The sequence below is a fragment of the Vitis riparia genome, chromosome 3 (genome assembly GCF_004353265.1).
Source record: "Vitis riparia cultivar Riparia Gloire de Montpellier isolate 1030 chromosome 3, EGFV_Vit.rip_1.0, whole genome shotgun sequence".
NCBI lineage: Eukaryota > Viridiplantae > Streptophyta > Magnoliopsida > Vitales > Vitaceae > Vitis > Vitis riparia.
The window spans coordinates 13,701,758-13,773,846 of NC_048433.1; the positions used below are offsets into that span (position 1 = coordinate 13,701,758).

A 72,089-nucleotide genomic window follows, 5' to 3' on the forward strand; every position below is an offset into this window, starting at 1 on the left:
TGTGACCTTAAGGCTCAAGATGCTATGAACATCTTAGGGTTGTGGTTGACATGAATGACTACACGTCTTGAGCTTAGGGCTCTAGATGTTGTGAACAACTCAAAGCTATGGATGACATTAATGACATCGAGTCATGAGCTCAAGGCGCTAAATACTATGAACAACTAAGGGTTATGGTTGACATGAAAGGCTCTAGGTCATGAGCTCAGGGTTTTAGAAGTTATGAACAACTCAAGGCTTTGCATGACATGAATGACTCATAATCATGAGCTCAGGCCTTTAGAATGAACAACTCAAGGTTGTGGTTGACATGAAAGGCTCTGGGTCATGAGCTTAAGCCTTTAGATGCTATGCACAGCTCACAGCTATCGATGACATGAAATACCCAAGGTTGTGAGCTCAGGACTCCAGATGATATGATATGAACAACTCTAGGCTATGGTTGATATGAACAATTCTAGGTCATGAGCTTAAGGCTTTAGATGCGATGATCAGCTCTAAGTTGTGGAAGACATAAGTTACTCCAAGTCATGAGCTCTAGGCTTTGGATACTATTAACAACCAGAGTTGTGGATGATATGAACAACTCAGGATCTTGTAAGCTCAGGCCTCTAGATGTTATGAACCGCTCAGGGTTTTGGATGATATGAATGATTCTACATCATGAGCTCAATCCCTTAGATGCTTTGAATGACTCAGGGCTATGGATGATATGAACGATTATGGGTCATGAGCTTAGGGTGAAAACGTAGGATTTTTTATTGTATTGGTTAGGTTGTATGAACGATATTTAGCTTATGGGAAGCCATTGTCATATCTATACCTGGCATATTTGAATGTCTCCATGCCAATGCATCTATATTATTTTTCAAAAATTGAACCAAATGGTTGTGTTCCTCCTTTATCAATAATGTACTCATAAAAGTTCTATTTCTTTGCCTTCAACATGATCCGGGATCCAAGTTTACTAATGTATCGACTATTAGTGACTCTTGTTCATCAACCCTGTCCAGCATGCTACTCAATACCTGCTATTTATCTTTCACAGATGGTGTCTCAAGTTTCTCAACTGTTGAAGCTTCCTACCCAAATTATATGCCTATTTGATAGCATTGACGAGTGAACAATTGGCTCCCATGCAAGTCTATTTGTCCCTACTTCGTAAGGTAACTAATCGTCTGATGATAGGTGGAGGAAATAGCTTTCATCTTGTAGGGTCACACTCATCTAAGTATAATATTATATAGGGAAAGGTTTGCTACCATGGAAAACTTCACATGAAGTATAATTGGCTAGGCTTCCATTAAGAGTAGAACATCCCATTGATATTGTAGTAGTGCCATTGAACCTAGTTATGACCCGCTTAAGACTTTTTAAGGCTACAAGTGAGTGTCCCATTTGTCTATAGGCTATTCTTGTATCAAGTTCGTTGAACTACCAAGGTCCACGAGGATTCTTCGAATACTATAGCCACTAATGCTAAGAGTCAGCACCAATGCATCTTCATAAAGAACTACGAACCAATTAGAATTTATTGGTAGGAAGGTGATGGGCCCATCGATTGGTTACACACTTCCAAGCAGGATGGAATATTGCACCGCATTTATTTGTTCCATGACTATGACGACCCTGATGATCCTTCGACTACATCTTCTAGACTTATATTGATGATGGATGTAGTAAATCACTAGTCCTTATTCTGTTGAGGATGTTTGAGCTCTACTCGGTGTCTCTCCAATTAGGATTTCATGTTTCCCTCCCGTCCTATAGACGTGCTATCGAAGATGCTCATCTTTTATCAAACTTTTCCCTAAGTAGTAGAGATGTCGACACTCTTCTGTGATGCGCTCGTGTTCCTCGTAATAAACTCATCGTTGTCTTTGGTCTCTTTTAGTTAGGTATACTTTCGAAAGGTTTGACCACTTGAATTTGAGGAGGCCCTAAATTAGTGGCAAGAGTTTTTTATATGAGATTATAAGAGGAGTAAACTATGGTGGCTCTTTTTCTTCATTGTTCCTATTGAGTGGGTCTCCAGTTCGGTCTTGTTCCACTTCCCACCAACTCCAAGCTCCCCATTTTATTTTCTTTCATCAATTGAGGTGTGACCAAAATTTGTTAGGATGTCACTCAATGTCATCCTCCAACATGGCATACTTGTCAACTCACTGGAACATATCATCCATCGAGACCAATGGCTTCTTTGTGATTGACTCAAAAAATGGAGTGTCTAGACTTATGCTTCTTTTGAAGATTTGGAGGATGGCATACATGTTATATGATTCCACCTGTAACATTGTTTGCCCAAACTATTTCATGAATTCCCATAATGATTCATTTTCCAACACCTTGATATTCTATAGTTCACTTATGTTCTATTTTTTGCGGGTTGAGAATAAGTAGTATGCAATAAAGGCTTCTAAGATATCTCTGATTCTAAACCTACTGGTGGAACCATGATAATTCGGGCCCATGTAGACTGGCTAGAAACATCTTGCACAATAATATGTAACGACTAATGTCCAAAGTCATTACCTGTCTATAGCGCATTAGGTGGTTAAAGAGGTCACTAGTTTTATCATACATAGTATTTTGGAACTAAAAGCCCCCCTGGGTAACTCATAGATAATGATATGAGCTCCAAACGATGTTGACAACATGTCATCCAATATTCTACTCATAACTCCTAATAATGCTTTCTATGCCATCTCCCTTTGTTGTTGATCATATTTTCCAAACAAAAAATGGCTTGGTCAAGTCCTATTGTGATGGATATTAGACCACACACTTGGGACGTCTGCAGCATAATGCCCCCAAGAAAATTCTCGAGGGTGCCTATCTTAGGTAGTGCTAGTGGTCTCATTGGACTGATCCTTGTTGATCGATCGCTTCATATGAGATCTTTGTGATGCAGGTGAGGGAAATGAACTACTAGCTAACAACTTGTTATCTGCTTGTTGCGACAATTCTTTTTCAAATTGGGGAACTCCCATTGCTTTACTTCACAACAACCCCAAAATCGTCTTGCTAGTGGAGCGATGACTTTTGCAACTTGCACAACATTCGACAACTACCTAAGTCTACAACTCCTCATGCTCGTATCTCAACTATTCAATGTGGTGCAACAACGATTGTATATGTTGTTCATATTCTCCTTACCTTGCCCTCATCTCCACCTACAAGGCGTAAAATCTTTCATCAACAATCACTTGTTCAATGTTAACTTCAGTCCTGAATGGCAAATTCGCCATTGTCTGCCTTCGTTTTTACAGCCTTTTGTTCAATTCCCATAGATAATCTTAATTGTTGATGCATGGTGATTTGTTGTTTGTCTTTGGCAGTCTTCTCCACTCAACAATTGTGCAGCCTTCTCCACAAAAAGAAGTGGTCAGATGGTTTTTCAAGCAGCCCATCCGATGGCTAAGTTAGCTTTGAGGAAAACTCCATAACAAATCGAAAAGGATTTTTTGTGCGTACCTGGTCTTTAGGTGTTGGTGCCTTTTATAATGGAAGGTATATGCATTGATGAAAATATCGATAATCACGAATATATCGGTAACTTGATTTTATGGATATATCGGATATATCGAAAATATCGATGGATATTTTGGAAAAAAAATGGTAAGCCAAAAATTGATCAAACCTCATGGAAATGTAAGCAAAACCTCATAGCAATGTAATTAAAAGTATAATAGACACTTTAAAGTTGTTTTGCTGAAGAATTTGATATATGTATGATATGATTTGCAATATTAGATGTAATTATATCATGTTGGTCAATAAAAAATGTGAATTTTGTAATTGTGCACTCATTATGAAGCTTTATGAAAGACTTGATTTCATTAAATATCAATAATTTGTACATATTACATTGCAATGACCCTTTAGTACCAAAATGAGGATCCATGTGGTTCAATGGAATTGGTAGATGAAGGAACCCCGTCTTACTGTTGGAGACAATATTGGTACCTACTCATTGAGCCTCGATAATATTGGTTAAAAATTCTAACATGTCATGCATATATCTCTTGAGTCCTGCCCACTGCCTCTACATGGATAGGATACTCGAGATTGACCCATGTGTTCATGTCAAATCCTCCTTGGATTTGATATGGAACTTGGTATGACACTTGTGCAGCAAAAGGGTAGCTTGGCATACCATACTCTTCATCAGTTGAACTTGAAAGTTGACCATAACCCATCATATAAGGAGGGTAAACGTTAGCCTCATTCGAGGAGTCACTAAATTCAGTTCCTATACTCATAGATTCAAAACTCCCTGAAAGTAACTCCTCATTATATGGAGTCATCATTCGTTCTCTTCCTCTGTATGGCTTCCCAATAGCTCCTATACTTAGACCAGTTCTTCTAGAGCCATGGTCTTCATCTTGTCTGCAATGCGTGAAATCATTTTCACAGGTGAATTGACTCATTGGATATTGACTTTGTTGGTGTTCCCCAATATCTCCTCTTGCGTTATCACTTCTATCATCAGTTCCACCTCTTGAACCATCGTAACCAGAAGCAGAGGGTACCAGTAGCACTAGGTCTACTACTTTGGCCAATACTTGTGGAGTCAACCTCTTGGTGGGAATCCTTAGTATCTTTGCTAAAACTTTCACTATGAACTTCTTCGGACAACACACGTTCAACATCAACTCCAAATTCTCGAGCATGAGCAGCAATTCGTGGATCAGGATTACCAACTTCATCATCTAAGTGTATAAGCCCGACCCATTGGAATAACTAGTTCTCTTCTTCTTCACCCATCTCGCTTGAAATGTCAAGAAGATCAAGGTAATCTTTCTCAGCAACTCGATCATTTTCTATCTCCATATCGCATAACTTTAGCTTCATATTGTAGTAACAGAAAACTAATTGTTGCAGTCAGGAGCAAGACAAACGATTGCATTGCTTTATGTGGATTAAAGCAAATGTGCTCCAATTTCTCTCACAAGCAGAAGATGACGCAGTTTGTGAGAGAACTTTAATGGCCAAATTTCTCAATGTAGGTGTTTGGTTCCCATACATGAACCAGCATTCAGCTGCAAGGGAATTCATAATTATATAAATACTTATGTGATGAATTTATATTACTGATAATCAATTTTTTTTTCTATTAAGAAATAGTACTCACTGGGCACCATGGTTGACCTTGATGCAACCGCCACTCGATCACCGAATCCTCTCTTTGCATCTCGAAAAAGCACAAGCTATGTATTCATAATTTAATTTGTTAATATCATATTTGTTAGCAAATGTTCAAATAAAATGATGAATGAAATAAGAGATTAAGTAAAATAAGAGTTTCTTATTTACCTCATTTCCAAATTGACTAATCGATTCAGCATTTGGGTATAATTTAGCAAATACGTCATGGACTGCTTGAATTAAATCTAGATCACTACCAACTGCACGTCTATATTGAAACCTTGGATTTAAGAAGTATGCTACAATAAAATTATGTAGATTTAGTATTGTGTAAGAGAAAATGAAATAAAATCAAAGTAACAATTGATGAAAATTAAGTGTCTGCTACATGAAGTGAATGTTTTAGTGTTTTCTCCCAATGATCTTTGAGTATTTTGAAGATCCAATCACCAACTTGTTAATGAATGAAATTCTCTTTCATCACTTGCATAAGCTCGTACACAAACGGAATTGTTGGAACAACTTTTGAATCCACGATTCGAAGCACCATGTATAGTGGCTCAAAGTATTAAACAACATGTTTCACTCTATCCCAATATAGATGATCAAACATTAGTTTCTTTATATCTCGTCCAATGTTTGTCCGACTAAGCTTGTGTAATGCCCATTCATCACTCATAAACAATTTCTTCAAATCAACCCTTTTTTTAAGAAGACTTTCAAGAGCAATATAGTTTGTAGCAAACCTTGTAGCTCCTAGTCAAACAATGTCTCCCCCACAGTACTTTCTCATTTCTGCAAGTAACCAACCATGATTGTAAATAAAGTTAGTTATCCTGCGAGCGTTGTGTATCACCTCTGCAACACTAGGTCTTTTCCCAATGTCTTCAAACATTAAGTCGATGCAGTGTGTTGCACATGGGGTCCAATACAAGTTAAACTTCTTCATCAACAACTTCCCTACTTTCATGAATGCTGACCCGTTATCTGTGACAATTTGGACCACATTATCTACCCCGACTTCTTTGATAACATTCCTCAATAGCTTGTATATGTATTTGTGGTCTTTGATATTGTTGGATGCATAGACTAACTTAAGGAACACCGTGCTTCCTTCTAAATAGACCATGAAATTAATTATGCTTAATCTCATGGGCCCTGTCCATTCATCTGACATTATGGTGCAACTATATGTCTTCCATTTTTCTCTTTGCTAGTTTACATAAACTTCCATATCTTTGTACTCCATTTCCAAGTACTTATTCTTTATTTCATATTGAGATGGAGGTTCGATTCCCATTCCTACAAATCATATGTAAGAAATATTTAAAACATGACACAAAAGACTACACCTACTCGAGGTATGAAACAATATAAAATTTGAGAAATTAAAATTTAACTACTTGTTGTGCATTAATAATCATATTCTTGAAGTGGTGAGAGTTTGCTTTATTGGGCGCAACGCTATCATAAATGAAGAATTTGCTTATTAAGCGTCCCATCATTTCTTTAATTGAACCACCCTTTAATATATCTTTAATATTTTTTTATTTTTCTTTTGAAGACTTTTAGAGTGAGGGTGTAATAGGCGGTGATGGGTCTGAATGTCGCATACTTTGAGATTTCTACATTGTCGATGTACCACTAGGGTGTGACAACTCCCCTGTTTTACGCTTGCTTCCTACAAGAGTTTCATATTGTTGTCGCTCCCATTTTGTTACCTTCGATGCACGAACCGTTTCTCGATAAGCATCCCACTCATCCATGTCCATATTTACTGGATACATGTACACTTCTTCATCTTCATCATCATCACCATCCTCGTCCATAACATGTGTATGCCTAGCCCCCATAGTGCCACGTAATTGAGCTTGGATTTCTTCAATATGTATAGTTTTCTTTGCTTTTGCTTTACTTTTTTCATGTAACATCTCTCGTATCTCTTCTTTCACTTCGAGTGGCACTAAAAGACACTTTTTGGTGTTGTTATTCGAGTCTTTATGCGCTAAGATACTTTAATCGACTAATGCCTCCACTATTCATCACCAGCCCAAAAAAATTACAAATTGTCCCATTTTGGTTTCCCTCTAATGGTGAACAATACTTCCAAGCTAAATCTTGGCCGAACATTCCTCTCCCACCACCTCCATCTCCACCTCCACCTCTACCTCCACCTCCATTTCCACTTCCACTAGCCATTGCAAATCTATTGAACATATACTATTTCATTATAATTGAATACAAATTTAAATTAAGCAAGTAATTAAAAATAAACTTATTGCAAACCTAGTGATCATATCAATCAAACTTATTGCAAATGTACTAATTAATTACAATTGAAAAGAAACAAAAATTGAAGAAATTGGGAAGCTACTAATATTGTTAATTAAGTTAATAAATTAATTAAGCAAAATTAATTCTATGAAAATCTACTAATTCATTCAAGAGTTAAAAATGTACTAATTAATTATGATTGAAAAGAAAAAAAAATTTGAAGAAATTGGGAAGCTACTAATATTGTTAATTAAGTTAATAAATTAACTAAGCTAAATTAATTCTATGAAAATCTACTAATTCATTCAAGAGTTAAAAAAATGTACTAATTAATTCAAATGTACTAATTAATTACGATTGAAAATATAAAAAAAATTGAAGAAATTGGGAAGCTACTAATATTGTTAGTTAAGTTAATAAATTAACTAAGCTAAATAAATTCTATGAAAATCTACTAATTCATTCAAGATTTAAAAAATGTACTAATTAATTACAAATGAAAAGAAAAAAATTGATGTACTGATTAATGACAATTGAAAATAAAATAAATAAAATTGAAGAATTAAATAATATACTAATTAATTACACTTCAATACAAAAATAATTAAAATTTAAAACAAACATACCTTAAAAACAAAATGAGTAACCTTGGAAGCAATGAGAGATCAAATATGAAATGTGGATAAAATTGGTGAAAAAGAGCTATTGATACAAAATAGTTGGGCCAAAATATCTGTTGGAATCTCATTTTACCGTTGCAAAACAAAATTGGCCGTTGGATCAAAATATGGGCGAAATCTGACCAATGGATCATCACATAGCCGTTGGGGTTCAATTTTGGCCGTTGGATCACATCCAGCTTCAATTTGGACCATTAGATGCACATGAAATTAACCGTTGGAGCTCGGACCAAATCTGGATCGTCAGATCAACGTGGGAAAGCTAGGAGTTGTCGGATCAGCAGTAGGTGGAGGGAGACAATTTTTTGAAATAATCGATGAAAAATCAACGAAATTAACCGAAATATCGCCAAATTTTTGCAACGTTAAGCGATTTTTGAAAAAATTGCCGATATTTCCCCTGGTGCCAATTTTTCTCCAATTTTTAGCGAAATTTTTGGATACTTCTTCCATCGACATTTTGCTCCCCTCTTTCGTTTCGCCGATGCTTGAAACACGAAATTTCGGTGAAAAAAACCGACATTTTCAACCATGGGTATATGACATTCTTTGTGCCTTTATAATTTGCATTTTTATGGCTTTAGGTGTGCATTAATATGTAACGGTGAATTACTTGATTATCATAAATAGTTGGTAATTAATGTGATGAATATTGACTTAAAATGATGCATAACTATCGTATTTATATTCTAGCTGCCTAAAATGAAATTACGTTTCATGGTCGGGTTTTTCTCTATGCGAGTGGTTCTGCTTACTTGCTCCAAACAACCTTACGAGCCTACAAGTAGGTATTCGCTCAAAAGATATATTTATTACAAGATTTTGAATGGTTGCAAGTCATAAAACTAGCCTAGTTATGACATCATCCTTTATTCACTCCAAAAAAAATTTGATATATTTGTTTGGAAAATGCTAACACTTTGATCTAAACTTTTATCTAAATAGGCAATTGCATGCTACTTACTACTTACAACCATATATGCTTGATGCATCGTCTCCAATCTGGGTTATGTTTCGGTACTCCACAAATGGTTATGTTGTGAGACAAGTGCAAGTGATCCAACAATAAAGTTTCTTTGATGGCCTATCTTCTCTAATGACTAGGTTATTTCTTTTATTTGACAGTTCTAATCACCATTCACCATGACTATTTGTCGTTGATATATGAAAAGTCCAACTTTAAGAATACAGGTATCAATAACAATTCTTTTATTAAGAACATGTTTGACTTGTACTGTTTTGAGTTTTAAGAGATGAACATTAAGTTGATTTGCCTAGTGATTTCTCCCAAAAGGAGGAAATTCTATTGTTATAAAAAAAATTTCAAATTCTCACCATTTAATATATATATATATGTGATTATTTTTTGAAAAAAAATAAATTTATGTTTTACTTTTTATAAAAAAATAAATAAATATATGTTTTTTTATAAATTTTAAAAAAGTTTAGTGGTTTCAATTTTAAATGTTTCTATTCCTTACTATTCATTACTGTGGAAATAGTGATGAATATTTTTTTTCACTATTCACAACTTCACACTTTTTTTTTTCTTTTTTACATTGGATATATACAAATGTTGCATAGATTACTAAAGAAAATTATCTAGATTGGCCCATAGGTCTACCATATAGGATGAATACTAGGTCCACATATGAATCATAAAAAGGTTATTTCTTCATTATCTTTATTATCTTAATTATCATTAATATACTTGAGAGATTAGATAAGCCCTTATCGATGTTCTTCTATGATTGAAGCAACGGCTAATGATGCTTAACATTTACTTTTCATGGTTAGGAATTCTGCTTGAGCTGGAACTTGAGTTGGAATGCTTACTAAGGCTTTTGAAGTTGAAGTACCAGATCTTGAAATTATTTCTTTATTTATCAACAAAAGATTTTTATAAAAGAATATATGCTTCATGTTTCATCTTCAATCTAGGTCATGTTTCGATACACCATAGATGGTTATGTTATGAGACAAGTGCAGATGATCTAATCACGAAGTTTCTTTAATGGCCTATCTTCTCCATTAACTAGGCTATTTCTTTTATTTGACAACTCTAATCACCATTCACCATGACTGTTTGTCATTTATATATGAAGAGTCTAATTTTAAGAATACAGATATGAGTGACAATTCTTTTATTAAGAACATGTTTGACTTGTACTGTTTTGAGTTCTAAGAGATGAACATTAAGTTGATTTGCATTGTGATTTCTCCTAAAAGGAGGAAGTCCTAAGGTTATAAAAAAATTTCAAATTCTCATTATTTAATATATATATATCTGTGTGTGTGTGTGTGTGTGATTATTTTTTGAAATAAACTAAATTTATGTTTTACTTTTTATTAAAAAATAAATTTATATTTTTTATAAATTTTAAAAATGTTTAATGGTTTGAATTTTGAATGTTACTATTCCTCACTATTCATTACTGTTGAAATAATGGTGAATAGTGTTTTGTTGTTTCACTATTCACAACTTTGCACTTACTTTTTTTTTTTTTTTTTACATTGGATATATATAAATGTTACACAAATTACTAAAGAAAATTATATAGATTAGCCCGTTGGTCCATCATACAGGATGAATACTAGGTCCACATATGAATTGTAAAAAAAAATGCTACTTTTTCATTATCTTGATTATCATTAATATACTTGGGAGATTGGATAAGCCCTTCTCGATATTCTTCTACGTCTAAAGCAGTAGCTAATGATGCTTAACATATGCTTTTCATGGTTAGGAAATCTGCTTAAGCTGGAACTTGAGTTGGAATACTTATTAAGGCTTTTGAAGTTGAAGTACTAGGTCTTGAAATTATTTCTTTATCTGTCAACAAAAAATTTTTGCAAATAATTTCAAAACTTGGTTCTTCAACTTCAAAAACTTCAACAAGTATTCCAGCTCAAGCAAAATTCCTAACCATGAAAAGCAAATGTCAAGCTTCATTAACTGCTACTTTAGACATAAAAGAATATTGATAAAGGCATATCCAATCTCTCAAGTAGATTAATGATAATGAAGATAATGAAGTAGTCTTTTTTATGATTCATATGTGGACCTCGAATTCATACTGTATGGTGGACCTATGGGCCAATCTAGATAATTTTCTTTAGTAATCTATGTAACATTTGCATATATATGTGTGTGTGAGTAAAGTTATGAATAATAAAGACAAAAAAAATTATTCATCATTATTTCAACAATAATGAATAGTGAGGAATAGTGAAGATTCTAGACAAAAATTACTATTCAAGTACTTTGGTGCACTATTCAAGATTTCTGAAAAGCTTCCAATGCATTTCAAATTTGAAAAGAAGGTTGTCAATGGATTACAAATACTTTCAAGCTCGTGGATTTCAAAATTGCTCAAGTTTGTGGATTTCAAAACAATATCACTCAATTCTTAAGCAAAACTTGCCTTTGATACCATTTCAACCTAAGACATAAAAAATTCATAAATCAAAATGAAGTTTTGCACACAAATAATTTAAAGCATAAATAAAAGATAGAAATTGAATCCAAAATAGACTTTCATATTAAAAATGATACCTTGATAAAGAGAGTTTGAATATGGAATATGAACATGATACAAGATTTTGATTATGAAGGAAATTTACAAAGGAAAGTTTTTGAAAGGAAAGGGAGACTAAACTAAGAAGGCTTTAAATCACTCTTCTTGCTCTAATTCACTCTCATCGTATTTTTCGCTCTTGGTAATCTTCGTTCTTTGTATTTCTCGCTTTGCCTTATAATGAACTAAATGAATCTATTTATAAGAAATTTTAATAGATTTGAAACTGATTAAAATCTATGAACATGAGCAATGTTGAAATCCATGGGCTTGAAAGTATTTGGAATCCACCAACAACCGTATCTTCAAATTCAAAATCCAACAAAAGCTTTTCAAGAATCTTGAATAGTATAGCATAGTACTTAAATAGTGATCGTCTCTAGAATATTCACTATTCCTCACTGTTTATTATTATTGAAATAATGATGAACAATGTTTTTTTTTTTTGTTCCAACTCTCATTTGTTTTGGTATAATAATATTTGTTTAAAAGAGTTAAATAAATTAATAATGAACTAATTTAATAATGAATTCACATTTATGTAACTTTGACAATAAATATGAGATTAACAATTCATAATAATGCATCTTTAATAATAAATAAATTCATAATAAATTCATATTCATGCATATTTTATAATAAATAAATTAATAATAAAATCATATTGTGGACCCGCGTTTTTCACGTGTGTCTCCACTCAAATGGCGAGACTCGTTTTTCATTTATTTGGTGAAATTTGATTTTTAGAAAAAGACTTAAAGTAGTCACTTATTTTTGTTTTATTTTTAAAGGGAAAAACAAAATAATAAAGAAAACCATGTGTGACTCCTTATTTGAAAAAGACATGTATGCAAATACCGAATCTGGATCCAAGGGTTAAGTTACCTATTGGGAAGGTACGGCGGTGAGCCGTAGCACCCCTCTAAGCTCGTATACATACGGTCTCTACTAACGAATTAAGGGAATTGTGGCAATTAATTAATTAATTAATTATGGATACCAAAATTAAAGGAACGAAACAATATATACAAAGATGATGACAAAATAAAATTACAAGAATGTACAAAATAAATGATAATAGAATTATGCAAATTGATTTATTGAACTAATTAAAAAAATATTTGAAAAAATTTGTTTTCCAAAAATTTCAAAGGATTTTATTAAAAATAATTTTGAATGAGTTATTTCAATTTATTTATTTACAAAATATTTTATTTGATTCAATTTCATTTGTATTTAATTTTCAAAAAAAAAAAAAGTTATTTACACTTATTGTATCAAAAGAATTTATTACAAAATTTCAATTTGGCAACAAAAATTATTTTTACTTACTTTTACAAAAAATGAATGAATTTTTACAATTTTATTTACAAAAGTATTTCAATTTGTTTTCATTTAAAAAAAGTGATTTATATAAATTATTTAAAAAGACATAACTTTATTTGCAAAAGAATTTTTAATTAAAAAAAATTAAATCCTCTATTTCTAAAAAATACTTTTAATCCCATTTTAATTCAAGAAAAAGAATTCATTTTTTTATTATAAAAAAAAAACATTTTTTTGGGCAATTTTATTAAAAATTAATTTTGGGACAACTTTATCTACAAAACATATTTTTGACAATTTTTATTAAACAAAGAAATTTTTGAACAATTATTATTAAAAATAATTTTTCAAATTCTATTAAAAAAATATTTTTTTGGATTTTTCTAAAAGCATTTTTCTGAATTTTTATTAATAAAAAAGCTTTCTTTTATTAAGAAGAATATTTTAAAATTATTAATTTATTAAAACATATTTACTGAATTATTCATCTTATTTAAACAAAATTTCTGATTTGTTAGATATCCAATTCTATACACAACAAATAAACATATACAAATAAATATTTACAGAAACAAATAAAATTAAAATCAAATAGTAGTGGGAAATGAAACGTGTACCCTAATAAGCTTACAACAAGTTCAATGTCTTCCTACACCTTTTTTATTCTCACTTTCTTCCATGAAATTCCATGCACCACATGTCATAAATTTGTACTCAATCAACCTTTTTTTTTTTTTAAAGAACTATGGATGGCCGGATTGCTAGCCAATAGTGGACGGCGATGGCTGGTGGTAGTCGGCAATGGCAGTGAGGGTAGCGGGTGGAGAGAGAATGGGTATGGTGAGAGGAGAGTAGAAAATAATAATAAAATAAAAAAAATGAAAGGAAAAAAAAAAGAATCAAAAGAAGGGCATTTGGATGGAGAGAAAGGAAGGGAAAATGAGGGAAAGAAAGAAGTCGAAATGGATATACTCTCAAAAATGAATATGTAAGGGGATAGATGTGTGTCCCATATAGACAAGCAATACATGCATCACATAGAAGAAGAGTAGTCATGCACCAAGCAGTCATGCAAATAACAGGTATATCATTCATATCTACACACAAGCTAAGCAAGAAATAGGAAAAACAAGATAGGTATATAATAAGAATAAACAATATGTTAAGATAAACAAGATAATATACAATAAAGAGAATGAATCGCACCAATATGAATGAGATATACAAAAATGAGAATATACATGTGAAGGAGGGCCAAATAATCATACAATAAGAAGAGTCTTATGTTAAAGCAAGCGAAAGAAACGATCAATGTAGTCAACATGTCAATATCACAAATGAACATAACAACCAAACATGCATCACAGATAAACATATCAAAGTTCTCAATGTGTAATTAACAACCAATCATACCAAGACATATAGAGAGGAGTATCTATTGATCGACCAATCAAACGCCACATTTCTCTTAACTCGAGTTCAAGTTTGACCCTCTAAACATCCCTAGTGGAGTCGTCATTTTGTGGACTCGCGTTTTTCATGTGTGTCCCCACTCAACGGTGAAACTCGTTTTTCATTCATTTGGTGAAAAATGGATTCTTAGAAAAAGACCTAGAGTCGCCACTTATTTTATTTTATTTTTTAAAGGGAAAACAAAATAAGAGAGAAAACCCTGTGTGACTCCTTATTTGGAAAAGACATGTTTGCAAAAAATAAAATCTAGATTTGGGGGTCAAGTTACCTATTGGGAAGGTACGGTGGTGAGTCGTAGCACCCCTCTAAGCTCGTATACATACGACCTCTATTAAACGAATTAAGGGAATTATAGCAATTAATTAATTAATTATGGATACCAAGAAAAATAATCAATTTACAAGTCATGATGAAAATCAATATACACAAAAAATAATAATGAAATCTAATTACAAACACAAAATAAATAACAAGATAATTATGCAAAATGATTTATTGAACTAAATAAAAAAATATTTAAAAAATGATTTTTAAGAAATTTCGAAGGATTTTATTAAAAATGATTTTGAATTAATGATTTCAATTTATTTATTTACAAAAAAGAAGTTTCAATTTATTTTCAATTAATGACTTGATTAAATTTCATTTGCATTTAATTTTTTTTTTTTAAAAAAAAGTTATTTGCACTTATTGTATCAAAAGAATTTATTACAAAATTTCAATTTGACAATAAAAATTATTTTTACTTGCTTTTGCTAGAAAAGAATGAATTTTTACAATTTTATTTACAAAAGTGTTACAATTTCTTTTCATTTAAGAAAAGTGACTTATACAAATTATTAAAAAAAATATAACTTTATTTGCAAAAGAATATTTAATTAAAAATTAATTTTTAGGACAACTTTATTTACAAAACAATTTTTGGACAATTTTTATTAAACAAGGAAATTTTTGGACAATTATTATTAAAAACAAATTTTCAAATTCTATTAAAGACAATTTTTTTGGATTTTCTAAAAACATTTTTTTGAATTTTTATTAATAAAAAAAAGTTTCTTTTATTAAGAAGAATATTTTAAAATTATTGTTTTATTAAGAATTAAATGGTGAGTGGGTTAAAAATAACATATGTAATCGGGATTTAAAATCTAAGGACAAAATTGGGTTCAAAATTAACGTAAAAATAAAATTATGACAGATTTTGGGGTCTACACATATTCATTGCCTAATATTGATAATTGTTTGATATAACCAAGAGTAAGATTTGTTATAAGGGTTTTTTCAGTTATAAAATGTTTTATAGAATCTCATACTTTTAGATATAGTACATAGCATAGATGATAATGAATAGACACTTTTCTATAAGACATAAAAACCCTAAAAGGAAATAAGTAAAGAAAGACAAATGAAAAATATGAAATTATTAATATAGCTTAGAATAAGAAATAATTATAATATAGGTATTGAATACTTTATATGTTTCATATTTTTTCTTCATTAGTTATTTATCTTGGAAAATAATTATGATAGGATTTATATATATAATTTATATGTAAAGTTATTTATTAATTTAAAAAATAAAAAATTGAAAGAAAATTATTTATGGTAAAAAATAATTATCTACTTACCTTTACCGCAAAGTTGGTTTCAAATAAAAGATAAAATATATATAGAAAAATTCAATAATTTTATTAATAAATTTTTTGAAATAACTATTTATGGACCCGCATTTTGCTCGATGCGTTCCCACTCGATGGCGCAACTCGCTTATTTATTTATTTATTTATTTATTTTGTGAAAATTTGATTTTTTTTTTAAAAAAAAGAAGATTTGGAGTCGCCACTTATTTTTGTTTTTTTTTTAAGGGAAAAACAAAATAAGAAAGAAAAATCCTAAATGTGACTCTTGAAGGAAAAAACAGGTTCGTGAAAAACCGAGTCTGGGTCCGGGGGTCAAGTTACCTATTGGGAAGGTATGGTAATGACCATAACACCCCTCTAAGCCCTTAAAACAGGTCCCTACTAATTAAGTTAAAGCAAGTGCGACAATTAATTGATCAAACATGGATACTGAGAGAATATCAATGTAGAAATAATCAAGTGATCAAGGAAGACAAGGCATGTACCTGAGTAATAAGCTATTTGCTTCATGAAAAACAAAGGTTAGTAAACGAATACCGAATAATCACATGTGTCACAAAGCAAATCAAAATCAATCAATTTTCAATCACAAATGTTGGGCTCCACCAATGCCCGATTCATTTTTGTACAAATTAATTGCATGAATTCTATTATTTGAAATTATGAAATTTATTCGCGCTTATTAAAAATAGTGAAAAACATGAAAATTATTAAAAATCAAAGAAGATCACAAGATGCATGCCTGAATAAAATATGGTAGCAAGTTTATTAAAAACGGGATTCTTCATGACCCTAAACCTTAAGGAAAGACAAAAAATTGATGATTTAAAATTATTTGAAAACTGGAGTGGACTTAAAATATTTGAAGAAAACTAAAGTTTTGAAAATGATTTAAAAATTGAAATCTTGAAAAAATTATTTGAAAATTGGAGTCTTGAAAATTAAATTTAAGGATTGAAAGTTTGGAAATTAAATTTGAAAGAAATTGGAATTTTGAAAATTATTTGAGAATTGGAGTTTTGAAAATTAAATTTAAGAAATGAAATTTTGGAAATTAAATTTAAGAATTGAAATTTTGGAAATTAAATTTGAGAATTGGAGTTTTGAAAATTAAATTTAGGAATTGGAGTTTTTGGAAATTAAATTTGAAAGAAATTGGAGTTTTGAAAATTAAATTTAGGAATTGGAGTTTTTGGAAATTAAATTTGAAAGAAATTGGAGTTTTGAAAATTATTTGAGAATTGGAGTTTTGAAAATTAAATTTAGGAATTAAAGTTTTGGAAATTAAATTTAAAAGAAATTGGAGTTTAAAAAATTATTTGAAAAAAATTGGAATTTAAAAACCTAAGCTTTGAAAATTAATATTTGAAAACGTGAATTGAGAATTAAGAAAGAGATGAGGGCATTTAAAGAAAAAAAAAAAATAGGCCCATCAAATGCTAATGGTGTATGCAAAGGCTTTATATATTTTATAAAAGGTTGTGTACAATCAAATTGTACTTTGTTGACTTTTTTTTCTTTTGCTTCATTTGATCCAACCTTGTCTCTTATTATATTAATGTTGTGGATACCACAAATTCAAGTAAGCTGAATGATGCACTAGCCCACAATGCTCATAGCCCCACTTTGTACAATAGCATCACTTGGACTTAGATTGGCAAAGTCTTCAAGCATTCTTAGTGCGGTCAAAGGATTAATAATAACAATGGCTGCAAATTCCACTCCTCCAAGAGAACCGCCCTCACCTGCTCACACAACACTTTCAACTCTGCCTTCGGTAAAGGCTTACAATCCATCAGTTTGTTTTTCATGGGCAAGTGAGAAAAAGCAAAAAGCAAAGAAAAATGGGTCTCCCTGAATCCGAATCTGCTTACCGTTTTGAATTAAAATAGGAAAAGCATAAAAAAGAATCAATTGCCACCCGTGAAACTGAAGTTGAATAACAGAGGTGAAAACCAAAAGCCGAGAGGCAGCCATTTAGGCCATGAAAATGATTTATATATCGGAGTGGTTTGAGGGTTGGCCATTTAAACCATGCACTGTGAACTTTTACACCTTTCTCTTTGGTAGCTTGAGCCAACCAACTTATAAACAACAAAAATTGAAGCAATGACTCTGTGAGTTGGGTCTGTGCAAGTGGGTAAGAGTTGAAGGCAGAGCATGTTCTCTTGTAGGCCACCACTTGCCTATTGTCGTGAGATCTCACTTAGAGACCCACCGGACACATGGTGTTGATGAGGTTGAGGTTGGAAAGATGAGAGGTGGGGATAAATTTGCTTGGTGATACACACAACACTATGCACCCAGAACACCCACAGAAAACAGAGAAGAATAACAAGAAAATAGAGCATCCAAAAAAAGAAAAACAAAACTACACCAGTGCTTACCTAAGAGCTCCTCCAAAAAAAAAAACCTAGATATCGTCCCTAGCTACTGCCCGTTTTCTTGTCCTATGCTTAGCTTGTTCCCCCCTTGCTTTGTTTTTGCTCCCAAAATCCCATTCTCTATTTTTCAACTGCTCCCCGCCTATTTTCTTTCCCTATTCTTTGTTTTTTCACCCAGCTCACTCTCCTTCAATCTCTCCAAAACAGAGCACCCATGAGTCGTCCCTCAATCTGCTCATCCCCTGTTTTTCGCTCTCATATTTTTCTCTCAAGCTGCCCCTCTGTTTTTCTTTTTCCTCTTTTTAGTTCCCGTCCCCCCTTAAAACCAATCCTCCAACTCATTTTATTTATTTATTTTGAATCACCTCTCAAGCTTTCAACCAACGACCCCCCCCCCCCCCGCTCTCTGTCCTTCTCTCCAGCTGGTTTTCTTCTCCACCAGCTCTACTGCTTCAACCACCACCATGGCAAGGTGGTCATGTCCAATGCTACGCATCCCATGCAGCTTGGCTCCTTCGGAAATCGGCCCCCCACTCCAAAAACAAGCTGCCAGCTCTTCCCGGGTTTGAGAAAAAACCCATGGTCCAAGAGGGGTCTACACTATTATAAATCACTTGATAGTGATGATATTATATGGTGATATAAATATAATGTCATCATTAAAACTTAGATGGTGAGTTCACTAGGAAGTGCAGTATCAATAAGTGACATATGGTCATGGGTTTGAATATTGTCACTAATGATATGATGATATCCTGAATTTACTTGGTATTGGTTATTGTGAGATGGTCAGCACCTCGAGATTTAAATCCCCATGAAGAGTCATGGAAGGTTCCTTAGTTATTAAAAAAAAAAAAAAATTAAAACGTAGATGGTGAGTTTTAAATTAATAAATGTTTTATTAAATATAAAACATTAAACATTTAATAAACCAAATAATCCAAAAACTAATTTTTTTTTTATAAAACATAAAATATTTAAATAAAATTTAGTCTTATCAATAATTAAATAATATATAATTTAAATAATTATATAGTCTAAATTAAAGTATGTGATTAAAAATAAAAATTTATTCAAATCATCTCAAAATCAAATGTAAGATAATCCATCACTATATCTTTTTTAATAAAATAGCAAATACAAAATTACAAAAAATATTTTATTATAATTCATTTTTTATATATTAGGATTTAAATAAATTTAATTTTATAAACGTTAAATAAAATTAAAATCCAGTAAATATTTTATAAAATTTATTTAGTATCCATAATTATCTAATTTTTTATTCAATTGTTTTTTACACACAACATTAATTCCTTAGAAGGTAAACTTGCATTTTTTATTTTATTTTATTGTTTTAAGTTCAACTTTTTAAAATTATTAAATAAATATAAGTAAATTATTATTGTTAAAACTTGATATCAAGCTCTATCATAACAAAGGGTACCTAATGTATCTGTATAATTACTTTGATAATGTTATCATTTAGATTCGAACTTTCTCTTGCCTATAAGATTTAAAAAAAAAAAGCCTAAGAAGATTTGTATACATCTAACCTAATTTGGGTATAAGAAATAGAGGGATTCAAGTTTTCCTACATTAACTAGTACAAAAGGCCTCATATAATAATAAATGAATAATTTATTAAATAGCCGATGGATATAGATGGATCTAAGTAATGACTTTTTAAGAGAGGAAAAATTATATTGTTCTAAAATATTATTATTATTTAATTAAATTATGATTAGTTTTTTAAAGGGAATTATTACCTAAATCAATTTTTTAGATTGTTTTATAGGTTTGCATTTTTTTAAGAAATAAAAAAATTAATCGTCTCTTTTTTCATCCAAAATTTTGGATAATAGTATTTAACTTCTATAGTTAAAAGTATTTTAATTAAATTATGAGAATTTTTTTTTCTAAAGAGAAACATTTTCTAACTCAATATATTAATTATTTTGACAATATGTTTAAGTTTAGTATACTAATGATTAATTAATATATAATTATTTTTGAAATTTTATGTTTCCATCTCTTCTCCTCTTCCTTCGCAGTAGGTTTCTGTGAGAGCGGTCCTTTGCCTTCACGCCTCTCCTCAAAGCAGCAGTCTTCTCGAAACGAAGTCGTTTGACAACAGAGTCGCCTGCTCCAACTCCAGCCAGTACTCCTGCGGAGACTATTACCAAATCACTGTGCCCAAAGGTGAGTTTCTTCAGTGGTCCATCTGAAATGTTATTTGTTGACGAAAAACTGCTCATTTTTGACGAATTTCCTAAACGAATTGCTGTGTTGGATATTGCCATCTTCGTGTTTGAAGAAATGCTTCATAGAGATGTTCTGGGTTCATTCTCCAATGCTGCTTTGGAATGCTGGAATAAAGAATGGTCGAATGGGAAATCAATTCCATTTCATGTTCATTAGCTTGTTTGGATTGTTTTTAAGAATGGCAATAGGAATAAAAAATTCATTGTTATGAAAGCAAATCCTAGGATTTTGATTCCCCTTCATTCCCATCCTATTGCCATTCTTATTCCCACATGCCAAAAGTATCCTGATAATTTATCTATTTATGGGAATTGCTGTGAGAACAAAACCCACAAACCCCATTGTATATTAAACAGGAAATGAGAACAATCATGTTGTTTTCTACTTTCTGCTACAACCTTGCATTGGTGAGCGTTAGGCTTGATGAGAGGCTCTAAAACATTCCAGGACTGCAATAATCACTCAATCACAGCCAATTGGGCAAAATGGATTGGATAAATTCTGGTTAGTAGATGCAAAAAGGGCCACTCAGACAGCAGCAACATGTATTACAAATACATAATAGATCAACCCTGCTTGAATTTATAGCGCATGCAGCAAGCCTCGTTTAGAAAAGTGGGATGTAAGACATGCACAATGGAAGGCCACAGATACTGCCAACAGCTCGTCCATTGCAAGAACTTCTTCCTCTACATGTAGGAGGGGCTGTCATAAGCAATATCGTGTTCTTTATCTTTCATAATAATTTAAATGGGAAAGAAAGGTAACAACCAGAAGGGAAATTCAGGATGTCCAGTTCCTTTAGTTATAAAAGAACAAGTTTTTGTCTTGTTCAGTAGTAATGAAGGGAAAATAATAATTTATAGCTTGTCTTTTTGGGGCAGATTTTCCTTTTCCCATGAAATGATTGAATTTATGCTTGTTAGTTGGAAGAAACCATGATCATTGAAAGTGTACATCTATCATTTCAAGTTTCTTTTTTTGTAAAAAGATGAAATATTTCATTTTGTAATGGTCTTTTGTTCTCTAGAATTTTTTATGCTTGGAAGAAAGACAAGCAAAATGACGCCTATATATTTGAACTCTCAAATTATAACCTGAATCCTTACTTTGCATTATATTCACTTGGTTGGTTATAGCTAAGGGTTGAATCCAAACTTGCATCTTAGTTAGCTTGCTTGATTTCCTTGGTTTTAAGGATGTGGGAAAAAGGCTGGGTGAACATAAAGGCTCTTGGATTTCCTAGTACTTGGTTTTCTTCTTGCTTCTTTTTCCCTAATAGCATTTGATTTAACCATCATAGTTTGATTTCTTCTTTTGTTTATAAACATTTATGTGAATTAACTTAAAAGTATCATATCCAGTTTTTTAAAGGATAATTGAAATTGTGTTATGTGCAGTAAATCTATGACTAAACTTTGCCTGGCATGTTTATAGTTGTGTTTTGAAGATGGCAGATCCAATTAAAACAAGATGTTTTGTTGATTATGCTAGTGGTAGTGGTGGGTGGTGGTGGCCTGGCACAGGTGGTGACTATGAGGGAAATAGTAGAAGGAATTTGTTGAAATACATTTTTAATCAGCTTTCATGAATGGTTCTGCATTAAATTATTTATCATATATTGTTATATATAGATATATATATATTGTTAGCAGATAATGATAATTTTTTAAATTAGCATTGGAAAAAATGAGCAGCATGTGGACAATTAGGAAAAAAAATGCTTCAAATAGGAATGAACTATAGTGTTGTGAAGAGGAAATGATTCACAAAAAGGGTTTTTTGCATTAATTAGTAGGGCCATTTAATAGAAGTGAAGGACACCTTTAAACAATGGCATTTTGGGAATAAGCAGAGGGAAGTGAGAGGACATATGGTGAAGTTACATTTGGCATTATAATTGTACAGATGTCAAGTTGCTGTTTTAACTAGCATGTTTTAAATGTTTAAGTGATTTTAAATATTTTGGAACTCACTTCAACCAATGAATTTTGCTGTTTGATACTAAAAACGGAATTGGAAGCATGAATGCACCAATGTAAATCTATAATTAGTATCTCAAATAATTTGCTCAGTTATTTTTTGACACTGCTCAAGATTACTACTGATTTTACGTCTTGTTTTTTATAGTGATAACATAGGGGTATTTTTTGTTTTTAACTTTGCTTCTACTTTTCTTAGGATATGTGTGTTTGTGTGTGCACATATGTGTGCTTGTGTAATTTTTAGTTGCTAGTAGATCTCCCTTTTGAGTGCATCAATGTATGATCTCAAGTCTCAATAAATTGTTCATTTCACCATGTGAGGATTAGACAGTTGATCTGATGTACTTATTTTTGGTTATTTTAGTTTAAACCCCTAATCTAAGTTAATGCTTTCTGTTTATATAACCACAAAGAGGCCTAGGCAATGGCAGAACAACAACCATCAAGGTTACAGATATACTCTACATCTAGTACTGGAGTTTCCCCTTTCTGGAGAGGTCTCTTTTTGACTCCCATCTCATTGTATATATACCATGCATATCTGTATGTTTTTTCATTTTAGATGTGTTTTTCTTTGGCAGAGAAGTATGAAAGGGAGGCTAAGAAGTATTGGGATGTCTTCTACAAGCGACATCAAGACAGAGTCAGCTTCCGTTATCACTCTGAATTTTCTAATTATAGCTATTTCTAAAGGAAGTAGCAGTAGCAGTAGCAGTCTTTGGTGCCATTTCCTGCACATTAGGTGGCAGTTTGGAAAGCCCCTAATATTAGGATCCACTTCTTATGTTGTTCTTAGTTAATATATAATGATTTGGGGTCAGAATTTCTCTAAGTGACACTCAATGCAATGAATTTTAAACCAACTTTGAGTTGATAATTATCTTGTATCAGAGGGGTGTGTGAACCAAAGTTGGCTTACATCCTGAAATTCCCAAACAGTGTCTAGTTCTTGTTTTGATCTATGTTCCAATAATTTTAGTGGTGATGATAATGATTGTGGCTATTTTATATTTTTTGTGCAGTTTTTTAAGGACCGACACTACTTGGACAAGGAGTGGGGCCACTATTTCTCTGTGAGTCCAAATTGACAATGAGAGTATTTTAGTTTTGATTTGTAGACTTTATCAATCCCTTAAAATGATTTTAGTGGACTACTTTTTTCATATGTTTGAATGTTTATTGTTTTGGAATTTTCAGGGAGCAGGAAGAAAAGTGATTCTGGAGGTAAATTACTTCATTTCCTCTTTCATGCCTGCCTTTTATTATGTTCTTTGAATGCATGAAAGCCTGCCTTTTGTTTGTTTGAATTGTAAAGTGGCTACTTATAATTGCATGTATCAATCACATCAAATAATGACTTGATTAAGATCTTGATCAGCAGGCAGTGTTGATGGTATTATATATTTGCATGATTATGTATTGCTATGATTTGGGTCAATTGAGCTGAATTACAATGTGAGAAGTCCATTACTCACCTCCCAATTTCTTTAATTCTGGTTTGGATTTGATGGGTTATTGCTATAATCATATTATATAATCTCCTTTTTATTTTTTTTCCGAGGGAGATGTCCTCTTTATTGTTGATGACAATCATGTGATGAAGGACTTCATATCCGTTTGGATTTGGTTGAAGGCAGTATAATTTAATGCCCCTCTGAAAGAAAAAAAAAAAAAGAAAAGAAGAAAAAAAAAAAAGGAAAAGAAGGGGCCCAAAAAAAAAAAAAAGAATTAGTATTCATGCTTTGCCTTCAATTAATAGTTCATTTTAGTTAAATGGCTTAAAATCATAGCTTCTAGAGTCCATATCTGTTTCTTTGGGACCATCACCCAGAGAATGATCCAGTTGTATTTTTCTTCCATTATTTTTTTTTCACATGATATAGATGAGTATTTTTCATCGTAACTTTTATGATGCGATTCACCATTTTTAGTTTTTATATCCTTCACTGGAGTTCCTTAAAATGCTTCTTTTATTAAGTTGGTACAATACTGGATTACTGATAACTGTTGCTGATAAGCAGGTTGGCTGTGGAGCTGGAAATACCATCTTTCCTTTAGTTGCTACCTATCCAGATATTTTTGTTCATGCTTGTGATTTCTCACCACGTGCCGTTGACTTGGTTAAGGTTTCATTTTATTTCCTTCTTTTCTTTTTAATATGGACTTTTTATTGCTGATTCATTGTGGGACAGTTATGATCTCATGCATTTGAAAATTTTACACTTAACATAACATGAGTCTAGTATAGCAGAGTTATTGAATTGCATGTTCTGAAATTCTAGATTAAGAAATACTGAAAATAAAGTTGATCAGCCATATGACTTAAATTTTCTAATGTTAAGTGTTGTCCCAATGCACCATAGTTGCATGTTAACTGCTTCAAATTCTACGATAGAAGACATTAAAATCTTGCTGATCAAAGTAGAAACAGAATCATTTTAATCCATTTTGACATTTCACGTGCAGAGCATGAACTTTTTTTTTTTTTTTAATTAGAAACAAGAGAAGTAGATGTTTATATTAATGAAAGCATGAGAAGGATGAGGAATCCTCCCCACGATTACAAAAAAACCTGATCCTAATAAGGATGGCCTCCTCTACTATACAAGGAATCTTTACACAAGGATCTCCACATCCTTTTGCAGAGTATAAACTTTTCAACCTATCCTTTTTTAAGTTGTGAGTGTATTCAGTAACACAGTAGTGCTACAATTTATATTTCTACATGCATACTTCTATTGGTGTTACTGTAATGAAAGGAGCTAAATGCAAATTATTGGAGCTAAAGTCATCCTCATAGCTCTTAAACCGGCAAGGGATTTGGGAAGGAGGTTGGAGGAGGATGAGGGGAGTGCTTTGGAGTCATGGATGAGTAGTAGTTCGTCACTTTTTGCTGTTGCCTGGGAATGCCTACTGAGGGATTTGAGGGGGAGATCTTGTTGCTTTTGAAAAGGATCAAAGAAAGGAAAGAGCTCAAGGGTAATTTGGCTGGAAAAAGAAGGAAAGTCCAGAAGATCTCAAGATTTGAGAGGGAATTGAAAAAACTAGAGTGTTCATGAAGCTAAGGTCCTTTAGAGTAGAGAGGGGTGCGGGGAAAATATAGGTTGCTTTATGAAGCTAAGAATTTTATCGTGAAACGTAAGAGGGGCCAATGATAGTGATAAGACAAAAGTGATTAAGGCGTTGATTAAGTCTCACAAGGTGGATTTAGTATGCTTGCAGGAGACTAAGATGCAGGAGATGTCGAAAAGGATAGTCCGGAGCCTTGGAGTGGGTAGATGCTTAAAATGGGGGGCTATTAATTCGAGGGGAGCCTTCGGTGGTGTGTTGGTGTTTTGGGACAATAGGGTGTTACAATTGTTGGAAGTGGAAGGGGATTTTCTCAGTCTCATGCCGGTTTAATAACTATGAAGATGACTTTTGTTGGAATTTTATAGGGGTTTATGGTCCTACTCTGAAAAAGGAGAGGGCAGTTTTTTGGGGTGAGCTAAGTGCTATAAGAGGGCTGTGGGCAGGCCCCTGGTGTGTGGCAGGCGATTTTAATGTAGTTTGGTTTCCTATGAGTGTAGCAAGGGAGGCAGATTAACCTCTTCAAAGAGGAGATTCTTTGAGATTATCGAGGATTTAGAGCTAAGGGACCTACCTCTTCAAGGAGGTCCTTGCACTTGGCGGGGGTGGGGTTGAATAATCAGTCTAATTCTAGGCTCAATTGGTTTTTGGTCTCGGAGGATTGGGAAGGTCACTTTATAGGGGTTGTTCAGTGTGTCCCCCCCTAAAACCGATTTCAGATAATTCTCCAATTTTTCTAGATGGGGGAGGCGTGAGGAGAGTCCAATGCCTTTTAGATTTGAGAATATGTGGTTGAAGGAGGAAAGCTTCAAGGATAAGTTACAGGCTTGGTGGAAGAGTCTCAATTTTAGTGGGTTTGCTAGTTTTGTTTTGGCTGTGAAGTTGAAAGCCTTGAAGCCATTACTGAGAAACTGAAATAGGAATGTCTTTGGTAAAGTTGAATTTAATAAGGTTTTGGCTTTGAATCAGGTGGACTTTTGAGACAAAGTAGAGGTAGCTCGACCACTTGCTGTTCATGAGTTGGAAGCTAGGAGAGGTGCAAAGGAGGATTTTAAAAAAAGGGTTCTCCTAGAAGAAATTTCTTGGAGGCAGAAATCAAGGGAAGTGTGGCTAAAAGAGGGGGGATAGAAACATTAGATTTTTCCACACAATGACTAATGCACACAGGAGTAGGAATTCAATGGCTCGAAAATCAATGGCACTTGGTTAACAAAGGAGAATGAGATCAAAGAAGGAGCAGTGAATGAGTTTAAGTTTCTGCTGTCTACTATAGGAGGGTGCAGGCTTGATATTAGTGGCCTGTCTTTTGCTTGGTTGGAGGAGCCTTTTTTTGGGTAGGAGGTTTTTGAGGCTCTTAAGGGCTTTAGTGGGGACAAAGCGCCTGGGTCTGATGGTTTTTCTATGGCTTTCTGGCAATCCTCTTGGGGATTTGTGAAGGAGGAGGTCATGGGGTTTTTCAAGGAGTTTCATGACCACAACTGCTTTGTTAAAAGTTTGAATGTAACTTTCCTAGTTTTGATCCCAAAAAAAGGGGGAGTGGAAGATTTAAGGGACTTCAGGCCAATTAGTTTGGTGGGAGGACTATACAAGTGGCTGACTAAAGTGCTAGCCAATAGGTTAAAGCTAATGGTGGGTAAGGTGGTTTCCAAGGCCCAAAATGCCTTTGTGGAGGGTAGACAAATCCTAGATGCTGTCCTTGTTGCTAATGAAGTCTTAGATTTGATTTTGAAGAGCAATGAGGGGGCGGTGATGTGCAAGTTTGATATAGAAAGGCGTATGATCATGTGGGTTGGTCCTTCTTGCTTTCAGTTATGGGTATGATGGGTTTCAGGGAGAAATGGCTTCGGTGGGTGTAGTGGCGCATCTCTACAGCTAGTTTTTCTGTTTTGGTTAATAGGACTTCCTCAAGTTTCTTCCAAAGTTCTAAGGGTTTAAGGTAGGGGGACCCACTCTCATCTTACTTATTTGTGATTGCTATGGAGGCACTTAGCTTCCAAGGAGAGTTGTAAATGGGGGTTTTTTGTCGACCTGTAAGGTGAGGGGTAGAGGTGGTGAAGGGGCTTAGGTGTCCCACTTATTGTTCGCCGTTGGCACTTTGGTTTTCTATGGGGGCTTCTCAGGATCGGATGACATATTTAAGTTGGACGCTAATGTGGTTTGAGGCCATTTCAAGGTTGAGAATTAATTTGGATAAAAGTTAGTTAATCCTAGTGGGATGTGTGGAAAATGCGGAGGCTTTGGTTGCAAAACTTGGTTGTAAGGTTAGGAGTCTCCCCTCCTCTTATTTGGGATTGCTATTGGTGCTTCTTTTAAGTCCGTGGCTGCCTGGGATGGAGTTGAGGAGAGGTTTCAAAAGAGATTGGCATTGTGGAAGAGACAAAACATCTCCAAAGGAGGGAGGATTACCTTGATTTGGAGTACTTTGGCTAGCTTGCCCCATTTATTTCATGTCTGTACTTACTTTACCTAGGACGGTCAAATTACGGTTAGAGCAGATTCAGAGGGATTTTTTGTGGGGAGGTGGGGCTCTTGAGCGGAAAACCTCATCTTGTAAGATCGGTGTCTCTTTGCTTAGACAAAAGAAAAGGGGGTTTGGGGGTGAAGTGTCGTTCTTCTCTTAATTAGACACTTTTGTGCAAATGGAGTTGGAGGTTTGCAAATGAGAGAGGGGCCTTTTGGAATCAAGTGATAAGGGAAAGTATGGGGAGGAGCAAGGGGGGTTGGTGTTCCAAGGAAGTGAGGGATGGGTATGGTGTGGGGTTGTGGAAAACAATTAGGAGGGAGTGACATGTTGTAAGTAGTAGACTCCTCTTTGTGATGGGCAGTGGATAGAGGGTGAAATTTTGGAGGATAGATGGTGTGGGGCTTCACCTTTTTCTGTTGCTTTTCCTTCTTTATTTGCTCTAGTTGCTTCCAAGGACGCCTGGATGAAAGATGTTTGGAGTTTCACTAAGGGAAGGGGGAGTTGGAGTCCGCTTTTCTCTAGATCCTTAAATGATTGGGAGATGGATGAGGTGCATAGGTTTTTATTGGGCCTTAATGGAAGAGTGTTCAGTGGGATGTGGAAGATAGGGTGCTTTGGATGGAGACTAAATGTGGGAAGTTCTCTGTTAAGTCTCTCTACAAAGCCCTAGAATCAGGCCCTTTAGTCTCTTTCCCATTGAATGTCATTTGGAAATCCTGTGTGCAACCCAAAGTGAGTTTTTTTTGGGTGGGAAGCAACTTGGGGTAAAGCTCTTACTTTGGACCAACTTCAGAAAAGAGGATGACCTTTAGCAAATAGATGCTACCTTTGCCAAATGCATGCGGAATGGATAGATCACATCCTCCTCCATTGTGCCAAGACAAGGACTCTTTGGGTGTTGTTTTTTGGGGTGCAGTGGGTGCTGCTAGCCTCAGTTAAGACGACGCTCTTGGGTTGGAACGGGTCCTTTGTGGAAAAAAGAGAAGGGAAGTTTGGAGATCAGACCCATTATGTATTTTTTGGACGGTTTGGAAGGCAAGGAACAGAATTGCATTTGAAGATGATGTGCTGTCCATCCAAAGTCTTAAGAGTTCTTTTGTTTATTTTCTTTGGTCAGAGACGAAATTGTTCATACAAAATGGTCCTTCGACTTTAGTTGGTTTCATTGAATGGGTAGGATCTCGGTGAGGGTGGTTTTTTTGCTCCTCCGCTTTTGACAGCTGTTTTTTGTCCCAACTGGGAAGGGGGTGCATCCTTTTTTGTATATTTTGAGTCATTGCTTTAGTGTTTCTTTTCAATACAGTTTCTTCTCTTTTACTTATCAAAAAAAAAAAAAAAAAATGCATTTTCTGTTTAAAGGAAGGATTGCATGCATCAACATACTGTAATTGGATAAAGCACAGAAAAGTAAGAAAGAAAGGTAGGGAAAAGGACTACCTTGCTTATGCATTCGTCCATATATAATAATTATTGCAAAAACAACGGGCTACAAAAAAGAAAAAATCAACTATTGAAATCAATCGTTCGTTCACCCGCAAGTCCTCTACCTGAATTAGCTTATTACAATCTCTTATAGTTAGTAAGTATTTGCTTTAATGAAGAGATCGGCAATTTGATCATTAGATGTAGAGTTTTGGTAAGAACATATTAAAAAAATGAATTAACAATCTACTTCAATGTGCTTGATGCATTCATGATAGACTAGATTATTGGCAATCTATATGAGAATTTTATTATCAATATATAGTGGAGTGGAGCCATTGATGAGTACATGAAGTTCACAAAGGAGCCTGTGAAGGTATATCAACCTCACTAACAGAACACACAGATCCATACTTAGTTTTAACCGAGGATTTGAAAACCTTAACTTGCTAACACTTTCAAGAGACAAGTGATGAACCTGAGAACATGCACCAGCCTGTGGTAGATCTCCTAGTGTTTAGACAGCCAACCAAATCTGCATATGCAAAACCCTGAAGATGGGTGGAGGAAGTGGATGAGTAAAAAATGTCATGCTCAAGAGTACCTCATAGATAATGAAGGATTCAATACACGACTGCAAATTGATGCTTGTGAGATTGCTTACTAATTTACTAACACATTGCATTGCATGAGAAATATCAAGACAAATCATGGTGAGATGATCAAGCTGCAAACAAGTTGCTGGTATCAAGTTGGATTTGGTAAAGGACTACTTTCATCTCTTCAAATTAGCATTCAACTCTAGTTGTGTATTAGGAGAGCGATTCCTCAACATACTTTCTTTGATTAATGTCAATGTTGGGCATTTGTGTGAGAAAATTCCAATTCAAGACGATAGGTTAATGACCCCTTATCTTCCATTTTGAAATGACTCATAAAATATGTTTTGAGTGCAGAAGTACTAGACTTGTCATTTGCATGAATAATCATATCATCAACACAAGAAGAATAGTGCAACCTTGTCTTGTTCATTGAATAAAATGAGACTATCATTTGAGCTCTGCTGAAATCGTGCACAAAAAGGAGTATCACAAAAATTTTCAAATCATGCACTGGGAACATTTCAGGTTATAAAAAGATTTTCATGGACAAAAAACATGATTTGTGAGACAAACATATCCAGGTGGTGGCCACATGTAAGCTGTCTCTTATAGGTCTTCACACAAAAAGTCATTTTAGACATCCATTTGCTGGAGGGGCAAATTATGACTAGCTGCAGCTACAAACAAGGTGAGAATTGTGGCCATTAACAGGTGCAGATGCTTCTTAATAATTGGTCATATTCCCGTTGAAGGCTCTAGCTACATGATGAGCTTTTTATTTTCACCTTAATGTAATAACCTACCAATTGTTGATTCTCCAACAGGTTAGGAAATAAAATCTCAGGCGTGATTAGATTCCAGAACAACAAATTCTTCTATCATTGGATCCTTTCAACATTGTAAGTCTTTGGCTTGTGAATAGGAAGAAGGAATAGAAATAGGATTGAGGCTACATTTGGTTGGCAGGATAGGATAGGATTGGAGATGTATATCCTAAGATATCATATCCCATTGGATAGGATATGATTTCCAATGGGATATGATATCCTTGGATATGCATATTCTATGTATATAATATTTTATGGTAGAGTATCCATACTATATTATATTATATTTATATTTTGTAAAATGAATAAAAAATAATATGAAATATATATTATTTTCAATGTTTAAAATAAAAATTATATCACATTCAGATATTTTATATTTAAAAAAAATGAAAATTTTGTTATGTTTTACAATATTCATGATTAAAATATTTAAATTTTACAAATAAAAAATCTGTATATTATGTTATTTAATATATAAAAATGATTTATATATTATATATTAATATTATATTATAAATATTTTTTTAGTTTTTCTTTTTTAATCATAGATTTAATTTATAATATAAATTTTTATTTTGTAAAATGAATATATTAAAAAGTAAAAAATTGATAAAAAATAAATTTTTGATACATGGGATATGTATATCCCATATCTTACCATAGGATTAACATATCCCATGTGAAATAGATAAAAAAGAAAAAAGGGTGGATAATACATCCCACCACTTATCCTATCCAATGTTTGGTTGGACATAGGATAGGATAAGTGATGGGATAACTTATCCTATCCTATGTTCAACCGAACATGGGATAGGATATGATTTCTCTTCTCCTTCTCCTTCTTCTTTCGGTCGGATGCCGTTGAATGAGGGGTCTTTCGGGGTATCGGGTTCTGAGGTCAACGAAGAGGAGCAGAATCCGCTGAGTATCATCTTGGCTGACGGTAGCAATGGGGTGCTTGCCTCTAGGGGAGAGAAGCTAGTGGCTGGAGAAGGTCCGGGGGAGGAGTTTGAGGGGATGCTTCAGGATCTGGATGGGTGCCGGTGGGACGACAGTTACTTGGCGAGGTTTAGTAAATTCTTGGGCTTCCCCACGGACGGTTTTGAAGGTGAAATACTAAATCTGCTCCTAAGGACTAAGAGAAGAAGGGAGCAAAATTTGAAGAAGGGCTCGTCAGGGACCACTAAGTTTGACAGGGAATTGAAAAAACTTGAGTGGTCTATCAATTACTCTGGGGCTAGAAAGGAGAATTCTGCGGCCAGAGTTGGTGGGGATAGAATCTCGATAGTTAGATGAGGTTGAAAATTCTATCCTGGAATGTCAGAGGGGCTAATGACAAGAATAAAAGGAAGGTTATCAAGGCCCTAATCAGATCGCAAAAGGTGGATTTGGTGTGCTTACAGGAGACCAAAATCCAAGAAATGTCCCAAGAGGTCATTCACAGTCTTGGCGTGGGAAGATTCTTAGGGTGGGGAGCTGTAAATGCAAGAGGGGCAGCTGGAGGGGTGGTGGTGTTCTGGGATAAGAGAGTGTTGGAGTTAGTAGGCCTGGAAATGGGAATTTTCTCAATCTCGTGTCGTTTTAAGAACTGCGAGGATGGGTTTATGTGGTTTTTCACTAGGGTTTATGGTCCTACTACGAAAAGGCTTAGAGAACCTTTTTGGGAAGAGTTAGGTGCAATTCGAGGTTTGTGGTCTGATCCCTGGTGCATCGGTGGGGACTTCAATGTTATTAGATTTCCCAGTGAGCGGAGTAGAGCAGGAAGAATGTCTGGCTCCATGAGGAGGTTTTCGGAGGTTCTAGATGAGTTGGCCTTAAGAGATTTGCCTCTTCAGGGGGGTCCTTACACGTGGGGTGGGGGGTTAAACGGCCAGTCCAGGTCAAGACTGGATCGTTTCCTGATTTCGGAGGAGTGGGAAAATCAATTTGGTGGAGTTTCTCAGTGCACTCTCCCAAGGCCCGTGTCTGACCACTCCCCAATCCTGTTAGATGGGGGTGGAGTTAGGAGAGGTCCTATTCCTTTCCGTTTTGAGAATATGTGGCTGAAGGAGGAAGGATTTAAGGAGCTTCTGAAGGGTTGGTGGCAAGGTTTTAATTTCAGTGGCTCATATAGCTTTGTCCTCTCAGAAAAACTAAAGGCTTTAAAAGTTAAGCTGAAGAATTGGAATAAGGAAGTCTTTGGTAAAGTGGGGGTGAATTTGAGGATGGCTTTGGGCAAAGTTTCTTTCTGGGATGAGCAGGAGAGGCAGAGAACTTTAAACGAGCAGGAGTTAGAGGCTAGAAAGGAGGCCAAGGTGGAATTTAAAAAATGGGCGATTATGGAGGAAATCTCGTGGAGGCAGAAATCAAGACAAATTTGGTTGAAGGAAGGTGATAAGAATACGGGATTCTTCCATAAGATGGCGAACTCAAACAGTAGAAGGAATTGTTTGAAAAAGATTAAAGTCGGAGGTACCTGGCTTTTAGACGATCAAGATATTCAAAGGGGAGTGGTGAGGGCCTATCAGGACCTGTTATCGGACCCTGGTGGCTGGCACCCAAGTATGAGCAGCCTGGAGTTTGATAGAATTGGTAGAGAGGAGGCTGCCAGGCTGGAGGAGATGTTTTCCCTGGAAGAAGTGTATCTGGCCCTTTTGGAGCTGAACGGAGATAAGGCTCCTGGTCCGAATGGTTTTCCCATTGCCTTTTGGCAGTTTTGTTGGGATTTTGTCAAAGACGAAATAATGGGATTCTTTAAGGATTTTTTTGAGAGGGGGAAATTCGTTAAAAGTCTTAACTCCACGTTTCTGGTCTTAGTCCCCAAGAAAGGCGGGGCTGAGGATCTTCGTGACTACAGGCCCATTAGCCTGGTGGGTGGGCTGTACAAGATTCTCGCCAAAGTTCTAGCCAATAGGTTGAAGAAAGTAGTGAGTAAGGTGGTGTCTCCTTCCCAAAATGCCTTTGTTGAAGGAAGGCAAATCCTTGACGCAGCGTTAATTGCAAACGAGGCCATAGACTCGTTGCTGAAAGGGGATGAAGCTGGGGTGTTATGCAAACTTGACCTGGAGAAGGCTTACGACCATATTAACTGGGACTTTCTGATGTCAGTGATGCAAAAGATGGGTTTTGGGGTGAAGTGGGCCGGCTGGATCAGGTGGTGCATCTCCACTGCATCCTTCTCTGTTCTGATCAACGGCTCGCCAGCGGGTTTCTTCCAGAGTACTCGAGGGTTAAGGCAAGGGGACCCTATTTCCCCTTATTTATTTGTCTTAGGAATGGAGGCCTTAAGCTGCCTCATCAACAAAGCGGTTAGGGGGGGCTTTCTTTCCGGTTGCAGTTTAAGGGGCAGGGGTGGAAATGGGATTCAAGTATCTCATCTGTTATTCGCGGATGATACGCTGGTCTTTTGCAAGGATTCCCAAGACCAAATGGCTGTCCTAAGTTGGCTTTTAATGTGGTTTGAAGCCATTTCTGGTCTGAACATCAACTTGGAGAAAAGCGAAATTCTGCCGGTGGGAAGAGTTGAGAGTGCTGAGGCCTTGGCTTCTGAATTGGGCTGCAAAGTGGGTTCTCTTCCTTCCACCTACTTGGGGCTGCCTCTTGGTGCTCCTCACAAATCGGTGGTTGTGTGGGATGGTGTGGAAGAAAGGATGAGGAAGAGACTTGCTTTGTGGAAGAGGCAGTTCATTTCTAAGGGGGGAGAATCACGCTCATTCGGAGCACTTTGGCTAGCATGCCGATTTATCTTATGTCCTTGATGCGTATCCCAAGGGTTGTAAGATTGAGGCTTGAGAAAATCCAAAGGGACTTCCTATGGGGTGGGGGTGCGTTGGAAAAGAGGCCTCACCTTGTAAAATGGGATGTGGTTCGCTCTCATAAAATGAAGGGTGGCTTGGGGATCAGAAATTTTTCTACCCTCAATAGGGCCCTGTTGTGTAAATGGAGCTGGCGCTTTGCGGCTGAAAGGGAGTCTTTTTGGAAACTTATTATCAGCACGAAGTATGGGGAAGAAGAAGGAGGATGGATCTCTTGTGAGGTTAGGGAAGGCTTTGGGGTGGGGTTGTGGAAGGAAATCAGAAAGGAAGGCGGGCTGTTGTTTAAAAACGTTTCCTTCACCGTAGGGGATGGTAGAAGGGTGAAATTTTGGAAGGACATTTGGTGTGGTAACATTCCCCTTTGTGAGGCATTTCCTTCTTTGTTTGCATTTGCGGTTTCCCAAGATGTGTGGGTAGAGGATTGTTGGGATTCTATGGGGGATGTGGGGGGATGGTCTCCTCGTTTTTCTAGATCTTTTAATGACTGGGAGCTGGAGGCGGTGGCGAGCCTCCTTTCGGTCCTTCAAGGTAAGAGACTCAACATTGGGATGGAGGATAGTGTGGTGTGGAATGCTTCTAAGAATGGGATATTCTCTGTAAAATCCCTGTACAATACTCTTGATTCTGGTGGTGCAGTCCTGTTTCCGTGGCGAATCGTTTGGAGCCCTTGCGTGCCTACTAAGGTGGGTTTTTTTTGCTTGGGAAGCTTCTTGGGGGAAGGTTCTAACCCAAGATCTTCTCAAAAGGCGGGGCTGGTCTCTAGCAAACAGATGCTTCTTATGTTGTAATGACGAGGAGACAATTAACCACATCCTTATCCATTGTCCCAAGGCGAGGGTGCTGTGGAATCTTGTGTTTACGTTGTTTAGAGTTAATTGGGTCCTTCAGCTCACGGTTAAAGACACTCTCCTTGGCTGGTCCGCCTCCTTTGTAGACAAGAAGCATGGGAAAATCTGGCGGGCAGCTCCCCTTTGTTTATTTTGGACGATGTGGAAAGTAAGAAATAGGATAGTGTTTGATAATGAGGCTTTGTCGATCCAAAGATTGAAAGCCTCTTTCGTTTGTAATCTTTTCTCTTGGACGAAGTCTTGGTTAGATGGAGAGCCCCGTTCCTTATTTAGCTTTGTAGATTGGTTGGGCTCTAATTGAGGGTTGGTGGGTGTAAGCTTCTTTGTGCTTTTTGTTTTTAGGGCTTCTCGTGTATACTCCCTGTATGCTTCGGGTTGCCTTCTTGCTTCCCTCTTTTTATGAAATTTTTTCTATGTTTATCTATCAAAAAAAAAAAAAAATATCTCCTCTCTTATCCTATCCTATGCTATATCTGGCCAACTAAACATAGCCTGAGGGTGCTAGAAAGGGATAAGGAGGTAATCTAAAATACAAGAGGAACACCATGGAGGTGGTAGTGCAGTAGTGGAAATATTATGGAGAAGAGGATCTGACAATGGTGGGTGGTCAAGAGGAGAAACCACAGGTGGAAGCTTTCATCTTAGAGCACAGACCTATAGGGAAGAGGAGACACTGAACTAGGAAATCAGGGAAGATAAGAAATATCTAAAGGAGAAGCATCTTGACTGAGAGAATAAAATAGGAGTGGTTCAAGAAAAATAGCATTATGAGATGTACAAGTTTGACAGGCCTCTAAAATGAGGAAAAAAAAAAAAAAAACCTTTGTGGTCACTACTTATCAAAAAAGGACAAATTTAGTGGCTTGTGGAGATAATTGGGTTCTTTGGAACATAGAAAGATGAACAAAACAAAGACAACCAAAGATGCAAAGATGAGGATGAGATGGTGAAGTAAGAAATAGAATTTTATAGGGTGAAATATTATCCAAACAGGTTTTGTTGGAAGTACATTAATTATATGAATAGCAGTATGAACAGTTTCATACCAAAAAAATTGATGGTTTCTCTTATTCAATGAGTAAAGTTCTAAGAGTGTTACAAATACACGCAAGAAGACTTTGAATCCTTGGTAAGAATGTGCTGAGATTGTAGATGAATTTCATCTCTTAAAACTGCTCTATGCACAAGTATTAAGATCAGGTAGCGCCTCCTTATTCATTAGAGCTGCTCAAACAAACTAAAATTCAAGCCTTAGGTTCATCGAAACCAACCAAAATGAGCATCTTTTTGTATCTGATGACTAAAGAAAGTTATGTTGGTGCTACCTCATTCCTCCATAAGGTAGATTGCCATTATAATAATCTGGGACATATTCTATCATTGTTCATATTTCACTAATTAAATCCCAAAATAAAATTTTTTAACCTTGTTTGTTTGATGGTAAAGTTCTTTAAATCATTCCACATGTTCAAGTCTATGGTAAAGGGTCATAGAGACAGATTAATGTTGGATTCAACCAACTTAGAATTATTTCAGGACCAAGTGGTTATCAATTTGTTACCATCAACAGGTTTTAAAGTTGTCCTGTCAAGAATGCCCTCGAGACCTGGTTTCCCATAGTTTTAAAAGGTGCAAGGTACACTTAAGGCGCAAAAGTCTTCTAAGGATTAGGTGCAACACACAACACAATATATGTGATTGAGTGGAGTGAAACACAACCTAGGATCATATCAATTTTATAAAATATGATCCAAGAACCAATCTATGCAATGGAAAATTTAAGATTCCAAACATTTAAAAGAAGCATTCAACAAAAAAATAAATAAATGAAAATATGTAAATTTAAATATACCATCAGAAATGTTAAGAATAAGGTGTTAAAAAGGAAATAATAAAATAGACGAGGCTTGCCTCTCCAACAAGGTGCATGCCTTGGCAAGCAAGGCATTATATAATTAGAGAGTAGTTGAGCATTGGGCTTAAGTGCAGCTTGTACAACTATGGGCCTTCCACGTCATATTTAAGGGGGAAGGACCATCTTAAATAATATTTTCCACTAAATTTAATTGAAACAACATCAATTTTCTCCATAACATGTCAAACATTAAAAAACTAATCAAATTAGAGAAGTAAAGAAAATTCTAAATGGTGTCCAAAGATAATTGAGATGTAATTAGAAGATGTAATTACAACCTCTATAAGAAAATTCTATGTTCAGAATAATGTGATTTACTTCTACACTATCTTCTTGCTATTGTCAAACAACAAAAGATGCTAACATTCCTTGTAAATTGTATGATGAGAGTGAAATTGTTTGCTTCTAGATGGTTTGTTTGGTTTAGGTAAAAAACTTGGTCTTGTAAATTTGTTGGATCTTAATGGTATCTCATCATATGCTTGGGAGTTTGGGCTAAACTCATCCACAATTTTGAATTTTGTGTTATTTGACTGCTTGAGTAGCCACCCACAAACTCTAGCTTGTACTATTTGATATGGTTTGGAGAAGGTATGACTGATATAAAGACAGGAGGTAAACATCTGTCTATTGTCTACATTTCAACCCTGGAGAATTGGACTGTACAATATACTTAAATATTTATCAGTTGCCTCTTTTTAATGTTTTGCAGTTAATTGTATTACCAGGTTTTACCATTTTTACAAGTAGGCTGAGGAGGAGTTGATTCACCTATAAGATCTAGAAGATTATTTGAGTTGCATTCAAGAAAATCTTTCTAAAACCTTTAATTTTACTTGTAGCCTATTGTTATTACTCATATTTCTATTAGAAATTCTAATCAAACTCATTATACTAGGATTGGATTAGAACTTATCTCTACTTTGGAAGTTTTATTCTTGAAATTTGATGTCAGAGTAGATTTGTTTGCTTTCTTCGAGTTGTAGAGCATTTTAGAAGTTAAAGCAAAAATTTTATTCTTCAAATGCAGTAAGTTTTCCAACCTGGGCACATGTTATAACTATTTAGTTATCTTTGCTCAGTTGAAGTTATACTAGATAAACAATTTTTTTCTAACACATCAGTTTCTAATTAGTGGGTTCAAATTGGATTACTTGTGAATTTAATACTGGCATTTGATCTTGATACACTTAGGACAGTTTCAAAGCAGATGCTGGTTACTATACATTGTCCATGTCTCAATGTGAAATATTGATTTGGCTTACATGTCCTGAATTGCATGAATGGAACCATTTTTGTTATTGCAGACACATAAAGACTTCACAGAGAATCGGGTTAGTGCATTTGTTTGTGATCTGACAGTTGATGACCTAAGCGAGCATATTTCGCCTTCTTCAGTCGACATTATAACCATGGTACTGGAATAAAAAGCTATGATTTATGCAGTTTGCAAAATTAGGTTGAGAACTGTTTGTTTAATTTTTCTAATGGATAATTGCTTTCCTCTTTGGAGATTTTAATTGAGCATTTTGACTTTTGTGTTTCATTTCACTCATTTTACTTGTGAAATAAGCGAATCTGTTATTTAGTCAAGCTAACTTGTTATAAGCAGATATTTGTGTTATCTGCAGTGTCCCCCGAGAAGATGCCTCTAGTGTTGCAGAATATCAGAAAAGTTATCAAGGTAAGGGAGGCCTCTTGGTGAGATGTTTCTCAATTTATACATCTAATTTTTACTCTTCAAACATTACGAAAGCAACTTTTCTTTTTCTTTTCCAGCCAAATGGTTATGTGTTGTTCCGAGATTATGCCACTGGTGACCTTGCTCAGGTTAGTTTGTGTTGTATCTTCTTCTTCATTTTTATTTATTTATTTATCGGTGGTTTAATAAAGAGAATGAGAGCCAACAACATCAAAGTAGGGCATGGTATGAGTCTTTTATGATCTTTTATTTTCTGAATTATAATATGACCCTTTTACTTTTAGCAATTATATAAGTTCCAAACTTTGTAATACTCTCCTTCAAGCTGGAGCACAAATGTGCATCATGCCCAGCTTCTTGCAAAATACTGGAGAACATTCATTTCCTTAAAGCTTTGTTGAAAACATCTCCCAACTAATTTTCAGAGTTTACGTAAACTGTTGTAACCCATCTCTTCATCACAAAATCTCTCAAAAGTGGCTATCAACTTTTATCTGCTTGGTCCTTTCATGGAACACTGGGTAGCTGGCAATATATACTGTCACTGGTTGTCATAGGATAATATCATTGGAATATCAGTAGAAAGGCTGTCTCTAATAAAAGGGATTTCACCCATGCATCTCACATGCTGTGTGAGCTGTAATCCTATACTTTGTCTCTGCACTGGATGTGGCTACCACACCTTGTTTCTTACTTTTCCATGTCATTAAAATTTAAATTACATCCTAGAAAAGTATAATAACAAGAAATTGATCTTCTATCTAAATGATCACTAGCCTAATCAGGATCAGAAAATCCAACAAGATCCAGATCATTAAAGGTTGAAACACAAGACTTCTCTAAGAGGACCTATTAGATATCACAGGACATAAAAACTACTTTTAGATGCAGTTGGTGTCCATTTTGCATGAACTGACTGCCAACCCATAAAACAAAAGTGATACCAGGCTGAGTTAATATAAGATATTGTCACAAGTCTTCTATATTTTCCCAGGTCTCTCAAGTGTATACGATTATCTCTGTGAAATTTAACATTAGGATATAGGAGCTGGTATGGCTATTAACATTCCTATCTCATCCACAAAATCAGTAACTTATTTTATTTGTGAGAGAAAAACCCTTTTTTGTGACAGAAATTTCTGTTGCAAAGAAATATCTCAACTAGGCCAAAACTTTTATAGAGAAATGCGTATTTTAAGCTCTTTAGGCACTTTTAATACAATTGCTCTTACCCATCGAAAAAAAAGGAGAAATGTGTATTTTAAGCATTTCGTGTTTTCCAATACCATTAATCATTTATAGACAACCGAAATGATATTACTTTCATGATTGGCATCACACAAACACAGAATAATTGGAAAGGTTGTTTTTGGTCCTTAACTACCACAACAGTAAACTTATCAAACCAAGCTCTTAGTGATTTTTTCAATTCATAAATGGCTTTTTTGATTTGACACAGTTCCCCTAGAAGAACATACCCCAGAGGTTGCTCCATATACTTGTCTTCAGTCTGTCATGTAAAAGGGTATTGTTAATGTCAAATTGAAATAGCCAGCTGGCATTATAACACTCAATATAAGGATCCAAAAAGACTGAGATGAGCCAAATAAGAGAAGGTTAAAAAGAAATAAATCCACTCCATATGTATGCATATATCCTTTTGCCACAAAATGAGCTTTTAATCTTTGAATTGTTCTATTATGTTGATACTTAATCGAAACACCTAACAGCATCCACCAACATGTTTCCCTAGAGGTAGCAGAGCTAATCCGTAAGTTGCATTTTTATGCAATGCAGTCATTTCCTTATCCATAGCACGTTTACAGCTACTAGAAGACAATGCTTATTGATAAAACTGAGGAATGGAAATACTAGAGAGAGCACTAGAGAAGATGTATATGTTGGAAATAAAGTAGAGAAAGAAACTATAAGAAAGAGGGTGTAACCTTTGTGAAGAGCAATCAGAAGATCATTGGAATCTAGAACCTAGTACAAGTAGACAAGGTGCTAATTGGACTTGTAAGCTAGAGAAATCTTGAGATCTCCTTTGATACCTTGAAGTGATTTAACTGTTGCTGTTTTCAGATTTGTAAAGGAGAATCTGATGACTTAATAGCTACAAGAATTGGAATAAACAAATGAAGCATAGTAGACTTATCTTTCTTGCCCATGATGTCAGTCTCTAGTGAGTTTGAGAAGAAAAGAATGTTGTACTTCGAAAGGAAATGACATTAACACTCATGAAATACTGATGCGATTAAAGACCAAAATATAAAAAATTTGCAAAGTATCAGCGGTTGGACTTTTGGAAATATCAAAAATATTAGCCCTGATTTGGACAACCCTAGAATGTGTGTGTGTGTGTTTTGATCAGATCCAAGGATGTGTGTGTGTGTGTGTGTGTGTGTTTTGATCATATCCAAGGATGTGTGTGTGTGTGTGTGTTTTGATCAAATCCAAGAATGTGTGTGTCTTTAGATCAGATCTAAGAATGTGTGTTATGATCCAACAAAATAAGACCATGGTAATTAAAAAATAAGTTTTCTGTTCTTACCTCATAGATCTTTGAAGTTGATGAAGATTTGATGAAGCACGACCCTTAGAAACCACCTATCCATATAAACTGCTGTCACGTTTTTGTTTTGAGCACCATGAATCCTTTGGCGGTGTTCTTCATGGATCGACGCATCGGAAAATGTGGGTTCCACCCCAACCATTCAATATTCAGTATTTGGCTTTGTTGGAAAACTAAGGCAATTTCAAAAGGGCTAAAAGCAACCTATGGAGGTTAGAGTTTTTTATTAATGAGAGTGAGAAATAAGGGTTTTAAAAAAACACTTAATTCTCTTCCTCAGTACCCTTTTATATTGAGTAGAATAAAGAATCCCTTAAGCCATAGTCTCGTACCTGTTTTTTTATTTTTATTTTTTAACATATCATTAATCTAAAATATCCTCACATGTAAATAGAAATTTCAAAATATTAGCATAATATAATTTGGAAATCCTAAGTAGCCCGTTAGGATGCCTAGTTGGTTAAGGCAAATAGCAAGATGTGTGATAGAGGTGTATGGTCCAGGTTCTATTCTTTCCGCTGATTGAATACCCTAGATTACCCAATGTTGGTTGTGTTGAGCATGGTCAATGCCTCAAGGTTCCCTATGGAGAGTTTGAAGGGTTTAGCCATGAAAGGTTACTCAATTATAAATAATAATAATAAAAAAAAAATTGGAAATCCTAAGTAGACTTTTTTTATAAATAACTTTGAATATTTTAACTTATTCTCTAAGTTAGAATAGTATGTTGATAGTAAAAAAATTCAAAAAATTAGAAACCTTCTTTACATAATAAGTCAACAATTGACTTAATCTTTGCATGATTGAAAGTAGCTAATTTTAAATAATTTGTCTCATGTCTAAATTATATGAAAAACCCATGAAGCCACCATAGGATAGAATCAGAGTGAGACAATAATCCAAACAGGCCTATATACATATTTGGAATCTTTAAACACATAAAATACCAAAAATGCTGCTAGACCATGCTTTTACTTGTCCATTGAACAACTTCCCATATTTTATTCTAATGAATCTAATCCATTCTCAAGCTTCTTTGAGCATTTCATATTCTTTTCATCTCCTAATAACTTTCTAAAAATCATAATAATGTGCATCAAACTAAAATGGAGCCACAATCGAGGATTTGATGGTCACCCTAAGTCTTCCTATCACACACCAAAGTTCAAACCAAACCCTATGGTCTAGTTTGTGCTAATAAACTAAAACCATATCCTACCGCAATGTCGTGGTTATACTCTATGACTAAAGAAATATTAAGTTGACCTAAACGACTGTGAGATATCCACAAGAATGTCCATCTATGATAATGGTCACTTCAAGGATCTAAGAAGATTGTCTACTTAGATCAACCATCTAAACTTTTCTCGGACTGTATTGTTTATCCACATTTAATCACATTATAAAAAAAAAAACCCAAATGACCTTTTGCAAAGAACTAAATATAATCATTTTCCAAATATTATTTTGAATGAAAACACTAAGCTTGGATTTTTTGTGATTAAAATACAACCAACTAAGAGCATATTTATCGTATAAATTCTTTACTCAAATTGATAAGCCTACAATACACCATATACTCAACACACTCTAATTGCAAATCTTAGGATCATACGTACAAGTAAAACGAAGTATATGATGCAATAGCCTTAAACATGTCAATCCTTTTAGAATTAAGGAGCTACTTGCTATCCAAGCTTGCTTAGGATCATACATACAAGTAAAACAAAGCATATGATATAAGAGCCTTAAACATGTCAATCCTTTTAGAATTAAAGAGCTACTCGCTATCTACCAAGCTTGTCATGCTTTCAATCTAATACACCCATTTAATGAAGTATCTAGCAAATGACCCGTTCAATATGTGAAGTTCCAACACTATTTGTGGGCTCACTCCACCACTATTATTAGGTTAGATCACACTACTAATATAGCCATTGTATGTTGTTGTAATTGTGATCAAATGATTTTAGTTTGGAAGGAACCAATAACCATCAATTTCTGTACACACCAAATGCTATGCACCATAGAATCTAGAATCTGAACTGTGGACACATCAATACATTGCTCCTAGACTAAAAAAGGGATAATTTAATCCATCATGTGAGTGTTATAATGTACTGGTTACATTATTAACATAAATTCTCTTGAGTGGCTTCTTGGGCTTATAATCCCAACAGTTGCAACTTTAATTGTTGAAGGCTTTTGAGACTTTTATAGGAGAGCATTATAACACATTACCTGGTTAGCCTAAGTCGTTTTCCATGCAAAGCCCAACAAGTATCAAATGTATGGTTAGTGTCATGACAATATGTGCACTCTTTTTCTCCATGGCCATGATAAAAATGACATCTGCGTCCCTGGCCTAGACTTCTGCAAGCCCATGCATACTACCAGAACCTCTAGTTGTGGTAGATGAAGAGGCTAATGTAGGGTGGTCTTTATTAACAATACTTGATTAAGACTAAGAGGTGATGTAGGATGGGCAATCGAACTAGGTTAGAGAACATAGGGAGGAAAGATATGAAGAAAAGTAGGAGAAAAAGTAGGCAATAACCAATGATTTAAATGAATCTTCAAATCTGATTTTTCACTCATCGAGGTTTGTTACAGACAGTCTAGAGCATACTCTCAAATTAACTAGAATTTTAAGATAAATCCTTACAGCTTGGTAACCTTAATACTAAAACAACATAAATTCCAATAATTTAATACATGAAAACATAACTAAGAGATTAATAACTAGAATTTTAAGATAAATCCTTACAGCTTGGTAACCTTAATACTAAAACAACATAAATTCCAATAATTTAATACATGAAAACATAACTAAGAGATTAATCGCCTATACCTAAGCCTATGCTAACTCTGAAAGGGTATGTTTGGTATGTATGCTTTCCATCAATATCCCTTCCCTTGAGGGAACTTGGCTTTAGTGTGTGAAAACTGTGGCAATGCTATGAAAAATTAGGGTCAAGATGTCATGCATTGGCATATGGGCAATCATGCCATTTGGTAAGGTATCAATGATAACCACCAAGACAATGCAATAACTTCATCATCAAGTATCTCCTTAGTCTGCTCTGTGTATCTCAGTGGAAGTTATGGGGAGCTATGAAGGGATGGAGCTATAGCTACACCTGCAAAAATACTAGCCACAGAATCAAAGTTGAAGCTGCCTCGGAAGGGAAGACGGATAAAGGAAGAGTGAAAATTGTGTTAAAGAAAACAGGGAGGAAAAGTAGGAAGAAAAGTTGGAGGAAAAGTAGACAACCATGATTGAGTTTAATGAACTTCAAATCTGATATCATTTAATATTCATCAAAAGTGGCCTTTATATGGGCAATCCAGAGCACATCTGGATAAAACAAATCAGCTGAAATTTTTTAAAACAAATCCTAACAATTTGGTGAACTTAAAACATGATAATACTGAAAACAAGTTTTGATAATTTTTGATAAATGAAATCATAACTGAAAATCCTAGCTAAAAGATAAATCCCCTATACCTACACCTGTGATAAGTCTGAAAAGAGCATGTTTGACATCTATGCTCTGCATCAAGAGGTGGACCCAATGGGTCTAAGCAAGTGAAACACCAGTAGGTATCAATATGGCCATGACTAGCTGAAATCTGACTTCTAATTGGCTGCAAACCAGGGTGTAATCATGGGAAAAACTTGGAAACTTCAAACTCTCCCTTTTTTGTTTTAAGATTTCCAAGTTATTTTTTGAAGGATGGTACTGATTAAGTTCATCACACCTTACTGTAAATGTACTGTAGGACTCACTCAAGGATTTATCTTCTTGATGTAACTGAAACATATCCTCATACAATTCATGCAGACATGAAACTCCTTTTCGATAGAGTACGTTTCCTTAACATCGTTCCACATCTCTTTTGTGGTATCAAGAAACATCATCTTTGCACTAACAGATAGCTCTATACTATTCCAAAACCATGTTACTACTATATAATTGTAACAATCTCATTCATCATTACCTTTGTCTGAGTTTGAAGGGGGAGAATTAATGAATTTCAACTTCTAAAAACACTTTCATGTCTTGAGCCCACAACAGATAGCCATTCAATTTCACAATAGTAATCTGCACAGCTGGATTATTTATGGATGAAGTTGGGCCATTTTAATGTCATTGGAATCAGCCATTCTCCCACACAAGAACAGAAAAGGGAATGCCTTTGATCAAACACAGCACCTAACACACAAAGCACACTATTTGGCCATCCAACAATGGTCTTAGCCTTTAATTCCACCCACAGGAATTCATAGGAGGGCATCACCCTGAAAAAATCAAATTTTGAACTGTTTTCAGGGATTAATCCCAACACCAAGCTGCTCTTAAAGGTCAGATCTTGGTAGCTAAACAACTCCAGCACAGGAGTTTAGAAAAGGAAAAAAAAAAAAAAATGGAAAACAACTTTATACCAGAACATACATAGATCAGAAATTGGGGATATGGCCGTCGAATGGCCCACCCCTAATACATATACCATACCCTCCTTGTCCTTGCACTAACGGTGTTGGGCAAAGGAGATGAAAAAAAATAAAAATAAAAATCCTGGCCACAGTTTTGGGTCAAAAGAAAAATCTGGCAACCATTCTGGGTTTGTGTAACGGCCATGGTCATGTGTAAAGAGATTGGAGAAGAGGAAAAGAGAATATAGAAGAAAAAAGGGAAAACAGGGAAAAAGGAAGAAAGAGAGGATTGAAATTTGATTAAACCTATTCCAATATCATGTTAATGTCCTGAGAGTTAAGAAGAAAAAGAAAAGTTAGACTGAATGAGAGAAAAACCTAGTAGATAAAAATGTAGAGCCTGCTATGATATTTTATAATTTCTTATTCTCTGAAATTACATTATGATACTTTTAGCAATCACATAATTCCCAAACTTTGAAACAATCTTGTAGTGTGCTCTATTACCTCATTGTACCTTCAACTTGAACTAAGTCATTATTTTTTGGGGTTTTAGTTACCGTTTGTCTCAGTATTTTATACTTTCCTCATCTTCTCAATTGGTGTTGCCTTGTATTTTTCTTCCTACTCACCCGATGAACACAATATCTACTGATTTCTAAGTGTTCTTTAACTTAAAGCATGGATTTTCTTGTAATATCATATGTTTTTCTTTATAAGTTGTAGGTATTTGTTGATCAGACAACTTTCTAGAAGCACTTTGTTATTTTATCCTTTCTTCTCTAGTACCACAGAACTCACCCCTAGCCTTTTGAAGGATATATATATATATATATATATATATATATTTTTTTTTTTTTTTTCTTCTTTTTTTAGGTGATTTAACAACCTCCCCCCATCTCCAGACACCGGTATGTAGATATGTATTATTTCCAGTTCCTTGTGATCCTTATACAATTGTCTTATTGGTGCTGCATTAACAGGAACGGTTTAGTTGCAAGGACCAAAAAATCAGCGAAAATTTTTATGTCAGGGGTGATGGCACTGTAAGTTTTAGTGTAGCAATTATATGCCAATTGTGACCATTCCAGATTTTCAATTGGTCTTCTTTTTAATGTACCTCTTATACATTTTCAGCGTGCCTTCTATTTTTCTGATGAGTTCTTGACGAGTTTGTTCAAAGAAAATGGATTTGATGTTGAAGAACTTGGTTTCTGCTGCAAGCAAGTAGAGAATCGGTCACGGGAGATAGTGATGAATAGGTAAACAATCATATTTTCTGTTTCAGGTGTGGATTGGTGTTAGTTTTTGTTGTTTATAAGCACAAGAGCTGCCTTGAAAAAACAGAGAAAAAAAGGGAGGAGAAAAAAAAAATGGAAAAACAGGTGTAAGAGTATATTAGTAGGTTGGGGAAAACCTGTTCCAGCTTATAATTTTTATGAAGTACCTACACCAGTGAGAAAATACTCGTTGACCTGCAAATGCTCCATTTGGCTTCCATGAAGGTAGGAAATCGCCCTTAAAGCATCTAAACTTCAGTTGATGGCTCTGAAGTTGGGAAAAGGAAAATTTTCTTCTGCTGTTTGAGCAACCAAGGAAAGAATAAAAGGAATGCAGTTATCTTGTACATTGATTGAGTTTCCCATGGTTTTTTGGCTTCAATGTTGATTCTGTGACAATGGGTTCTTTTACACATCATAAGAGAAAAGGAGACCTCATTCTGCAGAGGACTAGAAAGCAGCAAGAGGAAAATAAAAAATGAGCACATAAAAATTTGAAATGATATTGTCAGTGTACTTCGTGTATAGTACTAGGGAAATAGTTATATTACATAAGAGGTGTAGTTGTGATTATATATTACCAATTTTGGCATTAGTTATGAACCTAACCCAAATCTTGTTATGTACGTACTCATAGGCCAGTAGGCAATAGGCATTGTCAAATAGCTGACAATCTGTCCTACTATCACTTTCATTGAAGTTCATGACAACAGTGGCTTCTTTTTGTTCTTGTGTGATACATGTCCTGTCAAAGGATATGTTGCATTCAGCTAATCCAAATTCCTGAACTGTATTGGAGCTTAGCTTGGATACCTCAAGAAGGTATTCCATCGATGCTGTTGGATTTGATAACTTGGGCTAGTGAAGGGATTCCACTGAATTTCTTGAATTACCATTAGCGTTCCTGACTGTTATAAATTGCCTGTCTTCATAGCTTTTGTTTTTCTTATTTTTGAAAATGTATTCCCAATTCTCCCACATGCAGATATGAATATTGTCTGTGATTTCAGGCGTTGGCTTCAAGCTGTATTCCACTCTTCCGATGGTCTAAAGTCTTCCTATACAGAATCTGCCATCGAGTTTGACCTTTGTCAAGGAAATGTTGAGCCTATCTCCTCATCAAGAAATTCAGACCAACTTTGCCGAAGTGAGGAGAACAGTGCAAAGGAGCTTGCAAATGATTTTGAGGTTGACATGTCTGAGGGTATGGCTTTTGAAATGTTTGGTATTTCACACTCCAGTGATGAGGTAAAATTTCCTTCCTATCTATAGATCTGTTGAAGTTCTTATTTATCATTATGACAATTTTCTCCTCTGCTTTGAGTGGTAGAATTAAGAAATTATCATGCCATGTTGCATTTTTGTTGTATTTTAGGTTTTTTAAGTGTTTAAATTCAGTACAGTTTTGCATGTTCCATTGCCCATTTCTTGATGTAAAACCATTTATAATTAGGTAGTTAAATATTAGCACAGCCCAGATGTGCTTTTGTTCTCCAGTCTTTTTCTTCCTAGTGATTAATTCATCACAATTGTCCATATTGCTTTCTCCTAGATCATTGAGGTAGATGCAGGGAATTGGAATTTCAAGATAAAAGTCCTTTCAAAAGAATACCAACACACATGCAAATCAACTGGATTGATGCTATGGGAATCGGCTCGTCTTATGGCATCAGTCCTAGCCCAAAATCCAACTGTTGTTGCTGGGAAAAGGGTGTTGGAGTTGGGGTGTGGCTGTGGGGGCATTTGCTCAATGGTTTCTGCTAGATCTGCTGACTTTGTGGTTGCCACTGATGGAGATGCAAAAGCGCTCGACATGCTGGCTGAAAATGTTGCTTCAAATCTCCAAAAACCATTCCTGGACAAGCTAATAACAAAGAGGCTAGAATGGGGAAATAGAGACCATATAGAAGCCATCAAGGAACTGAATGATGAAGGCTTCGAAGTCATTATAGGCACAGATGTAACTTACATTCCTGAAGCTATCTTGCCACTGTTTGCTACTGCAAAAGAGTTGATTTCATCCAACAGGGATGCTCGAGAGATCTGGAAACCGGCTTTAATTCTTTGCCATGTCCTGCGTAGAGTTGATGAGCCATCTATACTTTCAGCTGCATCAAAATTTGGTTTTAGGCTAGTCGATAAGTGGCCCACCAGCATTCCAACAAGTTCATCTCAAAGCATCATCAGCTCCTGGTTCTTGGAGAAAAGCTCTGAGGAATGCATCCCAACCACAGCATTGAACATCATGTACTTCCACAGTGAGTAAAGTCGTTTCTTTTGGGCTTTCTAGAACTCTCATGGTTTCTTTTCCTTCTTTCAATTGAAATTCATCTGTAGGAAACATGGCGAAAACTTGTTATAGCTTAAACTTCTATTTCTAAATGATAAGCTTGAATAAAAGGGTAGTTTCTATGGAAAAATTCTTTGAAATTATACATCCCTGAATGAGAAGCGATTTTTTTTAATAACAATAATGTTTGTGGTTGATTTCAACTTGTTCGATTTATTTTGGACTTATATCTTCTAGATATTCTTAACACCTATAATTCATTTGACTCTCATATATATGGATAATTGGGGAGATAACTAGATTTATAAGACGAAGCATCGACTCAAAAAGCTCTGTGATTATGACAATCCAAAGGTAAGACACTTCTACTGAATCAAAATTTGATTCCTTTAAGTGATAAAACAGTTATAACAAGGTGTACACATAAATTGTAAGCAATGATCAGGGTTATGAAAAATGAACAAAGTAATGCTATGGGGGAAATGATGATGTAGCAAAGAAAAACAATGAAAAAGTGAAGGTGGTGGAAGAAAACGAAACAACGATTGATTAGGAGGATGTTGATTTAAAGCATGATGATATTTTGGTCGAGGAGAAATATTGAAGTAAAAAAATAAGATGTCAAAGCTGTGAGCAGCAACAAGGGCATTATGGTGCTTAACCTTACCCTCATATATCCTTTTTTTTTTAATATCATGATATTTGGCACTATCATTAGTCTTTAGGTTGACAAAGAAAGGTTGATTGCTAGGGATGAAGTTTTAGGGAAATTGATAAGATGTTGTGTTGTGTTGTGTTGTGTTGGTAGAAAAATTGAATGAGAACTTATGTGGTGGACTTGACTTTTAGATGTTTGCCTTACCATAAACAAGGTGTCGAAATTTATGTGCTGATTGTAAGAGGTAGTTCAAAGGAATACAACCTATTGAAAGGCCTAGTTGAGTGTTAAGTGTAAGAAAATGGACACATAAGCATGATTACTTTACCAACTACTATATATCTTAAAGACAACATTCCAAAATATTAATGGCTTACCAACTTGATCCAAAATACCTGCAAATGATACATAAGATGACTATACGAAGATTTTCAGGTCTTTAAGAAAAGTGTAGCATAGAAATTTAGAATTATGCTAAATAAGAAAATTGCAATATAGAAAAATGGCATGAAATCTCTCACTTGGCTTGTGAAGTAATTCGGGAAAATTCCAAGTCATAAATCACCAAAATCCCATTCTTGGATGAATGTTAAATGTGCTACTTCTTGCTTAGGTACGGTTTAAATTGTCAACTACTTTTAGATGGATTATTTTATGTGCCATAATAAGACCTATTAATAAATTCTGAACTTATATTTCGAGAAAACATTATACAGTTAATTTTTTTTATTGCTCTAAGGAAATAAATAGTAAAATAGATTTGAGAAAAGTAGAAAGAATGTATGAGAAATGTGAAATGGGTATTAAAAATATGAGGCATGTATGAAAAATGTGAGACAAGAAAAAAAAAAAGTATGAGAAAGGTACAAAAAATTTGAGGCATAAAACAATGTGAGATAAGAAGAATGTGAGACAAAATACGAAGGCTATAAAAATGAACATGAAAGATGTTAAAAAAGATGAGAAGAATATGAAAGGGGTACATAAATATGAAAAGTGGTACAAGAATATGAGAAGTAGTATGAAGAATGTGAAAAACGTTATATAAATATATATAATTCCCTAAGCTACAAAAAGTAAAACAAGAAAAAAGGAAAAAGGTATAATAACGATTAGTTATGTTATGTATCAATTTTGTCATTAGGGAAACACAATTTGAGATTCAAATCCAAGAATTGTTCATAAATTCATGGTCAATGGTAATAGTTAACGGTTCCAATTTGTCATGAATTTTAGCTTTTGTGATTGAAAATCCAGGTCATGTCTAGTTCTCATTACAAAAGAATAAGCCCTAAATGACCTTCTATCTCCCACTTGACACAGTTTGACATACGATGATATCTAATTGGCTCAAAATCTATAATTGTAGAAAGAATATCACAAGAACAAACACACGGGAAAAAACAAGTGTATGATCAAATCAATCACGACATAGGGGTTTAGCCAAACATCTTTTCCTAAGATAGGACGTAGTTGTCAAGTGATGATTGCTCTGTTTCTTAAACCATCACAACATATAACTAGGTACAAATAGGCTAGTAAAAACAAGTAGAAGCTAGTTAAAGATGAGTTGATAGGGCTAAAGAGAGCTGATGGCGTATGTAAACGGGATAGATCACATGGTTTTATATTAGTTAGCTTTAAAGCTATCGATTGGCGATTGGTCAAAAGGCCCTTGGGCCTAAGAGAATAAATTTTAACTAGGTACAAATAAACCAATTAAAGACAAATAGGTAGGGTACGATGAAGCCCATGGGTGACTCATGGTTATACTGGTTAGCTTTAGGTTGGAGATTGATGATTGACTGAGTGTGCTTTGGCAGCTAGGGGTGGAGTCAAGTTTGAAATGATCTCGTTATAGAACCAAAACAACCTATCTTATTAATATATTTAAAAAAAAAAAAAAAGGTTAAGGGCTTTTGGTGCCTGTAAATAGAAGCTTATTTAAGTCTCTATTAGGTAAAGAACACTTAGAAGTTTGGCAAAAAAAATAAAAATAAAAATAAAAAATAAAAAAAATAAAATTTTGAGTTTAGCCATGGATCTTTTTATGAGACTTAAAAGTTCTTTCACAAGTAATCTCTAAAGTGGAATCGAATAAGCTCAAATGGGAGCAAAGGCTAGGTCTGATATGAGACCATCCACATGCTCTCAATTTGGAGGATATAAGAAGGGCAATGCAATTGATGTGATATGACACTAAACTTGTGATCTCCAATCTAAGTTGTTAAATGATGGTACAAACATACGGGGGAGTAATAAATCTAATCTAGACATGGGGTGTTTTGCAATTGATGGCTACTCTTCAATGTGATATGGAAAAGTTGTCCTTCAATATCATAGCAAAAACCCTAAGAAATGTGACCAAACCATCTCAATTTGATTAATAGTAACACATTATTCATTATTAATTAAAACAAACTCTATTATAAAATAATTTTAAAGAGAAAAATATATTAAATATAATAAAATATCTTAACACTAATAATTACTTGTAATCTTTCTTAAGAGGCACAAAATTTGGTTTTCAAATATAAAATTGATTAATTGGCATTAGTTTATTGGATCAGATAGATATGGAAAAGGTTTTAAATTATGAAAAATTCAGATGTATCGGTCGATATTTCGCTTGGCCGCCATATCCATTTGAAACAATGGTTAAGGATTAAATCATCAGAATTTTGGGATATTTCAAAAAGCAAAACTCCGCCATTCATTTCCGCAAAATATGGGCAATAATTGAGGATTAATGCCATTTGATAAATTTTCTTATTTCTATTTTTAAAATTAAAAATAATCTATATATATAACATCTTTTATTTTAAAAATATAGATTTAAGTGGTGTTTGTTTTTAACTTAATAAAAAAAATCAAAATATTTAACTTTTTTTTTTATTAATTTAAAACTAATATGTCGATATCACACCAATATAATTAAAGCGAATTTATTATCAATAAATTTTTTTAATTATGTTGGTTTTATGGATGTTATTTTTAGTCATTTATTTATTTTTTAAAAAATTTTATGATGGTAAAATCTTTTCATGTTTCAATTTTTTTTAAATAATTACTGAAGGAATTATTATTTCTCTTTTTTTAAAAATAATCCTCTTGTTTAAAGTTTAATCCAACGGTAAAAAAAAAAAAAAAAATCATAATTTAATACTACTACTACAAATGATTTTATTGTGAAAATTCACGGTACCATATTTATTCCTTGTGCCAATCTGAAAATTTGCACATATGTACAATTTTACGGTTAAAAAAATTTTAAAATAATTTTTAAAAACACTAAAGTAAGTCATACTTTAAAAATAAAATAAAATAAAGGTCCTATTTAATAATTATTTTTTAAAATAATTAAAAATAATAATTTTTAAGAATACTTTTTAAAAATTATTTTATAATATTTTGTAAAATAAAAGTTGGATTGGAAAATTGAAATGTTTTTAACTTATTTTTAACATTTTTAAATATATTTTAAAAATAACTTTTATGTTTAAAACTTTATTTTAATAATTATATATGTTTGTATAATTATTTTTTAAAAAAATTTTAAAAAATACAAGTGAAATTAACTAAAAATAATTAAAAGATATTTTTTAAAAACACCTTATTTTTTATTTTTGGGAATATAAATTTAAAAACAATTTTTTATTCTAAAATATAATATGTATTTCCCTAATTTTTATTTTAAAAAATAAAAAATTATTATAAAAAATAAGTGACAAACAAACTTTAAGTGTTTGTTTGAATACATATATATTTTTTTAAATAATAAAAATAATTTCTTTTTAAAATATAATAACTAGAGAATGATTGTTGAAGTCTATTTATAAAAAAATAACGTATTACTATCTCAAACTTTAAAAATTTTGAAAATATTTTTTAAAGACATTAGTCTATACTTTTTTATTTAAGGGTTGTTATATTTTTGTACGGAAGAGGCTATTATTTTCTATTTTTAAAAATATAAAATAGGGAATGTATCAAATTGATTATTTTATTTATAAGAAATGATTTTTCTTTTGTAATTTTCTAAACTCCAAATATTAATTTGGACTTACTTGTAATTTCATAATATATTAACATTAAAATTATTTTTTATTATATACCAAGCAATTTAAAATTAATAAAATGTTTTTAGCACACCACTTAACACATTAATTTATACCAAACAACTAATTGTTTCCTATGGGCGTTTTTTATTTTAAGCTTGGTTAATTAAAATTTAGGAGAAAATTGGAAAATAAAAAAATTGTAGAATTTTTTTAAAAACAATTTTAATTATATTTATTTATTTTTATAATAAATTAAATATAAGAAAACTTTTTTATTTTTTATTTTTAATTACACGGCTGCTGAAAATAGGAACGGGGGGTGGCAAAACGCAGCGTTTGTGTCCTGAACCGCAAGTAACCAAAGGGATAGGGGACTGACAACTCCAATGCTTTTATCCACACAGCGTACAAAGAAGCTGTGGCTGTGGCCTTGTGCCGTTCGACCGTGACCTTAGCTGCAGACCACAATGGCTTCTGCAACCCTGATGCTTTCCTTCTCTCTCAGACTTCCTTCTTCTTTTTCTTCTCCTTCTTCAGTTCGAGTCCCAAATGAGGTCGTTCAATTCTCACCCTTTTCCAGGGCTTGCTCTCTGAAGCTGAGCTCTTCTCGTAACATTTCTGGGTTCGCTCCAATTCTTCCCCTCAGGCACTCCACACTCAATTCTCCCTCGCCGAGCCAGCCTTCATCTCTCACTGTTGTATCTGCAAAAGGCTACAAAATGAAAACCCACAAGGTATGTACGTCTATTTCACCCCCTTTAATGCAATTTGGGGGTTTTGGGTGTACTGCTATTTGTTTGGTTGCTGGGAAAAGAAGCCAAATTCGTATGTCTTTTTATTCCTTTCCTTTCCTTTCCCCTGCATTTTCTCAGCAGTCAAATGGGGCCATTCTTTTCCTATTGGTTCTTTGTTCATTTGTGTTGAGAAGATTATAGATTACCTCTGAAGCCGTATTTTGTTCAAAAATCAGTTTCAATTGTTTATTTTCAAAAATCAGCATTGGTTTTCTAAATTAAGGAAGTTGTGGCTGGGATGTTTTGAAATAATTTCTCTAAAATAATTGTGTTTCTAGGCTTCAGCAAAGCGATTTCGGGTAACGGGTCGTGGAAAGATAGTGCGGAGGAGAGCCGGGAAGCAGCATTTGCTGGCAAAGAAGAATGCAAAGAGGAGATTGCGCCTCTCAAAAATGGTGGGCTTTCTTTGAATCCCTGGTTCTAAGCTAATGTGTTCTAGCGTTCGATAGTTTTGATTGATTTGTAATTGGTTGTACAAATTGAAAATTGGTCCACAATAGGATTGTATAGGCTTGGAATGTAACCCAATTGTTTGTTTGCATTAAAAGTAGAAGTTAGGTTCTTGCATCAATTGTTGAGGCTGTTTCTTTCTTAGAGGATTGAATCCAAGTCAATGAACAGATGAAAATGGGGCATGATCTAAACAAATAGTAGAGGGTCTAAATTGATTAATTCATAATGAGGTTGTCAGATGAGAATGAAACAGAGCAATGTGTTGGCATCATTGAGGACATGTCTCGGAAAAAACTATTTTAGCAATGAGTGTTTAGAAGCAATTGGTTCTTGTAAAATGGTGGACTTGTGCCTTCTATGAATTCTCTACACTGGTTTTGATTTGTATTAATTGCTTGTATAAAAAGATGAGATCTTGTGGCATGTTTCTTTTGGATCCCATGGGATGATATGGTGCTTATAAGTTCAAAATCCTGTTTTGGTTGTTTCTTGTCTCTTTTTTTGTTGGTTTTTGGTTATGGTTGTATACTTCCTGTCTACTTTGATATGCTAATTTTAGGGACTTGTTTATAAAATTTCATTATTGCCTATCAAAATAAATAAATAAGTTTGAAATAGGAAAGTGTGAATTGCAATGTTCTGCAGATGATTAGGAATCTAAAGATTTCACAATTAGTTAAAATAAGACAATGAATAAGTATGAACTGAAGTGATAGTAACGATTAGTGACTAGAAAACATCCCGAGGTGAATATGCGTTTGCAGGCTTGAGGTTTGTTTGTAGAATTATATTTTGGTGATGGGCATGCATGTGTTCCTTTTGAGCTATTTGGCCACATTTTGGCTATCAACTGAAGAAATTTGTGAAGTCTTGGGTAACCGAAAACTAAATTTTTAAAAACTATGTACCTGGTTGTTAACTTCAGGGCACCGTGGGATTAGTTGAGGTGCTCGTAAGCTGTCCCGAACATCCACGGTTATAAAAAAAAAAAAAAAAATGGATGACAAAAATATACAGGAGTAGCCCTAGTGACAATGTAATATAAAGTGTTTAAGATTGTTTATCCATATATGGCAAACAGTTATTAGAACACCAACGTCGCATTTTCCAGTTCATGCGTAGACAAAGAGACTACCTAAAGGGTGAGGATAAAGCTCAGAACTTAATGGTAGATAACTACATTGAATTGGTGAACAGGATTTCAGTTGTGCATCAATTGATAAAGGGCCTAGATAATGACAATATCCTGTTGAAATTTTGATAATGGTTGCTAATTTTTTCAACAGTGGGAAGTGCAAAGGTGTTTCTTAAACTAATAAGTTGCTTAGAATGTTCCACTGCAATTTTCTTTCTGGATTCCTTTCTCCTATGAGCATGGGTTTCAAGGTTGAATCCTAGACTTTTTCCCTGGAGTCTTCCTATTAAGGTAGATTTTAAACTTAAGATCTTATTTTTCCATTTCCACATTATTATTATTTTTTTAAAAAAAAAAATCTTTTAGCATTTCTTTTTTGGTGTGTAATTTTTCTGATTAAGTTTATTATTCTCATCAGTTTATGGGTTTTGTTGGAAGAATAAGTAGGTCCTTGAAATGGATTTCTAAATTAAAAGTAAGAATTGATGGGTTAAACTTAGTATGAACCAAATTTCACCCAAAAAGAAAAAGTAATAATTGTTTTCTAGGTCCCGCATTTTTTGTATGCTTCAGTGAAGAAAAAGAATGTTCAATTTTTGGCCTTGGTTTGTTTTGAATTCTTAGGTGACTTTCTTTCCTCCCTTTGTATGCACCTGGTTTTGAGATGAACTCTTAGTAGCCTCCTCTGAATACTTTTCTAGTGTTATTGATACATGTAAAGAATGGGAACAGTATACAAACTTCAGTATTTAGAAACTTTGGGGGGTAAAAATGGCTATATATTATCTTTTTTACAGCTATAGATAATGAAGATGTGACAAATATAACTGAAATAAAATTAAAATGAAGTTATTCTGTTGAAATCTTGAAAAGCCCTTGTATGACTCATGGAATGTTATGAGAAACACGATTCTTATAGGTATATAATCTAAAACACAATGGATGCATTTCATATCTGTTGAAAAACATGAGAGCTGTTTCAATTTGACTGATGAACTAATGCCAATTTCAGATGCTGCATATATCACACTGGGACTCAACTCTATTTCAATGTGATGAGCAACTGCCCCCCAGTTTTTAGTTGACTTGAAAAAAGGAAAATGCCTACAATTTTTCAGTGCCTTATGAAACTGTTTGCTTGCCAATAATTATGCATCTTCATATACAAAAATTAATACTATATCAACAGTTGATAGCCTGAGTTGTTATTTTTCGAGTTTCTTACCTGTTTATTTGACATTGTTTGTTCTTGTGTTATCGCCATGGACAGCACCCAGTTAGCCGGAGTGACTACGACAATGTGATTGGTGCCTTGCCATATCTGAAGGTAAACAGAGAAGCAAAGTAGATGTGAAGTTCTCATTTTATGAGTTTGTTTCCCCCTTATTTCCTACTCTATTGTAAAAGACAAGTGCTTGTAATTGTTCCATTTTAATCAAGTTGAGAGTTTGTTCATATGCTTTAATAACATTGATTTTGAAGTTCCTTAAAGGATTGATCACTTCTAAGAATGGAAAATTCTAATGTATTGAAAGGGTACCATGTTGGAGATTTAAGAACAGTCAATGAATTTTGATTTACACTAGAGTCATGATGAGGTGTTGTTTTGAAGAGGTTTCTTACCCTAATCATATTTTTCATATCTATGTCATATTCTTCGTGTTCTTAGTACAAGAATTGTTTACATAGAAGTAGAGGGAATGATGTTGAAGATTCATATATAGCAAAGTTTTTAAAAACAAGTTTTAAAAACATGGCCAGACGGGCCTGAAATATTTGACATTTTCCCGGATTTTGAAAAAGTAACCTTGGTGTGTTTGAAATTATAAATATAACTATAAATTAATCAAAATGTAATTACGTTATTTTATAAAAAGTGTAATACATGGCGTTTTGAGGTGAATTGAGTATAAAAAGTTTAGTGGAAGATATTTTATTTTCCTTGCATTTAAACATAGAAACATAAATATCAATTGAAAAATAAAAAATAAAACAACAAATGAGTTAACATTAGCTTCTTTGACCATGGTTATCCTTCCAAGTAAGATGACAATGGGATGAGTTGCTCTTATCTCAGTCCTGTCCTGTTTATTCAAAATAATTTTCATCTTCATCCCATTAAAAAAAATTAAAAAGGGCGGGAAAAATTCTTATACTCATCCCTCTTTCGTCATGCCTCATTTAACTTTTATTTGAATTTTTTTTTTAATTATATTAAAATAAATATAGTTTATAAATAATTAAATTGTTATATTTTTATGACTTATTTTGTTGAAAAGTAATTATTATTATTATTATTATTATCTATATATTAAAAATAGAAAAATAAAAATTAAATTTAATTAATTTTATATATAATCCGAGTAGGCTAGAACAAAATAAGGCAATATATATTCAAACCTGTCCTGCCATAGTAGGTTTTTTAAAAAAATCTTAAACCCATTTATTTAAATTTTAAACTTGTTTTGTAGAGACGGGGTGGGACAAGTACCCAAAAAAACCCGTCTTATTACCATCCTTACTTCCAAGTTCCACTCATCTCTACCAAAGCATTAAAACTTGCATATATGTATATATATATATATATATATATATATACATACAAGGTACGAAATCCTAAAATTACAAAAATACCTATCAAATTTGGCATCTAGATTTTTCGAAAAATGAGAAAGGAACCATCGAATTAGGGTATATTGAGATGTGTGGTTGTGAAAAGAGGATTATTGTAAATTCATTTCTGGTTTGAAGTATTCGTTTGGAGGTTGTTGGGTCCAATGAGAGTGGGTCTTTAAATGCATTGGAAGGTGCTGGCAAATGGAAAAGGTGGCTAGCGACTATAACCCTTAGCTTATGTTTGGTTGTAACAGAAAAAATAGAAGAAAAATTATATATATATAAACATAAATTATGCTAAAACTCAAAATCAAATAAGAGAAATCGGAAATAAAACACAAAGATATTTAACAAAGAAATTTAAAGAAAAGGAACATAAAACTTTATATTACATAACTTGAAAAACATACTTATAAGGAGTAACGATATCTTACAATGGAAAGGGTAGGAAAGCTTTGGCTTGGGGTGCTTACATACTGAGAGAAAGAAGAGCGAAGGGAGAGCTTAAGGTGGAAATGGAAAATGAATGGTGCTTACAAATGAGGAGCTAGCCTCCTTAGATAGATGAAACAAGAATTTTAAATAGTACAAAGCATATGATAGGCCATCGTGGACTTTTGACTTAAGTTGTAAATAGTAACCACCTGTGAAGTGAATAATGAATAGTAAAACTGACTTTTACTGTAGCACTTTTGACTTTTTAGCAACTGAATCTTGCTTTCGGTGGATTACTATGAGCTTTTTGACTATTTTTGACCAGTGACATAACTGTAGCTTCGCATGTGGCGAACAAGTTTACTTTCGATGTTGAAATATCTTAAAGCTGTCAGTGGAGAATCCCAAGGCAAACAACAAGCTTAAACGGTAATGTCTTAATGAAATTTAAGAGAAAATATAATCCTTATGATGTTCATCAAGTAACTAAATATCCTTAGTAATGGATTTGGTCAGTAGAGGATCAATTTTCTTAGAAAAATTGATGAAAGGAGTCTGTAGTAATCAGGTAACCCATATTATTTGGATATGCCTTAAAATCACGGCTGATAATTCTAGCTCTCCAAACTTGATTTGGTTTTTAATTGGTTCAACACAAAGATCAATATGATCAGGAAGGCAAGATGGTAAAGTTGGCCTTCTGTTATGATAATGGAGAGAGATATTATGTTGTGTGGGTAACAAGCATCCATAAGAAATCCACTCAGGAGCTTTGTTGCTGATGATGATTGCTTTTGCAAACTTCTTGTTCATCTTAAAGCCTTATATCAAACTTAAAGCCAACTTTCTTCCAAAAATAGTTGTTTGATTAGGATCTGAAGGAACGAGTTGATTAACCAATCCATAATCTAAGATAAACTTTGGAATGAGGATCAATTCATTATGTTTGAAAGAAAGACAGATTGACTTGTAATATTGCAAGTCCGAGCAGACCTAATTGATAGTAAAATTCCTATTGCACTTGCAAAATAGTTGTTTAGTGCCTCATTGATAAAGGAAATGATCTTCAACAATTATACTAAATTTAGAATCATCAAATTCCATATCCTTAACCAATTTTACACCTGGGATGCGAAGACTAGGGATGACTGAGCGGTAAATATGAAGATCTTGAAGATAAGAGGAAATAAAAACTTGTTTTACTTCCGCCATGGCTTTGGCATTTTCTTGGATCAAAAGGCAGACATCCTATTTAAGAGAATACAACATCTCATTCTTATGAAAATACATTTTTATCTTAAAGTTGTTCCACTCATCCTCACTCAATTTTACTTCATCCACCAATGGGGTGAATTGCTTATTCTCACCATTTTCTAGTGGGGAAAAAGGGGATGATTCTTAAGAACATCTTATTCGGCTTTGAGAAAGTCAACTATTTCTAGTTTTCTTTCCAAAGTTTTACATCTTTCCTGCAAATCACAAGGACTTTTAAGATAAATAGATAAAGGGTTAGTATCATTAAAAGATGGATTTGTGGGGAAGGAATCCTTCACAAAAGGTAGAGAACTTGAACTTGCTCCTTTATTATTGCTAGGGGATGAGAAAATCTTAAGGGTTTCTGAAGGTAGTAAATCTCTAAACAAGCTGCAAGAATTGACAACCTCAAAATGTTCATAGTATAACAACATGAATTTTTCGGAAAGGATTGAATGAGTTTTCTTAGAATCTGGGGATTTCTTAATGGGCTTAAGAGGTTGTTTTTCTTTTTTGGGGGCCATGATCTTGTGAATCCTGCAAAAATTCATGACCTAAGAAATTAGGGATTGAGTTATTTTCTCTTTTAATAGACTCAATTTGAAAATCAAAATTACTTAAAATAGCTTGCCATTTTGCAAAAATTTGCTTAGAAGCTATATTCTTAATATCCTTTTGCAAAATTGATTTTGTTGATTTGCAATCAACTTTTAATAAAAAACTTTTGGTTTAAAAGATCATCTTAAAATTTTGAAATACATAAAACAATGCTTAAAATATCTTTTTTGATGGTGTTGTAATTGAGTTGGGCATTATTCGAGGTTCCTGAAGTATACCTAACCAATCTCTCATGGTTACCATATTTTTGTTTAAGGATCCCACCATAGTCTATATTTGAAGCATCGGTTTCAACAATCTTAAAGGCTTTAAGATAGGCTAAGGCTAAACATGGTAGAGTCATGACTCTAGACTTGACGGCCTTGACAATTTAGTATGTTCTTCATTCCAAGGAACTAGATTCTTCTTTTAAGTCTTTGTCTTAATGGGGCACATAATTGGCTTATGTCCTTAAGGAAATCTAACACATAATTAAGGATTCCTAAGAAACGTTGCAATTGTTTCTTATCCTTAATCTCATTAGGAAACTTATCAGCAAACTGGATTGACCTTTGAATGGGAGTGATGGTTCCTTGGTAAATATGATGACCTAGGAATCTTATCTTAGTCTGAAACAGATTAATCTTAGTGGCAGACAAGCTTAAACCATTACTCTTAATAGTCTAGACGAACTTATTGAGATGTTTCCAATGTTTCTCTACAAAAATAGAGTAAACTAAAACATTGTCAATGTAGACAATGATGAAATCAGAAAAAGGGTTAAAGATTTCAATCATTACGTTATGGAATTTTGAAGGAGCATTCTTAAGTCCAAAGGGTATTATGTTCCATTCATAATGTCTAAAGGGTACCACAAAGGCTGTCTTATACTTGTCTTTTTTTTTGCAATCTGGATTTGCCAAAATCCTAATTTCATATCAAACTTAGAAAAAACCTTAGACTTAAGTAACTTTTGAAGGAGGTCTTTCTTATTTGGAATAGGATACCTAATCCCTCTTAATGCATCATTAAGAGGCTTGTAGTTGATTACTAGTCTAAGTGTTCTTCTTTCTAATTCAACTTGTTTTTGAACATAGAAAGCTGAACAACTCCAAGGGGACTTAGACTTTCTTATCAACTTCTTATTAAGAAGATCCTAAATCTCTTTTTCACAATAGCTTAATAATTCCTTATTCATCTAGATAGGTCTTGCTTTAGTGGGAATATTTTTCTCACCAAAATCTGGTTCATAAGGTAATTCTACCTCATGCTGCTTTTTGTGCCAAAACGTATTAGGAATGTTAGAGCAAACTTCTCCAACAATCTTATTCTTAAACTTTTCTATTGCATCTTGAGTTTTCTTAACTTTTAATTGTTCTTCGATTCTTACAAGATTAATTTTTTGTCTTAAAAAATTAACTTGATTTTCCTTAGCCTTAATCACATGATCCTTTAAAGTATTTATATTCCTTTTATCAAGTGGGTCGGTGAATTCAAACAAAATTTCCTTATCTAAGACTATTGTTCTTAGACCTTGATCATCTACTTTAATAGGGTAGATAGAGTTTAAAAAAGAGACTCCAAGAAGAGCCTTTTCCTTTAGGTCTCTAACTAGGATGAAAGTTCGCATAATACAAATGTCTTGGTTACAAATGTGAGCATTTGACAACTTATAATTAATGGTAAGTCTGTTACCATGGGCTCCTGAAAGCGTTTGCTTAGTTTTCTTATAAAATTGGGTTAGTACAAGACCTTCTTATGGGCAATTCAAAGCTACTCTTGAATCAATCAAAGCAACAATATTAAGGACAAACTTATCCTTGATTACTATAGTTAGGGAGACTTCCTATCTTTGAAAAATAACTTTGCTAATAGTATTCAAGTATGAATCCGTCGCTTCATCATTGACTTGTGAAGATTCTGGAACCTCTTCAAGGTTTCCTTGGTTAACAACAATCTTGTTGATTTGGTCTTGAAGGTCCATAAAACCTAAGCTTGTGAATTGTCTTAAATCCTTAATTTCCTTTTTATACTGTCTTATTTCTTCCTAAAGATCCTTAATGCTTAAGTCTTTAGGAGACTTCTAATTAAATCTTGTTAAGATTTCATTTAGGTTATAAGGACTTACTGTCTTCTTAATTTCTAGCTTATGGAAAAATTTCTTAGAGGCTTCAAAAAGTTCTTACTTAACCTTTTCATTTTCTACTTTTCTTAAAACATCTAAAACTAGCTCTTGTTCCTAGCTTATGACATTTATAGTCTTCGGATGGAAATCACAATTTCCCTTAATGCAATCTTCCTGGTCACTAGATGTTTGACTTGAAATCTCTTCACCACTATCTAGTTGATTAATATCATCTTCATTATCTGAACCAGTCCTTGATTTAGATTATGAGGAGTTTAACATTACTTCATAAAACATATCTTTTAAATCTTATGAAACATTCAAGTTATTAATTTTCTTTCTAACCTTACAATCTTTCTTATAGTGGCCTACCTTACCACACTTAAAACAAACCGAGTTAGATTGTGAGGGGGCTTTTAACTTTTTCTGGGCTTCCTTGTTCATCCTTCTTTGGATGTGTCTTAATCTCTTGGTTTCATTCATTTTGTACTTCCCATGAGTACCTCTCTTGTCATGATAGAACCTTTCCTTACTAGGCTTTCTTCCTATTTGTCTTTTCTTACATTGTTTAGAGGTTTCCTTTTGACTAAATCCAAACTGGCTACAGAATGTACCAAACTCATTCTTGTAGATCTCTTGTTCATTTTTCATCTATTGCTTAAGCTTAAAGTCATTGCACAAGCTTATTCCTTCTGTTGTAACAATGCTTATAATTTCTCCAAATGTTAGCTTATCATAAGGAATTTGACCATTAAATTGTTCCCTTATCTTAATCCTAATCTATTTAGAGAAAAGCCTAGGTAGTCTTGAGATGAATTTTTCTTTCTAAAATGATTGACTATTGTCTGGCCTTAACATGACTTTGGTTAGGAAAATGTCTTTATACTATCTAAAGTCATGAAGTTTAGGACACTTAAGGTTGGTTAAGAGATCTGCAGCTTTATCCTTAATCTTTGCAGAATCTCCAATGAAATGTTTCGATATTGAGAAGATTAGAGTAGCCACTTCATCCTCTATATCTTAACCTTCTTCGTCCTTAACAACTTCATTATCCTCATTTATCCTATATGCTTTTAGGATACCGTTCCTATCATCAAATGTGAGATAGTTATCCCACCATCCTTTCAGCTGACTTGTAAACCCAACAACAACTGTTTGAGCTACAACATTATCTGATAGTCTATTGTTTAACTTATAGGTTGTGCTAACCATGGTCATTTCTTGAAACTTAGTGAGTATGTTATACTCAGTCATACCATCTATGTTCCATTCATAAATGGTTCCATTAGTGTAGGAGGCTTGAGTGTACTAGTTTCTTTCCTCATACTGCCTATCAGGAAAGGTTGGCCTAGGGTAGAAATTCCTAGTCTTAGGGGTTTCTTGGTTATGGATAATCCTTAAAATTCTTTGGTCTGGTGGTTCCTTAAAGATCTTGCTTAGTTCATCAGCTTCTGCTTTAAAACTAATATCTTCATTAATAAAATTAATTCTCCTATGAGAGGTTGAGGTGTTTCTAGGACAATTAAGCTATCTTTTACCTTTTAACTAATCCTTTCTATTAATTCTTGATTAACATAAGGATTTTCTTGGAATTTTTTAGAGAATTCGAACAACGTAAATAAAGGCTTATTATCATTCTTAAAAAAAGACGTTTTAATATGATCTTGGGTTTCAATGATCTCTTCAACCTTGTTGAGTTGATCACCTAACGTCTTAAGAAACATATTAGTGTAGTTGTTTTGTTCCATGATTCTCCTAACATCTGCTGCATTAACAATTCCTTTATCCTCATGCTTAGTCTTAAAAGGTGAGACTCTATTATTGTATCATTAATATTTGTATCTATCTTGGCTTTTGGAGGGTGAATGGATTATATGACAGTGTCGTCATTAGTTTTCCATATCTTAGTTTTTGTGGATGTGTTGTTAACATGCTTACCTAGGTAATCTGGATATTCCTTTTGTTTGAAGAGTTCAAACCAGATCCAATACTTAACATTTTTCTATTCTTGTCTTAAATATATGTAATATTCTTCTTGGTAGATGGTTTTAAGGACTTTAGGGACCTTGCTAAAGAACCGATCTCTTTTCTCCTTGTTGACTTTATAATAGAAGTCTTGTCTTAAGAGATCCTTGTTAATCTCAAAATCTTCACTCATGGTGTTAATCATCTGCGAATATGTGGGAGACATATTCGGTGTTCATCATGTCGTGATCCTTGGGTAGACTCCTTTTCCTTCATATAAAAGGGCCTAGCTAAGTTGGTGTGACTCCTAACACTTGTTAGCTTAATGTTCTTAGGATTCACTCAGGTGGATCCTTCTTCTATACTAGTGGTTCTTATTGGGATAGATGAACTTGATGCTCTAGAAGATTCATAATTTGAAATTCGAAGGTTATTAGAATGTCTGAATGAGTTAGAGAAAACCAAATCTCCACCTCCATTTGGGTATTGAACAATTTGTTCAATCCTCTCAGATTTTTATTCTAAGGTTGGAACAACATTGGCGAAAAGCCAAGTTTCTAGAAACTCAACCTCATTTGACATGATCCTTTTGGGGTTTATGAAATTTGACTTATTTAGTACATTTGAGTGGAAAAGAATAGTTTTATCCTTAGGATTGGTGCATAGTGCTCTAGATCCAACACTTGTGGTCATACTCTTATAGGCAAATCTTGTGATGATGGAAATATGACTATTTCCTTCCTTAAACTTGAATCCATGGGTCTTAATATAGAGGATAACCGAATCTAAGATGTTGGCATCCCTTAATCTAACCGTGAAGTTAGGGTAACATTGGAAGTAAATACAACCACCATTCAATCCTGCTTGAACTACTCCAATAATAGATTCTCGGCAATCAAGAAGTCTATTATCCCTCAAACACATGACAATTGAGATGTTTAAACCTATTCTTGTCAAAAGCTTGGCTGCAACTTGAATCATGCCAAAGTGTATGAAGTTGTAGTTTTTCTTATGTCTCTTTATAGATCTACTATCCAAGAGTCTTATCACTTGATCTTCCTGTTCTAAGCTTATGGTTTGTTCAAGTGTCTTAATGGTGTAGTATGTAAATAACTTAAAGGTTCATTTCTTATAAATTTCTTGATTAGATACCTTAGGTAACTTCCAATCATCTAAATCATTTTGGGTCTTAAGATAATTGATCTCTTCACTGTTTACTACAACTTCTTGAGAATCTGTGGGTTTCCTAGACATGGTTTTGAAAATTGAACTCATTTTAAGGTCTTAATCTAAAGCTTAATAGTAGATTGACAAACCTAGTGAGTAATCACCCAAACCCTTTTATAGCCCTAAAATGCCTAACATCGGCTAACAACAGGCTCAACCTGGTAGGGATCGCTTTAGGTAGACTACTATCTTCCTAGGATAGATTAAAAACTTAAAACAAACCCAACTTTCCTTCTCATGGCTCTTATACCACAGACACCCAGGACGAGGTAATATGCAATGAAAACATGAATTATGCTAAAACTTAAAATCAAATAAGAGAAATCGAAAATAAAACACAAAGATATTTAACAAAGAAATTTAAAGAAAAGGAACATAAAACTTTATATTAAATAACTTGAAAATTATATAACTTGAAAAACATACTTATAAGGAGAAACGACTAGAATCCCAATTTTATAAAATTAGTCATGATCCTTCTCCTTATAAAATGCTTTGGAGTCAACAAGTTGAACTTGAAGAAGAAGAAGTAAGGCTTCATTCTTCTCCTTTTGACCTTATGCCTAATAAGATGTTGTCCTTGTACTATTATCCTTTGGATCCTTTTAAACCAGTCAAGGCTACACAATTTCCAGCAATTATAAGTCTCAAACCTTTAAGCAAGTTACTAAAGCCAATACCTCTCAATAGGAATTAGCATCAAGCTTGACTTTTTCAAATAAGCAAATTGTGGTGGCTATCAACCCTACACCTCTTTCTTCAAAATCACACTATTGGCAAAGGATCTCAATCAACCTATTTTGGTTATTGAAAGAGAGTTTTTTTTTAATGAAAACACCAGGGAGATAGCTGCAAAAGCTTTTCATGAAAACTTTCATTATCCCTCTGGTGATATTTTGAAAACAAGATAATTTTATGAACATATCCTTGTGGATACTGGATCAATTAAAATTAAGCATAATGCTGTTAAGTATAACAACTTGGATTTGACATTTTCTACTTGCCATATTTTCAAAATTCTCACAGTTAAGCAGTGGAGTGAGAACCCTAATTTTTCAAGGCAATTCTCTAAACCTTCAAAACCAATATTTTTCAATTATTGGGATTACTAGAGAGCTTGGTTTAATGCTTTTCTTATCCAAAACAAGGACTTCCATCATTCATGGATGTTCTATTTCCCGTCTAAGCATCAACTTCCTTATTTTCCATTTTGGTTCCACAATTGGTGGGCTTATTTTGGTCCAACTATTAAGATTCTCCCAAAACCCATCTTAGATGGCTTTGAACTATTCAAAAGTTCATTTGTTACCCTAAGTGAACTTTATGCTTTTCCCTTTTTACTATTCTTTTTTAACGAATTTGGCCTTGCTTGGATAGTCTAATGGGACTATATCATTATTGTGGATGAATCAATAGTCTTTTGCAGCCCTTGGAAGGACTTTTAAAACTAAATGATGGGACGCTTTAAAAAATCACGCCTCTATGCATGCCATTAAGTAATATTTTCTTAAGCATCCATCACAAGCCTCAACCTCTGAGGACATGTCCCAGTTTATTAGTAAGAAACAACAGCTCCAAGCCATGCTTGCTGTACAAAAAACCCCTTGGGAATTTCAGAAAATCCTTGACAAAAGCAGGTCAAGTTTTTCTAAAGATGACTCTTATGCTGAATCAAATGATTCTACTTCAAACTACCTTCTGGATAATGGTAATGACTTAGAAGGCATCCTTCCTCCCATTTGGAAATCATAATAAGCAATTTCTTTGCCATTTGAAGACATTAAGCTAACTCCATTTAAGCTTGTTGTTTGCCTTAGGATTTTCCACTGACAACTTTAAGATATTTCAGCACCGAAAGTAACCTACATGCGAAGCTATAGTTATGTCACAGGTCAAAAGCAATCAAAAAGCTCACAGAAATCCACCAAAAACAACATTTGGTAGCCAAAAAGTCAAAAGTGTTATAGTAAAAGTCAGTTTTACTGTTCACTATTCACTTCACGGGTGGTTACTATTTACAACTGAAGTCAAAAGTCCATAGTGGCCTATTGTCTACTTTGTACTATTTAAGATTCTTGTTTTAGCTATTTAAGGAGGCTAGCTTCTCATTTGTAAGCACCATTCATTTTCCATTTCCACCTTAAGCTCTCCATTTTCTCTTCTTTCTCTCTTAAGATGTAAGCTCCCCAAGCCAACGCCTTCCTAAAAGCTTTCCTGTTCTTTCTATTGTAAGATATCGTTTCTCCTTATAAGTATGTTTTTCAAGTTATGTAATATAAAATTTTATGTTTTTTCTTTAAATTTCTTTGTTAAATATCTTTGTGTTTTGTTTCCGATTTCTTTTATTTTGTTTTGAGTTTTCGCATAACATATCTATATATATATATATTGATGAGTTAAATAAGTGAAATGAACAGATACTACTATGTAAAAGTAATTTATTAATTTTAATTTTATTTTTTATTTTTCTTTAATTTTTATTTAATTTCTTTCCCTTACATTCTCTTTTCAAATTTTTGAAAAAATATTTTTCCTTAAATTTTCAGGGAACCAAAGATGGCCTTAAAAAAAAGGCTCCAATGTTGAGATGGGTGACTTTTGATAAAGAGAAGTAGACAACACTGTGGAGAAGAGAGGTGGCTGGTAAAAGAGTTTGAGACATTTCCTCATATTTTCTCCACGTTTCTAATATATTTTCATATATTTAAATTTCATAGATTTTTTTTTCAACTTCATTCAAACATTAGAAAATGATTTTTCTTAAATACTTTTTTTTTTCTTAGGCTATATTTGGTTCTCGAAAGGTGTCAAGGAAAGAAAAAAAAATGTTAACTTGCTCCCTCCAAGGTAGTTATTGTCCACTTTGAAAAGACTTTGAGATAAGGATATTGTGTCCCACAAGATTGCAGAGTTAGATATACATATTCCTTGCGGAGTTGATCAAATGGCAAGACTTTGATACCATTTGTAATAACTTGCTCCCTTCATGATAGTTATTATCCACTTTGGGGCTGATGGGATCTCATGGTAGACATGACAATAATCTTGTGTCCCACAAGATTGTAAGGTTAAATACACATACTCCTTGTAGAGTTGAACAAATGGAAACTTTAAGGATCACTTTGATACCATTTGTAGTGACTTACTTCCTCTAAGTTAAATTATTCTTCACATTGAGGCCAATGAGACCTCATGGTTTTAAAAAAAAATAAAAATTGATGTGTGATACATCATATCCCATAGGATTGCAAGGCCTAATAGACATACCGCTTGCTTTGTTAAAAAATCAAAGTCCTACATCCCCTCTTGAATAGATAGTGTTTGCTCTAAACTTAATGAGTTTCACGACTTTAAAAATGTTTACATGATTAAGAGAAGCTTAAATATATATAAAAAACTTTTTCCCATATCCAATATGAGATATTATAGATTTTTTTTTTATTTCTTTAAATTTTAAAAAACTTAGAAATATTTTCAAATATATAATGTCTGTCTACTTTTTATATAATTTTTTTTTTTTTATATTTTGTATAAGAAATTTATTTGTAAAAAAAAAAAATGCATCCAAACATGCATGGTTATCAAGTAAGCAGGACCCTATTCAATTTGGTGTTTTAGAAATACAAAACTCCTTTTTCCAAGTTGAATAAAAACTTGTATGGGCACAAATTTGAAGCAAAAACCTTCTAATAAAAAAATTATTGGTCAAACAATTTGAAAATAAAGTCAGAAAGAAGAAATTATTGAAAGTGAGCCATAAATTGATTCTTTGTATTCATGAATAGGGGTGGAGCCAACCAAGGCCTCGGGAGGCAGGTGCTTTTCTCAAAATGTTAAAAAAATATAAAAATTCACTTTTCATAAGGGGAAATCAAACCCTAAACTAGCTTTTGCCCTCGCTAAAAAGTGTCAATGCTAGGCCATTAGGCTAAAGCCCATTTATTTTATTATTGGAAAAATTTAAATATGTCTTAGAAGTTGCTTCATTTGAACTGGCTCCACCATTGTTCATAAATATTTAAAACTAAAACAAAATAAAATCACCTTGAATTACTTAAGAACTGGACCTTATGGTCATACGTTCATGTTATATTTTTTATACTTGCTTTTAAAATTTGGTTATAAGTTAAAGGACAAAAAACTGGATTTATTTTTTATTTTTTATTTTTTATTTTTTTTATAAATATTTTCTAAAAGTGAGGGTGCTAAGTATAAGTTGCTTTTAAAAATAATTTTTAAAAAATAAAGAAAATTTATTTGGATAAATTGTTTTTAAAAATAATTTTTATACATTGATTTTATAAAAAAAGATTGTAAATTTAATTTTTATAATATTAATTAAATTTATTTCAAGCCTTATTAAAAATAAAAATAATTTTATAATTAAAATAATTTTTTTTAGTAAAATATGAATAGTAAAATGATCATAAAATGATCAATTATATTTTTTATTAAAAAAAATATATTATATTTTAGTATATGTTATAAAAATATGGATATTAGTATCTTTGTACATGTATAATTAATTTTTTTTATTAACAACAAATACTAATAATTTAAAAATAGTAATTATTAATAATATTTTATTTAAAATAAATTTAAAAATAAATAAATTTTAACTTTTTAACATGAATCAAGTGGTTCATTACATGCTCACATTTAATACTTGCACATATTTGATATTCAATTTCAATAAAGATTATATATTATACCCAATTTTTACTTGCGAGATAATAGGGATTAACCGAATAAAATTCAAGATAATAAAAAAATATAGCGATGGACAT

At 33.6% G+C, this 72,089-nt stretch overlaps 2 protein-coding genes across 3 annotated transcripts; both read left to right on the top strand.

Moving 5' to 3' along the window:
- Nucleotides 1–20,558: 20,558 nt before the first annotated feature.
- LOC117911292 lies at nucleotides 20,559–50,139 on the top strand. 2 transcript variants are annotated; one of them, XM_034825598.1, is made up of 13 exons: nucleotides 20,559–20,705; nucleotides 23,169–23,250; nucleotides 23,335–23,396; nucleotides 23,776–23,826; nucleotides 23,951–23,977; nucleotides 24,775–24,879; nucleotides 39,005–39,112; nucleotides 39,310–39,381; nucleotides 39,477–39,527; nucleotides 47,396–47,458; nucleotides 47,550–47,674; nucleotides 48,703–48,940; nucleotides 49,245–50,139. In XM_034825598.1, the coding sequence occupies exons 2-13, from the start codon at nucleotides 23,178–23,180 to the stop codon at nucleotides 49,956–49,958; spliced, it is 1,689 nt and encodes a 562-aa protein (XP_034681489.1). In that variant the 5' UTR covers nucleotides 20,559–20,705; nucleotides 23,169–23,177; the 3' UTR covers nucleotides 49,959–50,139. The 2 variants fall into 2 exon arrangements, with proteins under 2 accessions (XP_034681489.1, XP_034681490.1); XM_034825599.1 differs by lacking the exon at nucleotides 24,775–24,879 and having other exon boundaries at nucleotides 23,167–23,250.
- A 4,949-nt stretch (nucleotides 50,140–55,088) lies between these two features.
- LOC117909201 (50S ribosomal protein L35, chloroplastic) lies at nucleotides 55,089–58,574 on the top strand. Its single transcript, XM_034823132.1, has 3 exons — nucleotides 55,089–55,435; nucleotides 55,774–55,890; nucleotides 58,354–58,574. Exons 1-3 carry the CDS (start codon nucleotides 55,169–55,171, stop codon nucleotides 58,429–58,431), a joined length of 462 nt encoding a protein of 153 aa, XP_034679023.1. The 5' UTR covers nucleotides 55,089–55,168; the 3' UTR covers nucleotides 58,432–58,574.
- The last annotated feature ends 13,515 nt before the right edge of the window (nucleotides 58,575–72,089 follow it).

Excerpts from the sequence above, each read along its gene's own strand:
- LOC117909201 (XM_034823132.1), top strand. The coding sequence starts at position 55,169 with ATGGCTTCTGCAACCCTGATGCTTTCCTTCTCTCTCAGACTTCCTTCT. Across the intron at positions 55,436-55,773 it reads ACAAAATGAAAACCCACAAG|GCTTCAGCAAAGCGATTTCG; the intron begins GTATGTACGTCT and ends TTGTGTTTCTAG. Across the intron at positions 55,891-58,353 it reads GATTGCGCCTCTCAAAAATG|CACCCAGTTAGCCGGAGTGA; the intron begins GTGGGCTTTCTT and ends CGCCATGGACAG.
- LOC117911292 (XM_034825598.1), top strand. The coding sequence starts at position 23,178 with ATGGCAGAACAACAACCATCAAGGTTACAGATATACTCTACATCTAGT. Across the intron at positions 24,880-39,004 it reads GTGCCGTTGACTTGGTTAAG|ACACATAAAGACTTCACAGA; the intron begins GTTTCATTTTAT and ends TTGTTATTGCAG. Across the intron at positions 48,941-49,244 it reads TTTCACACTCCAGTGATGAG|ATCATTGAGGTAGATGCAGG; the intron begins GTAAAATTTCCT and ends GCTTTCTCCTAG.